Here is a 72,089-nt window from a genome sequence, read left to right as displayed (position 1 = left end):
AGAACACAACCATCTAGCCATACGTAAGTGAACGGTTTAGTGTCATTAAGTACATTTTCATTGCTGTGCGACCATCACTGCCAACTATCTCCAGAACTTGTTCATCTTCCCAAACTAAAACTCCGTGGAAAAAGTACTCCCCATCCCTCCTCCTCTCCAGTCCCTGGGGAACACTGTTCTACTTTCTGTCTCAGTGAATTTGACTATTTACGGAACCTCACCTCACTAGCGGAGAAGGCAATGGCAACCCACTCCAGTACTCTTGCCTGGAAAATCCCATGGACGGAGGGGCCTGGTAGGCTGCAGTCCATGGGGTTGCGAGGAGTCGGACACGACTGAGCAACTTCACTTTCACTTTTCACTTTCATGCATTGGAGAAGGAAATGGCAACCCACTCCAGTGTTCTTGCCTGGAGAATCCCAGGGACGGGGGAGCCTGGTGGGCTGCCATCTCTGGGGTCGCACAGAGTCGGACACGACTGAAGCGACTTAGCAGCAGCACCTCACTAGAGATAATATTAAATCGAAGGTAACTTTTACTTGAGGTTCAGTCTGGAACATTTAAACGCAGGACAGTATGCTTCTGTTTTCTTAATTTATGTTCATACTGTGAACAGGAAGTGGTTGGAGCTAGGAAGAGTCCAAGGTGGGACTGAGGGGTGTAGGTGGGGTGTTGCCCACTTGGTAGGCTGAGGGGCAGCAGAGGGTGAGCTCTGGGGCTTTTCTGAAGGCTTCTTTGCGGGGAGGGGTGCCCAAGAGATCGGGGCTCCCTGACTGCAGTTCTCACCAGCATTGACCCATGTGGAGAGATACATGTTTTAGCAATGAGTAAAAGGAAGAGAGGGGCTTCCCTGATGGCTCAGATGGTAAAGAATCTGCCTGCAATGCAAGAGACCTGGGTTTGATCCCTGAGTCAGGAAGATGCCTGGAGAAGGGAATGGCAACCCACTCCAGTATTCTTGCCTGGGGAATTCCATGGACAGAGGAGCCTGGTGAGCTACAGTCCATAGGGTGGCAAGGAGTTGGGCATGATGGAAGCAGCTTAGTGTGTGCGCGCACACACACACACACACACACACACACACATGGCCCAAACTGGGACTAAAATTGTCAGGGAGAAAGCCATTCCCATGCTCCCCAATCAGACCAGATGTAGTGGTGACAGCCTAGGTCATGGACAGCAAGGGTATGGACAGTGAGCAGTCAGATGAGCCCAGATGGGGAGGCCGATGTGGAGGACTCCCTGGGGCCCGTTTCACACACAAGGAGGCTGCGGCCGGGGGCTGTGCTGGGAATAGCTTCCTGAGGGCTAACTCGCAGTGCTGTTGGCTGTTAGGGTCATGTGCTGTTATAATTGGGTTATGGATACTGGGTATATTATGTATATTGTAAAGTGGAATATTTCCTGCCATATCAGTAAACAGGGAAGTCACAGACATAGTGATTTCGGGGCTCCAAATTTCTGAACCCAGAGGGCACCCAAAAGGGAGAACAGTGTCTCTGATCCAGCAGCTGTCAGCTGCCGCCACTCCCTATGGTGACCAAGGAACTAAGGATGTAATAAAATCAAGAAGCAGGATGCTGGCCCCAGATGGGTGAGGTGCATATGAAAGGAATGATTTCAGTAAGCCCAGATGCTTGCATCTTCCCATACTTAGAAAAGAGCCCTAAATCCCTTAACTTGAGATACTTGGTGTTCCTTAATTGCCAATAATCTTTTAAAAATAATTTATCTATTTTTAATTGAAAGATAATTGCTTTACAATATTGTGTTGGTTTCTGGCATGTATCAACATGAATCACCCATAGGTATATGTATGTCCCTTCCCTCCTGACCCTCTCTCCAACCTCACTCCCTGTCCCACCCTCTAGAATAATCTTTCGGTGTTCAGACTATTTGCCCCTTGCTGCAGACTTCTGTGTAACCTGACTCCTCCCCCTGCCTCCTCGGAACACTTCTCTCAGGGCCCCTTGAGATGCTGACTCCCAGGCTTGAAGTCCTAGAATTCCCAATAAAACAACTCTCCACTCTTAGGTTGTGACTATATTTTGTTACCTCATCTAGTGCTCCCAACATAACTATGAGTTGGTTGGTTTATTGGTCTTTTACAGGTGATCACAACCTGATTTAAAGATATCACTTGCCCAAAGTTATAGCTTCAAATAGCAGAGCAAGGATCTTAACCCAGGTCTGACTTCAGGTCTTTCCACTGTCACCCTGTTGCTTCCAGGACTAAGAAAGAAGTTGTAAATTTGTGTATCTATCCCACTAACGTTTCTAGTTGAGGTGAGAACTAGAAAATTGTTCTCTGAGGAGTCTGAGGTTCTACAATGTTGCTATAGAGCTATGCAGACTTAGCAGGGAAGGGACTGCTAATAGACATTATTTGGCCCAAGCTCTTCGTATCAATGGGACAGGGCTGGCCAGAGCCACCCGGGGCTGGTTACAAAGCTAAAACGAACTCTAGTCCAAAATCCTAATCCATGCCCTTCTCTTATGTAAAAAAGAAGAGCACTCAATATTGGTTTCCTCTGTCATTGAGAAGCAAAGTTGATTTTTAACGTCTTCTGTTTCTGTTATCAATATCCCATCCATACCAGGTACCTCTGCAACAGCCTGCTTTCAGCTGGTTGTCCTTAACATCTAAAAGGAGATAAGCTACTAAGAAAAATGTTAGCTTATAATAATTTTAACCCTTCAAGTTCTCGTTATAGGGACCTTTGCCTTTTAACTGGAAACTATTAAGATTTTTCTGAATCCAAGAAAGTATATTTTATAACAAGAGAATTACAAGCAGTAGAGCAGTCTATCTGCAGTGTTCCTCTTGTAATTATACTCATCAATCTGCTTCGAAAGCTGTGCTAGGGAGCTCAAGTCACTACTTACAGGACCTTAGGAAAGTTGCACAACCTCTGTGAGCCTCAGTGCTCTGCTTTGTCAAAAATCGCATTAACAACGTTTACCTTGGGGTAGTGAGAAGGGTATGAATGTGTGAGGTAAAGTGCCTACAATAGCAGCTTAATAAATGTTGCATCATTTTTTCTTCTCTCTCAGAGCCCCTGTGAAGGCAGTTTGTGAAGAGCTGTGCTGATTGCAAACCCATTTGCTAACCTAGTTCCAGTTGTACCTTTCGCCGCGTGACATTTTATTTCTTATTTGCACAGGAGGAAATAGCAGTCTAGGGTTAGACAGATGGCCTGGTTTATGGCTTAATTTCACTGCCCCCAAGTGTGCGTTCCCGAGCCTCCACCGCTAGGGTGACCACCCGGTGGCCTACTTTGTCCAGCACTGAGGGGTTTCCAGGACAGGAACTGCCGTGTTAAACCTGGGAGCATCTCAGGCAAACTGGGACAGACTGGCCACCCTACCTAGTACCTCTATGTTAAAGATACAGCCCTTGCTGCTTTTCTAGGATAAGTACCCCGGGCTCCCAGGCTTCTTTTCTAGGTGGGGAGGTGAGAACGGTGATTATTCTGTGCCTGTATAAGCAATGGGAGACTTTACTCCAACCAGCAGGGACCGGGAGAGTAAATCTCAAGCAAAATTGCTGACTGGACATTTTAATTCCATCCAGGTGCAAAAAAACTTAACTTAGATATTCTCCTTATAGAAATCATCATCATCATTATGTATGATTACACTTATATGAGGCACTTGGAGTAATGAAATTCATAGATGGAAAGTAGAATAGTGACTTCTGAGGGCTAGGGAAAGGAGGGAGTTAGTAGTTAATGGCTACAGAGTTTCAGCTGGGGAAGATGACCGTTCTGGAGATGGACTGTGGTGATGGTTGTATAGCATTATGAAGGTTTTTAGTATCACCGAACTGTGCACTTTAAATGGTTAAACTGGTAAATGTTATGTGTATTTTACCACAATGAAAAAAGATCGAATTGTTTGTATTTATCAAAAAGCTTCAATTTTGGTGCTGCCTCTGCCAGTTCTAAGCAGTCACCTCTTTTTGACTACTGCAGTGGTGAATACATTTTGCATCTTGTCGATGGGCAGATTTAGGTACAGAAGAGACCATTTGGGGCCACTGGAGTCACAGCTAGGAAAATAGCTTCTTTAGAGGCTTTTAAAGATGCTGAAAGGACTGAGGAATTTCTTATAAACACTTAGCCTCTTTATAAATGAGAGAGTAAACTTTCTGAGAATCAAAGATCTGGGGTTTTTAGAACTCATTTTCGGATCTTTTCATTTCCGGATCAATTCCCTCTTCAGACGCCCTTCTTGGTCAGGCTGGATAAATGGGAGAGTGTGGCTGAGGGGAAGCTCTACTTTCCTAAGGGTTTCATGGTCAGTGATTCAGGTAACTCCATCTGTGCTCTTGTGCACCGAGGCTATACAGGTACTGCTCTAAGTGTTCACTTGAGAAACAGAAAGCAAACTGGAAGTAAACAGTTTCTGCAAATGCTCAGCAGTCGATATTTAAACAGTTCTCTTTCACACAACCCCCACCGGCACCCCGAGGTTAGACCAGCTGCTGATACCATTTGCTGACTTGAAAGACTTGTGTAAAAACCATTCCAATCATCAACAATAAAGATTAAGAGACATAAAATGTTGCCAGTGATGGCTTGGATTTTTCAGAAATACATTACTAAGAAATTGATGTCCTGAGTTTGATCAATAACAGCAATACATGCGAATGCTTCTGGACCCCCTTATTAAAACCACTAAATTAGGTCTTGGGAAACCAATTTGTTTCAAACCACTCAATGTTAGAAAAGTCTTCCCCAGCTCTGAGTAGGTCTCTGTCAAGCCTGCATGCTGCTCCATGTGCCCAGCACTATCTCTATTCTGGACAGTGCCATCTTGGAGTAATAGATCACTGATGTCCTGGACGTGGGTGATGCATTGCTCCGATGTGTCAGAACAACAGCTGGCTGGGTTTCTCTGTGCTGGGCGCACAGCAACAGCTGATTGCTATGATGGATGACATGGGTGTGCAGCCTATCGCTGTAATACATCAAGACACAGCACTGATTTGAAGGTGAATTAGTCAAAAGATGGAGTTCCTACAAGTTCCGAACCCAAGAAAAGGAATCCTCTTTAATTATAAGATGAAAGACAAAGTAGTTGGCATGAGGTTTAGCGACTGTCAAAAGCAGGGCTATTTCTAAGATGTAATTCACATGAAGTGTGCAGCGAGCCCAGATGAGGGTTGATCATTGCTCTGCTTTCTCGAGATGTGATTCACTTCCTCTATCAGCACACCACCCCCGCTGGAGCAGCTGGACCAAAGTTGGGACATCTTTTTTCCATGTCCCTTTATAGAGACTTTCTAAAACCAGCTCTGCTATGAAAAATCAGATTCTCCCTGTCCAAAGGTCAAGTATTCTTTTCATCTCTTTTTCTGCCCTGTATCCTTTTGCTCCAAATCTACACAGGACAGAATGAAACTATAAAATGATAAGGTCTGTGTCACTCTACTTCACATGAGGTTGTTGAGCCCTTTGACATTCATTCACTCAGTTATTCATTCAATAAGTATCAACTGAGCATTGAACTTCTTAAGGTATTTCAACTGCGAATGATAATTTTAAAACTGCAGTGGTTAAAAAGTAAGGACATGTAGTAGTTCACATAATGAGATGTCCAGAAAAGACAGTTTCAGGATGGAATAATGCACTGGCTCAATGACACTGTTGAGGATCCAGGTTTTTTCCCATCTTTATGTTCTGCCATCTGATTTTTGTGTTTAGGCCTTTACCTTCATGGTTGCACAATGGCTGCTGCAGTTCCAGCCATCACATGTAGACATAATAACATTGATCCATGGAAGAGACAGGAGGACATTCTCGAACATTCTTAAGAGTGAGTAAAACTTTTTCAGAAGCCCACATCAGACTTCCCTTCGAGCCTCAATGGCCATAATTATGTTCTTTTACAGAGTTGAACACGACTGACGCGTCTTAGCAGCAGCAGCAGCAACCATGTGCAAATCATCACTGGTAAGGAGAATGAGACTATCATAAATGGCAGGCTAGATAGAACTTGTCCTCACTGAAGGCCACAAATGGTTGGTAGAGGGTGAATAAAACTGAGGCTCTGAAACAAGGAAGAAGAGAGATGGGTGTGTGCTGGTTGGAAGGCAATTTATGGTGTCAGCTACAGGCTTCTAGCTCTGAAGGCCAGGGAAAGCCTTGCCTAATATCCTTGGTAGCCTCCAGAGGGCAGGTTGGGTAGACGGAGTGACGCTCCACCCAGTTCCCCCTTCGGAAATAAAAACCTTATTCTACAAGTTTCTGGACAGCCCCAACCAACATCTCCCTTCAAAAGAAAATGCTCTTGCTCAAGGTCATGCTCTTTCCAGGCTCAGCCTATATGCAGTGATCAGTCAACACAAGGATAGAAAACCGTGATCCTCTGGTTTCACTGGAGCAACTCTGAAAGGTCATCCCAACTTCAGGGCTCCCTGTGTCTGCATCCTAACTTAGAGTCTGCTGCCCAGTCCTCTTCCTCTATCCGCGTGTGTTGATACCAAGAACATGCTGCTTGCTGATCTCCATTTCAGACTCTGCTTTCTGGGAAATCTCTTCCTGACCTTAACTGTCTCTTTGGACTCTGTAACGTGGAACTGCCTAGAGACGTGGCTGGTTTTCCAAGCCAGACACTCAGTGATTTGGAACATTGCTAATAGGTAGCTGAGTCCTGGATCCACTGAAGATTCTAATCTGCTGAGAAGATTCTCTGCCACCTCCAGTAGTAATAATTTCGGATTGACTTAGCTTCCTGAAGAGGTATCAGATGTGAAAGCTGATTTGACTTTAGGGGTTTGTCAGAATTATAGTTGCGTTTCTGCTGTTGTTATCAACAGAAGTGGATCCACAAAGAGGATATCGCCGACGTGACACAGCATGAACGTGATCTGAGCCTTGCTGCTCAGGGCATAGTCCATGGGCTTATAGGATCCACACCACCAATATCACCGGGCAGATTGTCAGAAATGTAGAATCCCGGCCATAGCCACAGACACTCTGAATCAGAATCCGAATTTTCAAAAAGTGAATCACGTGCACTACTTTACCTGCAAAAGAAGATGAGAAGCACAATCTTTTCTTTCTAGCTGGCCGTGAGCCCATCAAAAACTAGAGGTTCTGTTGAGAAAGAAAGGGAAAAGTGATATTGGAGGGTAGAGAGCAGCCATACCTCGTATACGTGAACATGACGTGAAGTCTCTCAGTCGTGTCTGACTCTTTGGGACCCCATGGACTGTAGCCTACCAGGCTCCTCTGTCCATGGGATTTTCCAGGCAATAGTACTGGAGTGGATTGCCACTTCCTTCTCCAAGGGATCTTCCCAACCCAGGGATAGAACCCGAGTCTCCCGCATCATAGACAGATGCTTTATCGTCTGGGCCACCGGGGAAGTCCATACCTAGTATACTTCACAATAATAAGATAGATAAAAAAAGGACCAAAGAGGGAAGAAAAGCACATTCTCCCCCATATTCCTCTTTTTAAATAACTCCTAACCAATGCAATAGACATGAACTTGGGCAAACTCCAGAAGATGATGAGGGACAGGGAAGCCTGGGGTGCTGCAGTTCACGGGGCCGCGAAGAGCTGAACATGACTTGGTGACCGAACAACAACAATGACTAGGACCCAAATCTGGAGACAAGCCTCCCTTTCATGTTGAGTCCAGATAAATTCTCAGTGGGGTGCATTCCTTTTCGTATTTATTAGGTTGGTGAATAGAATGGTGGAAAACCCCTACTTTTCAAACACAACATTTACATCACAGCAAGATTATTTCTAAACAGTAAGAGTGAAAAATTCCCTGGGTACAGGACAAGATGCTGTACAAACTGAATCGGTGGTCAGTGAGGATGGTTGAGGGCTTCCCAGATTGTGCTAGTGGTAAAGAACCTGCCTGCCAGTGCAGGAGATGTAAGAGACTCGGGTTCAATGTCTGGGTCAGGATGATCCCCTGGAGGAGGGCATGGCAACCTGCTCCAGTATTCTTGCCTGGAGAATCCCATGGACAGAGGAGCCTGGCAGGCTACAGTCCTTGGGGTCTTACAGAGTCGGACATGACTGAAGTGACTTAGCACTCATGCAGGAGGTTGGTTGAGAATTGTAATGCAACTACTACCTCTTCCTCTTTTAATTGCTCTCAGGAGAGGAAAATGGAAATGAATGCTCATTCAAGATCACACGTAAGCAATGAGCATGTTGCAAGACCAATAGGTGCCATTGATTTGTGGTCCATATAAAAACTAACAGTCCTGATGAAAGACTGTCTAGGCAGTAGCCATTTGGGGACTCTGACACTTGCCCACAAGCGAAGGCGGCAGGATGAACACAGACGTTCTAAAACAGATATTGACAGTTGGCTTTGAGACAGATGTCACTTGCATTGCTGTGCACAACAGGAAGGATGATACAACACGACATGATTAATAACCAGTAGGGTCTGAATCACTAGGGGCCCTTACACACACTTCATAAAGACGAACAAAAGCTCCCCCTGTAAGTAATGCAGATTTAGCTGTGAATGTGAGTTGGTGTGTCCTTAGCCACGGCAACACATTGCTTTTTTGTTGCTGGAGATTTTACTGGGGAGATGAAGCAGTGGGACAAACAAAAGAAATACAGAATGAGGCAGATGAATATTAAAGTTTTTATGTTTGGTTCATAAAGACACAGCACATATGGGTCAAGTAAAGTAAGGATAAAGATGTGGGGTTATTGGCAGGGAGGGAGAGGAGATGGCAGTTATTGAAGCTGTTTCATCCTCTCTTTAAAGGCATCATTGTGAATACTAAATGAATTTCTATATGACACACATGGTTTCCCCCTCTTCTCATCAGTTTATATTTTATAATTCAGGGGGCTCATAAAGGATAAATACTGTTCCAAGGTAAAAAAAAAAATTGTGGAAACAGCTGAAAAATTTGATGAATTTCTGGGGGAATAATATAAATGAGTTGCCCTAGAGCCTTTAATCATACCTTGTGTTTATTTCTCATCAATGAGCAGCATCTTGCCCTAAGAGTGAGGCCTGCTTATGTGACTGTTTTGGGGTCTAGTCTCAGCCCTTCCTATTTTTCCAAGATCCAAGGCACTTAAACAATTTAACAAAAACAGAAAGACGCTTGGAAGATGAAAGTGGGCATGCTACTCTGGCTTCTGCAGAAGAGAGGTGGATAAAATTGACAGAAGTGGTCCCAAAGCTTCTCCATCTCTATCTCTTTCCCTCCGCCCACATGTAAAGGGTACTGCCATGTGCCAGACACTCGGGAGATGGAGTCGAGTAAGCTATCGTTCAGGTTCTCAACATGCTCAGTCAGGTGGAGAAGACAGACCTATAAATGTACAAATTATGATATACTGAGCGATGGGCTTAAGGAACCACATACAGAATGTTCTGAATGCGCAGAGGATGGACAGAATGAGGGAACTAACTGTCCGTGGAGTGCCCTTCGGCAGAATTTTAAAGTCCAAGTAGGAATTTTCTGGATAACTAAGGAGTGAGAAGCCCTTTTTCTGGCAAAAGGAACAGCAAGAGAAAAGGTTTAAAGGTTTGAAATAGCAAAATATATTTAGGAGCAACAAATGGGTCAGTGCAAACCCAGGCAGGACATGAATGGAAGTTGAAAATGAGACTGGAAAGACACCTTGGTGCTCTTCTAAGGAGTCTGGGTTTTTGTTGTTGTTTGTTTATTTTGTTTTTTAAACCTTTTATTTATTTATTTTTTTTGGCTGCACTGCGTGTCTTATAGGATCTTAGTTCCCAACCAAGAATCAAACCCATGCCCCACTGCAGTGGAAGCATGGAGTCCTAACCGCTGGACTGCCAGGAAGTCCTCTTGATTTTTAATCTTATAGGTGCCAGGATTTGAGTGGAGGGAGAAGGTCGGGCTGACAGAGTCAGTGACTAGAGGGGGCTGTCCCTGGCTTCCATTCTCCTTCCGCTGGGGAGCTGAGCAAACTACAGCTGCACGATCTTGATGATAGAGAGATGTGAGAGTGGTCAACAGTTTGGAGTTCTAGAGAGAGAAGTCCAAACTAGGAACTGGTAGGTAGCCACTGGCCTGGTGACTCAGAGGGCAGTTGCTGTGTATATCATTCAGGGTCCAGTAGAAAGTGGAATGCATTCCAGAAGTTTCAGGTGAAGATATTTATATGAAGGGACCTTCTCAGGGGTGCAGGCAAACACAGGATATTGAGGCCTCAGAGGCTAGTCACCACAGGAACTACTTCTTGAGCTGAGAAGGCGAAAGGAGGAAGCCATGAATAGAGCCCAGTGAGGGCTGAGGCCTCCTGGAGAGGCTGCAGTCATGGGTGGACATAATTATGGCGGGAGACGTGATCCAGAGATTTGACACCCAGGATGGGAGTTGCGGGGGCGGGGGGAAATCCACTTCTCTTTTCTCCAGGCCTTTGACCCCTGCTGTTATCTCAACTGACATCACTCAACCAGAGCCATTTGATAAGGAAGCCCAGTTGATGGAGTTTATAGAGTTCTCCTCCCAGAGCCCAGAGAAGGGCAAAGAAGGGTGAGGAAAGAGCTGCAGAAGAACTGGTAGAGAATTATCAGTTTGTGGTATATCTATCTGCTCTTTCCCCCAAGGGGGAAACCTCAGGGACGAGAAACTGAATCTAATAGTCATCGTAGTCCTTTTCTTTTGTTGTCAATTAATCTCATATAACATCTGGTCTACATCTTTTTGTTTGATCGACCTCTTTGAGAACCTGGTGAAAACAACAGGCCCTCTTACCATTAAAAAAAAAAATCACATCTGGATGAAATTTGCATTCAATGTATATACCCTCTGCTGCTGCTGCTGCTGCTGCTGCTGCTAAGTTGCTTTAGTTGTGCCCGACTCTGTGCGACCCCAGAGACGGCAGCCCACCAGGCTTCCCCATCCCTGGGATTCTCCAGGCAAGAACACTGGAGTGGGTTGCCATTTCCTTCTCCAATGCATGAAAGTGAAAAGTGAAAGTGAAGTTGCTCAGTCGTGTCCGACTCTTAGCGACCCCATGGACTGCAGCCTACCAGATTCCTCTGTCCATGGGATTTTCCAGGCAAGAGTACTGGAGTGGGGTGCCATTGCCTTCTCCAGATACATCCTCTAGAGCCTTATTACTCAAAGGCTGATCTGTAGACCAGGAGAATCAGCCTCACCTGGGACCTTGGAATGCAGGCTCTTTGGCCCTATTCCAAGCCTCCTGAGTCTGAATCTATATTTTAACAAAATTCCCAGGTTATTTATATGCACATTTGTAGAAAAGCACAGCTCTAGAAATCCACGGAACCCAGCTTCATCATTACAAGTTGTGTAGATATGGGTATGTTGGTTAGGATGTAGGTTCAACTGCAAATAAAAGAAAACCCAATCAAACAGCAGCTTAAACAATAGAGAGGTTTTTGTTGTTTTTTTTTTTGGTCACATCACATGAAATCTAGAGATGTATCAATGAAGGACTGGTGTCATGATCGCCTCACTCTGCATCTGTATTTCTGCCCAGTCTCCTTAGCATGTGGCTTTGTCCTTGTGACTGTCACGTGGGTCCTAGAACTCCAGACATCATCTGTGCATTCTAAGCAAAGGGCAAAAGGGTGAATGAAGTAGGCAAACCAGTGAGCCCTTGTCAAGATCATTTCCATAGCTACCTCCAGAAACTTCCACTGGCTGTAATTCAATATAGCTGACCCTGGCTGCAAGGGAGTCTGCAAGAGTGAGTTTGTTTTTAACCCTCAAATAAAATGGAGGTTATGTTAGCCAGAAAGAAGGAGAAAACGGATATTTAGGAGGCAACTGTCCAATCTGTTCATTGTACATAATAATTATTATGTTATGAAAATTATTAGTTATTAGTTCTGAAAATCTCTCCATCGCTCATCACTAATGAGAACCTGTTACCTGTATTCTGAGCTTTGGAATCTCCTTTTGTAGGATAATGTGAATTCAGAACTTCTTAGCAGAGGGCCAAATAGAATTATAGAACTAAAAAGTGGGAGATAAAATTTTTAAATGATTAATTTGGGTTTCAGTTACTCATGATTGGTAGTAATTTCTTTAAATACCAGAACTGAAATATACTTTTGATCCATTAAGAAATAATTGCCTAAATATAACTAAGAAGACAAAGAACACTTTAATTTCTTAAAGAAAGTGTACCTAAATTTCATTTGTGTGGATATTTGTATGCTGTTCTGGAAAGAATGGTTACAACTTTCAGTACACCATTCTAAGTTAAAAACCACTGATTTAGAATTCTTATTTACAAGCAAATGACATCCTAATTCTGTGTCTGTGTAACTGAGTTGTTAATGCCAATACTCTCAGAGATATCCTGGCCCATTCAGGTGTGTTCGTACACATGAACAAAACTCTGATTTTAAAACTTCTGCATTTAATTTCTTCACTAATTTGGACAGACTTTCCCCACTTCATCTAAATTAGTGATTTTTACTGGACTCAAGTAACCAGCTTTCCTAGGCTTTAGAACTGGCTGCCCTAGTAACAGAGGTATATATTATCTTAAATATCACCCAGCTAAAGAGAACTGAATTCTAAGGAGACATGAAACTTGGCTTAATGTTCTGGGTTCTAAAATTAAAAATTGCTGCTGAATGCTCTCAAAATACCTGTAGTCTTTTACGGGTCTCCGTTCAGGGACATTTAAGTATAGTAAGGTCACAATTGGAAGGTCTTTTTTCTCATGGAGTCAGAGCTCTCAGCAGGACACAAGGGAATTGTTGAGCATGAAACCTTAAGCTTAGGTTAAGACACTGTCAGAATGGAACTCTGCATCCAGGATTTAGAACCAGCTACAGTCCATCAGGTCTTGGAGCTACAAGGACCAGCCATTACAGTCATCTGAGACTTTGGGCAATAGGTGTGTTCTAAGATACGTTATGTTGCAGTCTCCTTTGACCAGAAATCTGGAGAAATACTTGATTGAGTGACTGCACTTTGGTTGGTAGGCTCTGTCCATTCATTCAGCCAACTCAGCACCAACTATTATTTTCTGTCTGCTTGAGCCTGGTAGGAGGAGGAGAAGATGCCACAAGAAAGAAGTGGTATCTTACTCTCCTACCTTCAAGAGATGCATGTATATGTAACTGGTCATAATAGGCATACACCTAATGCTAAAGAGTTTGCAGATCTAAAATGTTTCCACACTCCCATGCAAACCTGCTATGATGTTGAATACATAAAATACAAAGCTATGAGATTTTGATTTAGCTTTCTAGGTTATGAATATGTTGAAAAGAAATAGTCAATATCTAACGCTTATTAGTAACAGCTAGTTTTAAAGAATCTGTACCAAATTTTACCAAGGTATCTTTTCAAATCTAAGTAAGTTGTTGGCACCAAGTTTCTGCAGATTCATTAAATTTACAGGATCAGTGCTTATTTCAACTGTGTTTGGACAACTGGATTACAATTTTTGAGAATTATACCTTTTGCTTCCATAAAAGCCATTTCTTGTATTGACTTAAACCCATTTCCACAAGTCAGTCCATGCTCCTTGGGATTATCAATGCTCACATGATGTGACATTTTCCCCCATGGTTTTGGGAAGAGCCCTTCTAACAACAGGGGCTGCCATGTGACATGCTGTGCAGACTCAGGCTCGATTCGTCCTGTTTCCAAGGCGTCTGTGGTGTTATTGGCATGTTAATTATTACAGCAAATGATAAAATGTGCAAAATGGTACCCCCCTTCTTAATGACATAAATAAATGAAGCAATTAATTTTACACAATAAAAACAAGCAATACAATAACTTACAAATTTGGAGTTTCTTCATTATTACATCAAATTGCAAAATGGAAACATGTAATTTCAAAAGGCTCATAAGTAAAAATGGAAACACAGCTGATGCCGCGTCAGCTTGTGGGCTGCAAAATAATGTGGGGTTTGCAGAGTGTGGAGCAGTCAACATCTTTTGGATATGTCAGGCCACATACGATTCAGAAACTACATAAATCTTTCTAGAACTGAGCCATCCCAGTGATCCAAGCTATTTGTGCACTCTAATAAAAACACAAAGCCAAAAAAAACTTTTTTTTTTTTTCTCTCCCTTGTTTTCCCTCATATTATTAGTTTGGAATTCCAGCAGCTACTTTATTTAGGACCCTCGTCTCCATTTATCAGCAGTTGCAGAAGCTAGAAGCCTATGATTGATCTTATAACTTCAATATCTAGAGAGAGATAAGTAGAGAAGCAAATTTCCCGGAAGGGCTGACAAGAGTTTTGAAAATGAAATGTGTACACACCAAGCCTGACATCCTCTATTGCCCACCATCTTTGAAACCGTCAGTTTCAGGGCTGACATTTGGTTCTGAGTGTTTGTTTTGGTGAACGAGAAAGTAACACGTATTTTCTTTGACATCTTGTGCAATTTTGCAAGTATTCAGGGCACACTCCCTACTTTGCATGGAGAACGTATTTGCACAGTTGTCAGAATGACGGACAGTGGCGCGAGCCGCGGGATGGAGCGCTGATCTTTGCTTGTTATTACATACAATAGCCTGGTAGGAATCGTGATGTGTTGGTGAGACAAACTGTGTCCCATTCTGGAACATATTAAGTTTGTCTCCAGGACACACATGACTTCGCTAGGGTGTCGAACCTCATTCATAATAGATGCTAATCTTTTCAGGGCTGACTGATGACAGCACTTCCTGCCCTTCACGGAATTAGAGCTGGATTTTATCAAAGGACTCAAACTGCCTGCTAATTAGACTAATTCCCTTCATCATGAATTATTTATTTCCATTGGTAACCGATCACTGTGACATTAATGGGTTCTGCTCAACTTGGTTTCATACTAATACACACTAGGAGTTAAATGTTTAAAAATTCCTGATACCTCACTCCAGGTCAAGTGTATCTTCGGCTAATATTTGACAGACTTGATGAAGTCTCAATGGTTATGTTTTAGTTACAAACAGAATGGGACAAAGCTCCATATTTGATTTAGACAGGAAAACAAATCCACTTCTTTCTCTGCTCAGGGGTCTCCTGACTTAGCTGGAATGGGTTCTCTCATTCGAGGACATGCTGTCTGTGCTGCGTAATATTTTATCAAGGTCAGACTATCACGTGAAGTGCTGGTGACCCTCTTTAGAGTAACAGTGTTTCGAAGCTGGAATACTAAATTGGACAAAACGTCAGCTAGTAAAGTTGAAGTGATGCTTGAATTGTTGATAATCTGCTAATAAAAATCAGAGTGCAATGTCTTATTTGCATGAATGCATGCTAAATTGTCTCAGTCATGTCCAACTCTTTGTGACCCCATGGACTGTAGCCCGCCAGGCTCCTCTGTCCATGGGATTCTCTAGGCAAGAATACTGGAGTGGGTTGCCGTGTTCTCCTCCACAGGATCTTCCCGACCCAGGGATCGAACCTGTGTTTCTTACATCTCCTGCTTTGCCAGGCCGGTTCTTTACCACTAACATCATTTAGGTAGCCCTTAATATCTTGTTTACCCATTGGTAAAATGCAGAATGTGCTTTTTAAAAAAAATAGTTTATAGATTGAATCTAATGGTGCGCTTGTCTGAGGCTGTATAGGTCAGTGTGTCTCAAAGTACAATCCAGGCACTTCTTGTATCTTGGAGGTGTTTGTGAAAATGCAGATTCCTGAGCCACATACAAGTCCTGTTAATCTCTGAGAAAGGGATCCCAGAATGTCCATTGTCAAAAAGCACCTCATGTGATCCTTGAGCAGCAGGAGGATCACTGACATCAATTATGATGAAAAACCCTATAAACATTAATAATCAATTATTTTATCAGAAATACTGAAGTATCTCATCAAACAGGAACAGGACACTGGCTGACAAGGTTAGAACTGGTGTCAGGAATTGGCTTCTGCCGTGGTGTCATCAACACACATAAACTGAACATCAGTTCTACTGGCTGATAAGGCAGGTCGTCAATTAGGTCTGCCAATGATAGAAGTGAATGCCGGGCGTCACGCCTTCCCTCAGAGGACATGCGTGAATCAGGTGTCAAAATAGAGGCATAAGCAGTCGTGGTTTGGCAGTGCAGTGGGCATCAGGTGGGAAGGCTTGCTGTATGCACACACTGAGACACGAGGCATGCATTGGTGCTAGGCAGTTTCGCTATCAATTATTGCATTTTGGATTCTCATTAGTTATCTATTTATACATAGTATCAATAGTGTATAATATCGGGGAACTCTACTCAGTGCTCTGTGGTGACCTAAATGGAAAGGAAATACAAAAAAGAGGGGATATATATATATATATATATGTATATGAATAGCTGACTCAATTTGCTGTAGAGTAGAAACTAGCAAGACATTGCAAAGCAACTATACTCCAATAAAAATTAATTTTAAAAGTATTTCACTTTGGAAACTGGTAAAAGAAAAAGTAAAAAGAAGACAGCATAGTGAGTGGCAGCTAGAGATGAGGGACAGACGCGGAACAAAGGCATTGCCGAGTCCACGTGCAGTGAGGCAAAACCACAAGCAACGGGTTCTGTTAGAAGCAGCTGCAGCTCCAAACCGAAGGTGGGTTTCACGTGAGTCCAGAGATGGGTGCTCTCAAATCACGTGTACCTGTGTGAGCAGAAAGCAATGTCTTCAGCAGAATTAGGGTTAAACATAAGGAGCCATCCATTGTGCATACATTAACTCCCAGTAAATTCTATAATACTTTTAATTCGAAGCATAAATAATCTGTTCTTTCAGATTTTCTAACAAAAGTGGTACTGTTGCATAATATGAGCATTTTAATGCTCAAAGACATGAGATCAACGTAACTGAGCAAACCAGGTTGTATGGCATTGGTTTTTAAGCTATGCAGTACACTCGATCATTGTCAGGAATTCATACATTAAACGGATACTTGTGAAGTACCTGCTGGGTTCTAGGTACTTATATCTGATAAAACTAGTCTTACAGACATATACATGGAGAGATTATCGATTATGGGGTTTATAGATGTTTTTTGAACTATTTATACATGCAAATACCTCATTCTACCTAAAACTACAGACAGTATTTTTTGGCTGCACCCCACGACTTGTGGAATCATATTTCTCTGAAGAGAAATTGAACCCCGCCCTGGCAGTGAAAGCTCAAGTCCTAACCTCTGGACTGCCAGGGAAATCCCAGCATTTTTTACTTAAGAAAAAGTTGGGAAAAGTAAGGCTACCAGTGAAATGGAGAAATGTTTTTTATTTTGTTTTGTTTTCTTATGGAAATACTTAGATGACTTCAGCTTTATATTTCTCTCTCTCCACCCTGCTCCCCATGATAATTCACCTACATCCACATGAGCCTTGAATTTTATTCCACTGTCTTACATCTTTCCTGTGCCAGCACTTTTTCCTTTATTTCATGAATCTGCACTTGTTCACTTACTGAATTGTTTCCTCTTTCCTCTGCTTCCCTTTCATTTCCTCTTAAAGTCACATTGCAGCTGGAATGACTTAAACTTGAGAAGTTCATCTGTGTGTTACAATTTGGTAATTTGAACAAACCCTACCCTCTAAACTTCTACAAAATGTAGTATCAATTAATTAATCCCAGAAATGAAGATTTTCTTCAAAAGAAAAAAAAAGACATCAGAGGTTCTGGTGAGGGATGACAAAGTATTTTGTGTAATGCTGGCTTGATTGTGTTGTGTTGGTTCTCACATAACTGGAGATGGGCTACTGAGACTTCTTAAAAATATTTTATCATGGACAAATGACATGCTTAATAAATATTTATTACATTGAACCAAAGCTTCCAATGGCTTCAGCAAATCATATTTCAGTCTCTCCTTGTATATCTTGGAAATTTTGTCAGACTTTCAAAGAACTCTTTTATTGCCTTTGAATTGTATTTTCTTGCTTAAAAAAAATTATTGTTAGTGCAATATTGAAAATAGTGGCCAAAGGAAGGCAGAGGGACAGGGTCTGAGGTATGAAAGAGAAGTCGGTGCCTTGGGGTGCCATGAAGAATTCAGAGCCCTGGAGCTGGAGGTGCAAACTGTGATGATATGACCCGGTCTTCCGCCCTCTACCCCCCGGGAGGTAATGTGACCTGCAAGTTGGTGAGTCCAGGGACATTTGGGCCACACATGCAAGTACCTGTGAGGATTCTGTCACATATTTGTGGAGAAAAACCCCTAAAAGTTACAAACATGTTGCCAGTCAAGTAATTGGAGGTTTAATGCATTGAATAAGAAATGGATTAATTGTATTAATTTGAGACTTAAATATTGGGAGGAATTTTGCAGTGTCATTTCTTCTGGTATCTAAATTTTCCAATCAACGTGGGATACTTAACAATAAGTATTAACAAAGCATAATTCAAAAATTTAAATAATCATAAATCCAAAGAATAGACCAAACCAAACTCACTAAAAGATGAGCCATTTGAAGAAAAATAACTATATTATATTCAGTTCAGTTCAGTTCAGTCGCTCAGTCGTGTCCAACTCCTTGTGACCCCATGAACTGTAGCATGCCAGGCCTCCCTATCCATCACCAACTCCTGGAGTTCACTCAAACTCATGTCCATCAAGTCGGTGATGCCATCCAGCCATCTTACCCTCTGTCGTCCTCCTCCTGATCCCAATCTCTCCCAGCATCAGAGTCTTTTCCAATGAGTCAACTCTTTGCATGAGGTGGCCAAAGTATTGGAGTTTCAGCTTTAGCATCAGTCCTTCCAAAGAATACCCAAGACTGATCTACTTTAGAATGGACTGGTTGGATCTCCTTGCAGTCCAAGGGACTCTCAAGAGTCTTCTCCAACACCACAGTTCAAAAGCATCAATTCTTCGGTGTTCAGCTTTCTTCACAGTCCAACTCTCACATCCATACATGACTACTGGAAAAACCATAGCCTTGACTAGATGGACCTTTGTATTAGGAATGTACTGCTGCGGCTGCTGGTAAGTCACTTCAGTCATGTCCAACTCTATGCGACCCCATAGACTGCAGCCCACCAGGCTTCCCCATCCTTGGGATTCTCCAGGCAAGAACACTGGAGTGGGTTGCCATTTCCTTCTCCAATAGAAATGTACTAAGCCTATATAATCATCTTCTCTGACACCCATCATAAGCCTATTCCCCTTCTAAGGATCACACTCTTTAAACAAAAGTTTTCCAAAGGAAGACTAATTCCTGAAGACATTAATAGATATTCTGAAAGAAGTGTTGCATAGGAATTTGGGAAATTCGGGAAATGTTATGATGACTTTCAAATTTTAAAAATTCCTCGAACTTCTGTTTTATTTTAGAATAGAGGCACTGGGGCCTTTCCACCATAAATAAGTTGAAAACTGGGCAGTTGATGAAACAATTATTTTCAAACATTGGACAGAGGCAGCTGTGATTCCTGAGAGATGTGAATCAAACAGGATGAGGCCCACTGTCACCTGGCTTCCACTCGGAGGCGATTTCTACCCTGTAGTCCAGGAAGAGGAATCCCAAGCAGAACACAGTGGGCTTGCTCAGTAGAGGAAAAGGAGATCGGGAACTCTGTGGAACGTGGACATTGCAGGTCATAGTTTGAGGAAGAAGGTACTATGCAGAAATAGAGCTAGATAAATCCTCATGGAGGGCCCCTTGAATCTTGCTGATGATTGGGTTGTATGTGCATGCATGAAACACTCTAAGGCAAGGGAAAATGCAATCTGGGTCTTGTAAGTTCACCAGGGCAGTGAAATGTTTACACTCCAACCAGCCAGAGTAGAGAGTCTTCATTGGTCACCCAGGACTTGCAGTGGAGATCAGAGGGAGCCATGCCTTAATGGCCTGTAAGGCTGAACACCCCTGAAATGAAAATAAAAGATGTGTGATTGACAAGCTAAGAAAACAGGTCTAGAAGGGATCAAGCTGAAAAGCAAGCAATTGCTTACCAAAACAAAGCCTGATGCACTTTAAAGGAAAACAAACAAAAATCCAGGCTTTCAACAACGTAACATTCATGATGCCCTTAATCCAATTTAAAAAATCATCAGACATGTCCCAAAGCAGGGAAGTGTAACCCATAACCAGAATAAAATCAGTCAACCGGCATGGGTTGGTTCTATAGATACAATCAGCAGAAAAAGGTGTTAAAACAGCTATTATAAACATGCATGATCAAACAGTTAAAGTGCATGAACATAATGAGAAGACAAATGGAAGATAAAAAGAACCAAATGAAATTTTTAGGGGTGAAAAATACAATATTAAAAAAAATTAGCATGTGAAATTAACGGAAGACTAGGCACTAAAGAAGAAGGATCAGTGAATTTGAAGACATAGGGACAGAATTGGTACAAAATGAAGGATATATAGAAAAATCACTGAAAAAAAGCAAATAACAGAGCAGTGATGGCTTGTGGGATAATATTAAGCTATTTACCATGTGTGCAATTAAGTTCTAGAAGAAAAGGAGAGAGAAGAACAATTTATTTGAATAAATGATGGTTAGAAAATGATGAACTCTTTAGGCAAAAGAAGCTCAATGAACTCCAAGCAGAAGCAACTTTCTCTCTCTCTCTTCCTTTCTCTTTTGCTCTCTTTCTCTCTGTCCTACTCACAGCATGTCATATTCAGATTCTTGCTGACCAGAGTAGATCTCAGGTAGAAAAGAAAGGCTGGATGTTTAATGGGTAAACATGATGTGCAGTGGTCTTCAGGCCCACTCCTGGCTGCCTGACACTCTCCTCACTCCCTCCTGCAAAGAGTTTTTATGGACAGCAAGGTCCTGTGGTCTTTCCTCTGCAGCAGTACAGGCATGGAATAAACCTATGTTTAGGGCCCAGAGAATAATCAGGACAGGGCTGCAAGAAGTCAGACAATGGACATACTAGAGGGCTCAAGTCCTCTGCTGGTTTTCTTTGTAGTTTTCACAAATTTTCTTTGGAATTCTGTTTTGTTTGTTTCCAGAAAACTCAGGTCATCGCCTGAAAACAGTTGATACATTTTAGCCCATTTCCTTGGGCAGGAATAGAAAGAATGTGAGAGGGGTTTGAAAATTCAAGCAAAGGACATGGATTACCATCACAGGGCAAATACAGCAGAAGGATTCATTGTTTAGGAGGCAGCCATGGTGTGGTTGCTGGGTTTCCCAGATGGCTCAGTGGTAAAGAATCTGCCTGCCAGTGCAGGAGACACAAGAGTTGTGGGTTCAATCTTTGGGTCAGGAACATTCCCCCAGAGAAAGAAATGGCCACCTGCTCCAGTATTCTTCCCTGGAAAATCCATGGACAGAGGAACCTGGTGGGCTATGGTCCATGGGGTTGCAAAGAGTCAGACACAACTGAGGGACACACACATACACAGTGTGGTAGCCAGAGTGGACTCAGAAGTAGCCTGAGCCGCCTTTGTCTCTTTCCACAAAGTGAAGTCGCTCAGTCGTGTCCGACTCTGTGACCCGTGGACTGTAGCCCACCAAGCTCCTCCATCCATGGGATTCTCCAGGCAAGAATACTGGAGTGGGTTGCCATTTCCTTCTTCAACTTTCTACAAGGTATTAGGCAAATTTCTTATACCTCTGAGCTGTGGTTTCCTTATTTATAAAATTGAAAGAGGGAGGAGAAACTTAACATAAGGAGGAGAAACTCTTTGAGAAAAATTGCACGATATTCTACCCTATCTTCATAAACAACCTGATCACACTTGGATTTTCTGGGAAAAGTCACTTCTTTATAGTGTCTCTTTTGTTCTGCGGTTCTAATAGAAAGCCCATTTTCTCTTAAAAGCAGATGCTCCTCTGCTCCTATGTAATGGTGTCCCTGAAGATAAATGCACCATTTAGAGCTCTCTATATGTTCTGTAGCCTGCACACACTTTCTAAATATAGTAGCCAGATGATTACTTAATTTAGCTAGAAATGGCAGATTGTTGACAAAGAATCCCTGCTGGGTTCCAATGCTTTGAAATGCAGCTTTTATAAAGCAAATAATATTTGAAGGAATGACTAGCAATGCCATTTGCTTCATATAGTGACATAATATTTAGCTCTGTCATGGAACTATAATTGCCTTATTTTTACAATGTTCATACCCTATTGATAAATATAGATTACCTGGAACAAGTCAGAGCTGCTGCAGGGAGCAAAGCACTTGCAAAGAGGGGAGCTTTTAGATGAGCAAACTAGCTCATGCTCAGACACACCATCTGTTCTCTGGCAGCTGGTTGCTCAAATGACACAGATTCAGTTCCTTTATAGGATCAATTCATGTAGCATCATTTCATAGACTCACAATTTAATAAGTATGAAATAAAGAAACAGAAGCCAGTGGCTTCACTCAACAACCAGGGATGAGAAGGGTCCTGCAAATACACATCTTGCTGCCCATTTGCTACTTGGTCACAGCTGTGTGGAGGGAGTGGTGGGGATTAGAATGAACATGCCTCCTACTGCTCCTACCTGTGGGAAAGATACGTGCTTCCCTATGTCTCTTTCCCCCTGAACTTGGCCTTTGACTTTGACGAGAGTGGGCATCATCCCTCAAGAGTATGGAAACACAGTAGAGTGAAAAGAACCCAATTTTGACTATTTAGGCAAAAATGGAATTGATTAGATAGAACTGATAGAACTGAGTAGTCCAGGTGTCAGTCAAATCCATCTGTGTTTCTCTCCACCTCTCACGTCAGCTTTCCTTGTAGATGGTGGCTCCCCATGGATACAAGATGCCCATGGGTAGCACCCTCAATCTTGGGGTCTTGATATTTAAATGGACATTGTAAATTGCCAGATTGGACCATGGCAGATAATTAAAGAGCTGTGACCAGAGAGTGTTTGATTCCTCACCTAGAACTGCTGTTGCTGAACAGCACTTTGAGGTTATACCATCAGCTATGTTGACGTGTTTTCCAGAATTCGTTCTTGGAGAGTCTCTGTAGCACAGTGAGAAATTACTACAGGAAAAAGTTTTCTCAGTAAAACTGTTCTTTCCTGTGTAACAATTTTTGTTTCTTTTCTTTCTCTCTTTTTAAAAAAATCTGTTGGACTTCATGAATCTATTAGAGGTATGTTTCCCTCTTTGGCTAATTTGAGAGGTCAGAGACAAATCTGTTGTTCACCTATAGCAACTGCACAGGATATTATGAAACCATTTTATATACTTTTTCTTTTATTTATTTTATTTTCTTATCATTACTTTTATATTGAGTTCATCCATTTATTTAATCTTATTTATCCTACATAATATTAAATTCACTGCAAATCATTTTTGAAAGTGAGGTATAGATAAATAAATTTATTATTAAGGCAATATATCAAACACTCATTTAAAAGATTTAAGAATGTCTTGCATTTACAGACTGACCCTGTAGGAATGTTTTCTTGGATCCTTTGGTGGCTCTTCTCACAGACACTTCAGTGGTAAAGGAACTCTGTATCATGAATTATTTTAATCAGTTGACCTGTACATTCTCACTCAGTGCCTCTAGAACAGAAGGGCAAATGCAAGTTTGAATAGGAAGTTGTCCTGATTCTGGCCAAACCCTTATGTGACCAAGACCTTTTCTTGGAAGCAGCCAGAATTCATCCTGAAGTCCAATGACCCCAGGAAGCTGGGGTGTTCCTAGATGTAGCCTCCCCTCCTCATGGTTGAAACACTATTCAGTAAATACCAAGGACTCATGGTGATTGCAGATTCATCAAGAATTCAAATCTCAACATAATATTCCATACATAGATTTCTGGAAATTTTTTTGCATATAATTTTATTGATTTATTTTTGTCTGTGCTATGCGGGCTCTCCTCTAGTTGTGACAAACCGGGGCTGCTCTCTCGTTGTGCACAGGCTTCTCACTGTGGCGGCTCTCTTGTTGCAGAGCACTGGCTACAGTAGGTGTGGCTCCCAGGCTCTAGAGCACAGACTCAGTAGTCATGGTGCACGGGCTTAGCTGGGCTTCCCTGATGGCTCAGGTGGTAACGAATTCGCCTGCAATGTGGGAGACCTGTGTTCAATCCCTGGGTAGGGAAGATCCCCTGGAGAAGGGAAAGGCTACCCACTCCAGTATTCCGGCCTGGAGAATTCCATAGACTGTATAGTCCATGGGATCGCAAAGAGTTGGACACGACTGAGCAGCTTAAACTTTCACGGGCTTAGTTGTTCCACGGCATTGGGATATTCCTGGACCAGGGATCAAACCTGTATTTCCGCATCTTCTGCTTTATAGGTGGATTCTTTACCACTGAGCCACCAGGGAAACCCCTGGAAGTGTTTCGAGGTCTCTAGTAATTAGAGTTATTTAGGAGTGGCCCCAGCATTCCAGTCTTACTTTTGGGGATGAACTCTAGGGATTTGCATGGAAAGTAGCTAGACGTTTATGGATGGCACAATATCTATTAGCGTTTAGTTGTATGTAAGAGAAACTTACATCAGCTTAAACAACTGAAAGGAATTTATTGGCAGAGAAATCCAGATTTAGGGAGAATTTTATGCGAGAACTGATCCAGAAGCTCAACAATGTCACCCATGTCATTCACTCTGCTCTGCCTTGCACTGTGTCAGCTTCTTTTAAGACTGGTTTTCCTCATCACTGTGGAATGCTTGGCAGCAACAACCAGGGTTAGATGGATCTTAATTCTCATCTCTGGGGAGAAAACATTAGCTTTTTCTACCCATCAGAGCTTCCTTCTGCTTAGATTAACTTGCGTCACATGCTCACCTCTGAACCAATCAGAGGGGCCAGGCGATTAAGGCCAATTAGTTCCAATTGGGGAAAGGTCAGGAACACCCAAATTATGTAGCTAGAAATTTGGGGACCCTAGCAGGAGCAAGGGAAGAAAGGAAATGAATGCTTGGAGAGTGGGAGGTGAGGGAAAACAAAAGCTCACTGCCATCACTAGAGTCTCATGGAAACACTTTAGTTTACTTCTGAATCCCTGACAACCCTCCAGTGTTTTCCTATAGAGTATTGCATGGCTCTGACAGTTTGAATTAACCGCATCATTGCTATTATTTTAACTTTCTGCACAATATTATGCAGGAAGAAAATCTATAGTTTGGATCTGGACAGTGTGTTTTAGGGGAGAAAGCAGATTATGTTAAGGGAAAAGGAAAATGGATTTGTCTCACTCATACTAAACACATTTAACTCCTCATGCACAGCCACAGTTAGAGAGACTAGTAATCAGCTGGAACCAGCAGCCTGTGATTCAGTAGGTCTGGGATGCCTTACTAGACTTAGGTTTAAGCTGCAGGTATCCCACAGCCTGGAAGTTTCTGTTGGTGCAAATGACACAGCTGACTATATGAGAGCCCTTAAGATAAACCTTCCTTCCATCCATTTCTTCTTGATCACAAAGATCTTGACTGGGCTCAACCTTTGTTCCAGGTGTGGAGCCTAGCTTTTTAATCCTTAGTTTAAAAAATCATTTTAATCATATTTTGCAAAATCATTTCTATTGAATCTCTCTTCTTGAGGTCTTTCTGGCTCAGAAACGATTTTGCAATGTATATCACAGCCTTTGTATTTGACTAATTGTTTGCATGAATAATAAAACCTTCCAGGAGTAAACAAGCTCATATTTTTGTCATCTGTAAACTTTATTGCTATTATAAAATCAATGTTTTGCAACCAGAACTCTTGACAGATCTTAAGGATGGTAAGTGGGCGCTGTCAATAGGCGCAATGGACTTTTCTCCTTCTCGGTATTTTCTTTTCATATAAAACATTAGTGTGATTTTATATATGTAATAATCACTCCTCATCATAAATATCTCAAGACTTAGGCAAGCAGTGGTGTACTAATGATATGCCATCAGTGTGTATACTCACGGATGAATAGTCCTTCCCATCACAGACCATAGACCTGGCTGAAATATGGCCATCTCAGGAGTGATAAAGGCTTCAAATGTGATGAAGCTTAGAAACATGTACCCTCTAGTGGAGGCTCTTTTCAGATACTTGACCTTTCTTCCTTGACTTAGAATTGTCTGGATTAGAAACTCCCAGAATTACCTTGTCTGTTTCCCAATTTTGCCTTGTGCTGATTTCTTATGTGAAATCTTTGAGTTGTTCTCTAGTGCAGACATTCTTAAACATGTTTGTGCTATTATCTGATATTTTATTTTTTCATAGTGATTTAAAAAATAATGTATATACATGGAAAATAAAATTTGAAAAAGGACAGAAGAGAACAAAATGAAAAGATAGATTTCTCTTCCTGCCTGGCCTTATCTCCTAATTATTTTAACAAAACCATTTCTGTTTTATATTCTTCTTCTGGTACTTACCTCTGTAATATTCAATAATATGCTTATACTTTTATTCACAGTGTTCGTCAAAATATTTAATAGCTGGTAAGGGATTTCCACGGAGAAGGCAATGGCACCCCACTCCAGTATTCTTGCCTGGAAAATCCATGGACAGAGGAGCCTGGTAGGCTGCAGTCCATGGGGTCGCTAAGAGTCAGACACGACTGAGCAACTTCACTTCACTTTTCACTTTCATGCATTGGAGAAGGAAATGGCAACCCACTCCATTGTTCTTGCCTGGAGAATCCCAGGGATGGGGGAGCCTGGTGGGCTGCCATCTCTGGGGTCGCATAGAGTCGGACATGACTGAAGCAACTTAGCAGCAGCAGCAGCAGCAGGGTTACAGAGAGATTTGAAGGGGTATGTTTTCTGTAGCTGCTATAATAAACTGCCACAAACTTGATGGATTAAAATAGTGCTCCGTAGTTCTGGAGGCCAGAAGTCTGAAACCAAGGTGTCAGTGAGCCTCACCACCTCCCAAGGCTCTGAAGTAGAATCCTCCCTTGTTCCTTCCACCTCTGGTGGCTCCAGACATTCCTTGGCTTGTGGCTACTCGCTCCAGTCTCCACTGCCATCTTTGCACATGTCTATAAAGATGTGACTTTACCTGGAGGTGGGGAGGCAATGTCTAGTTGCTTCTGTATTTAGTTAGTCTCTATTATTGCTTTTCCTTAAAAAAACAATTTCTTAAGTACATGAAAGAGATAGAAAGTGAGAGCAACACAAAGTTTGCTAGTGTAAAAAGGGGAGGCTCGCAGCAGCGTGCACACTGCTGTGAATCTGTTGGCTTCCCTTGTGGGTGAGGCAGCCACCAGCCTGCAGCTCCCTTGACTCCTGGGCAGGTGCTTGAGGGTGCTGAGAGACTCACATGGGTTCCTGCACTTCCTCCCAGGTCTCCATCTGTCCTTGCCTCTCCCCGACTTGATGTCCCTTGTCCCATTCTGTGACTGGACAATGGACTGCTAACTTCCAGTCCTCATCAGACACAGGGACAGCAGATTCACATAACTGCTTAACACACTCTGATGATCCGGCAAGGTCTAATTCCTAAAATAATGGCTTAAATCACTCATAGTAATTCCACTTCAAATGCCAAATTGACTTCATTTCACTCTGTGTCTATTTCCAGCTTTACTCATCTCCCCACTCAGGATGGGGACAACTAACTCTAAGCACAATCCCAAAGCCATCTGCAAATGAAGGAGTGACTCTAAGTAGAATATATGGCAGTTCTTTTCCTCCTTGAGGCTGAACACTCAAGCACAAAGCTCAAGAGGACCTACAAGAATGAGCCACCATGAGGGAAGTTTTAGAATTTCCATGTGGGACCTAATTTGAGTATCTGAATGAAATCTCAGCTATTTCTTGAAATTTCATTATTTCTTGAGCCTAGAAAAAAAAGCAGAAAATAATTTTTTGAGAAAAAAATTTTAAAGATATTTAGAAGTTCTACTTATAGCTCAAGTTCAAGCCCCAGGTTGCTACTGCCCACTACCTTCCTGGCAGCCAGGTTCTTACTGAATGTGGAGCATCAAAGTAACCAAAGAAAAGAAAGACGATCTATTAATAGCTCTCAAGGACTCCTTGAAACAAAACAGAACAAAATTCCTTCTTTGTTCCCAGTTTGATTTTCCTTCTTATTTGAAACAGAGAGGATCATCCATCTTTCTTTAAAATAAGGACATTTTTAAAAGACTCTTTGGCTGAAGATTAGTTTGGAGTATCAGATGGAGACAGTAAACCAGCCCAGATAAGAGTTTCCAAAGCTATCCATCACTGGAATAAAAGCCAAGCAGCAGGTATTGATCCTAATCCCAAAGACAGGCTAAAAGGAGGAGGTAAGGTCACAGTGTTGAGGTTACTTGGGAGAATTAAAGAGGTGAGATTGTGATGAGGACACCCTGGGCAACAGGAATGAGCCATTATGGACCAGGTGGAAAGACATTTAAGAAACACATCAGGCATGACCTGAAAAGCCCTGTGGCTGCCCATATGTCACCCAAATTGGGGACTGCAAAATGGAAACCAGTGGGATTGGATTTTCTTGGTGTCTAAGACAGGATCAATTGTTACCAGGGTGAGTCAGAGAAGAAAATTACACTCTCAGGCCATGTCAGTGAGAGCACTACCTTGATTCTGGCACAACCAGCTTGCAGGCCACTTGATAGTATGTGAGTCTTCGTGCACCAGGCCAACACTCTCTCCGGGTGCTCTCCTTACCTTTTGGGATCTATAGCTCCTTTGTAGATAATTCTACTGCTTACTCACTAAACCTTAGAATTTCCACCAGCTCCACTATCCTCACTTTATATGCTTTCCTGGATCATAGTCATGATTTCCTAGACTCCCCAAACTGTACAAAGTGCAAATCTCAGTACACAAACTCACATATGGAAAAAATGTAGCTTTCTTGATTTTTCTATAACTTAATTTCTGTTCTGCATCACCATTCTACTGAAGTGGCAGAAATGTAATCTCAGGCATTTATTCTTGGTCTAGGGTTTCTCTTACAACAAGCAGACATCTCTGCCAAAATAAGAGCCTGCCCACTTCCCCTACACTCACCCTGCAGCCCCAGCCCTTATGGCTGCTGCAGGACAACCATCTCCAAGGCCACTGACATCCGGGGTATTCCTAGTGCTCCTCTTCTCCCCACTTTTGCTCCCTCAGAACAACCCAGGCATATCATTTCTGGTCTTCATGTTCTTGGGGCAGAAGATGGGGGAAGGTGACCACTTCTTCAATTCTGAAATGCTGTGACTGAGACCTTGATCTCTTTGTTCTGTTCAGGTATATGGGCTATTGAAATACACAAACCCAAGAAGAAGCTCCCAGAATCTCCTTTTCTGTCCTGTCTGAGACAATGAGCTCAGGGAAAATTTCAAACAGAGGTCAGGCAGAGTCAGGCGTGGGGAAACAAATGGGTTCAGTTCCAAAGTGGTATCCTATAGCAACACCTGCAAAAGCCAGCAGTTTTTGAGCCCACCCCATGGATCTTTTTTTTTTTTAGTCTCCTGTCACACTGTAGTTCACCTTCTTTTGTAACTATTAAGGACACCTTGCCTTCTTTCATCTTCACTTTTTTAAACTTCCCCAAGAGAAGCCACCCACTGTCCACCCTTCTGGTCTAATCCTGTTCTTTCTCTGTCTCCCCCCACAGACACTTTTAAGGACTGTATTTGTCTTTATAGTTGATCAGAGGTTGAACTTATAGCAATAGAGGATGTCATTGTTGATATTTATGATTACACTGATAACAAATAAATACCACATCTTGTGTCCCATTCCAATCAGAGACTGTGATGTTTCGTATATAGTATTATTCTGGAGACCTGGAGCTTGTCCACTTTAAGTTGTACATTTTTAAAAAGTACATTAAATAACCATTTTAAATAAAGTTCATATTATAACCTTTAAAAAATTTTTTAATATAAATTTATTTATTTTAATTGGAGGCTAATTACTTTACAATATTGTATTGGTTTTGCCATACATCAACATGAATCAGCCACAGGTGTACACATGTTCCCCATCCTGAATCCCTCTCCCACTTCCCTTCCCCTACCATCCCTCTGGGTCATCCCAGTGCACCAGCCCCGAGCATCCTGTATCATGCATCGAACCTGGACTGGCGATTCGTTTCATATATGATATTATGCATGTTTCAATGCCATTCTCCCAAATCATCCCACCCTTGCCTTCTTCCATAGAGTCCAAAAGACTGTTCTACACATCTGTGTCTCTTTCGCTGTCTCACATATAGGGTTATCGTTACCATCTTTCTAAATTCCATATATATGTGTTAGCATACTGTATTGGTGTTTTTCTTTCTGGCTTACTTTACTCCGTATAATAGGCTCCAGTTTCATCCACTTCATTAGAACTGATTCAAATGTATTCTTTTTAATGGCTGAGTAATACTCCATTGTGTGTATGTACCCACAGCTTTCTTATCCATTCGTCTGCTGATGGACATCTAGGTTGCTTCCATGTCCTGGCTATTGTAAACAGTGCTGTGATGAACATTGGGGTACATGTGTCTCTTTCAATTCTTGTTTCCTCAATGTGTATGCCCAGCAGTGGGATTGCTGGGTTGTATGGCAGTTCTATTTCCAGTTTTTTAAGGAATCTCCACACTGTTCTCCATAGTGGCTGTACTAGTTTGCATTCCCACCAACAGTGTAAGAGGGTTCCCTTTTCTTCACACCCTCTACATTGTTTATTGTTTGTAGACTTTTGGACAGCAGCCATTCTGACTGGCCTGAAATGGTACCTCACTGTGGTTTTGATTTGCATTTCTCTGATCATGAGTGATGTTGAGCATCTTTTCATGTGTTTGTTAGCCATCTGTATGTCTTCTTTGGAGAAATGTCTGTTTAGTTCTTTGGCCCATTTTTTGATTGGGTCGTTTATTTTTCTGGAATTGAGCTGCAGGAGTTACTTGTATATCTTTGAGATTAATGCTTTGTCAGTTGCTTCGTTTGCTATTATTTTCTCCCATTCTGAAGGCTGTCTTTTCACCTTGCTTATAGTTTCCTTTGTTGTGCAGAAGCTTTTAAGTTTAATTAGGTCCCATTTGTTTATTTTTGCTTTTATTTCCAATATTCTGGGAGGTGGGTTATAGAGGATCCTGCTGTGATTTATGTCGGAGGGTGTTTTGCCTATGTTCTCCTCTAGGAGTTCTATAGTTTCTGGTCTTACGTTTAGATCTTTAATCCATTTTGAGTTTATTTTTGTGTATGGTGTTAGAAAGTGTTGTAGTTTCATTCTTATACAAGTGGTTGACCAGTTTTCCCAACACCACTTGTTAAAGAGATTGTCTTTTCTCCATTGTATATTCTTGCCTCCTTTGTCAAAGATAAGGTGTTCATAGGTGCGTGGGTTTATCTCTGGGCTTTCTATTTTGTTCCATTGATCTATATTTCTGTCTTTGTGCCAGTACTATACTGTCTCAATGACTGTGGCTTTGTAGTAGAGCCTGAAGTCAGGCAGGTTGATTCCTCCAGTTCCATTCTTCTTTCTCAAGATTGCTTTGGCTATTCAAGGTTTTTTGCATTTCTGTACAAATTGTGAAATTATTTATTCTAGCTCTGTGAAAAATACCATTGGTAGCTTGATAGGGATTGCATTGAATCTATAGATTGCTTTGGGTAGTATATTCATTTTCACTATATTGATTCTTCCGATCCATGAACACAGTATATTTCTCCATCTATTAGTGTCCTCTTTGATTTCTTTCACCAGTGTTTTATACTTTTCTAAATATAGGTCTTTTGTTTAGGTAGATATATTCCTAAGTATTTTATTCTTTTTGTTGCAATGGTGAATGGAATTGTTTCCTTAATTTCTCTTTCTGTCTTCTCATTATTAGTGTATAGGAATGCAAGGGATTTCTGTGTGTTGATTTTATATCCTGGAACTTTACTATATTCATTGATTAGCTCTAGTAATTTTCTGGTGGAGTCTTTAGGGTTTTCTATGTAGAGGATCATGTCATCTGCAAACAGTGAGAGTTTTACTTCTTCTTTTCCAATTTGGATTCCTTTTATTTCTTTTTCTGCTCTGATTGCTGTGGCCAAAACTTCCAAAACTATGTTGAATAGTAGTGATGAAAGTGGGCACCCTTGTCTTGTTCCTGACTTTAGAGGAAATGCTTTCAATTTTTCACCATTGAGGATAATGTTTGCTGTGGGTTTGTCATATGTAGCTTTTATTATGTTGAGGTATGTTCCTTCTATTCCTGCTTTCTGGAGAATTTTTATCATAAATGGATGTTGAATTTTGTCAAAGGCTTTCTCTGCATCTATTGAGATAATCATATGTCTTTTATTTTTCAATTTGTTAATGTGGTATATTACATTGATTGATTTGTGAATATTGAAAAATCCTTGCGTCCCTGGGATAAAGTCCACTTGGTCATGACGTATGATCTTTTTAACGTGTTGTTGGATTCTGATCGCTAGAATTTTGTTAAGGATTTTTACATCTATGTTCATAAGTGGTATTGGCCTGTAGTTTTCTTTTTTTGTGGGATCTTTGTCAGGTTTTGGTATTAGGGTGATGGTGGCCTCATAGAATGAGTTTGGAAGTTTACCTTCCTCTGCAATTTTCTGGAAGAGTTTGAGTAGGATAGGTGTTAGCTCTTCTCTAAATTTTTGGTAGAATTCAGCTGTGAAGCCGTCTGGACCCAGGCTTTTGTTTGCTGGAAGATTCCTGATTACAGTTTCAATTTCCGTGCTTGTGATAGGTCTGTTAAGATTTTCTATTTCTTCATGGTTCAGTTTTGGAAAGTTGTACTTTTCTAAGAGTTTGTCCATTTCTTCCAAGTTGTCCATTTTATTGGCATATGATTGCTGATAGTAGTTTCTTATAATCCTTTGTATTTCTGTGTTTGTTCTGATCTCTCCATTTTCATTTCTAATGTTATTGATTTGATTTTTCTCCCTTTGTTTCTTGATGAGTCTGGCTAATGGTTTGTCAATTTTATTTATCCTCTCAAAGAACCAGCTTTTGGCTTTGTTGATTTTTGCTATGTTCTTTTTTGTTTCTTTTGCATTTATTTCTGCCCTAATTTTTAAGATTTCTTTCCTTCTACTAATCCTGGGGTTCTTCATTTCTTCCTTTTCTAGTTGCTTTAGGTGTAGAGTTAGGTTACATAATAACCATTTTTAGATTTTTATGCTTATAAAGCACTTTTTGTGGTGGTAAAATTTAATCACATAAAATTTATCATTTGAAAAATATTTTAATTGGAGGATAATTGCTTTACAATGTTGTGTTACTTTCTGCTGTACAACAACATGAACCAGCCATAAGCATACATATATTCCCTCCCTCTTGAACCTCTCTCCCACCCTCCCTCTATTTTAACCATTTTTAAGTGTACAATTTAAGTGGCTTTAAAGATACTCACATTGTTGTGCAACCATCACCATTATCCATTTCCGGAACTTATTCATCTTTCTAAATTGAAACTCCGCATCCAGCTATTGTTTAATAACTCCCCATTTACCCCTCCCCAAGCCTCTGGTAACCAGTATCCTACTTGCTGTCTCCATGGACTTGACTATTTTACATACCTCAACTAAATGGAATCATACAATGCTTGTCCTTTCCTGTCTACCTGATTTCACTAAGCATGTATTTGTAGGCTGAGTAATATTCCATTGTACACATATACCACATTTTGCTTATCCTTTCTTCTGCCTATGTGCATTTAGGTTGTCTCCACCTTTTGGCTATTGAGAAGAATACTGCTATGGACAGGGGTGTACAAATCTGTTCTCTATTTCCTGCTTTTAATTCTTTTGGGTGTATTCCAGGAAATGGAATTACTGGGTCATATGATAATTCTATGCTTAATTTTTTGAGAAACTGCCATACTGTTTTCCATTGTGTCTATGCTATTTGACCTTCTCTCTGATAAGGCACAAGTGTTCTAACATCTCTACATCTTCACCAACACTTCTTATTTTTGGTTTTTTAAATAGTAACCATTCTAATGGATGTGAAATGGTATCTTGTGGCTTTGATTTGCATTTTGTTCATGATTGGTGATGTTGAGCATCTTTTTGGGTTCTTATTGGCCATTTGTATCTCTTCTCTGGAGAAATGTTTATTCAAGTCCTTTGCCAATTTTTTAACTAGGTGGTTTATTTTTGTTGTTGTTGAGTTGTAGGAGTTCATTATATATTCTGAATATTATGCTTATCAGATATATAGCTTGTAAATATTTTCTCCTATTCCATGAGTTGCCTTTTCACTTTCTTGATAGTGTCCTTTGGTGCACAAAAGTTTTTAATTTTGATGAAATCCAATTTATATCTGTTATTGTTCTTGGCTATGCTTTCAGTGTCATATCCAAGAAATCATTGCCAAATTCAAAGTCATGAAGCTTTTCTCCTGTTTTCTTCTAAGAATGTTATAGTTGTAGCTCTTATGTTTGGGTCTTTAGATCTACTTTGAGTTTTAAGGTAAGGATCCAAATCCATTCTTTTGTATGTGGATATCCAGTTTTCCCAGTCTGTTTTGATGAAATGCATTTTTAGATATTTAAAATGCATATTGCACACCATTCTTTCTTAAACAATATATAGAAGACAGCAAACATGTTCATGAGGACTCTTAGCTGCCCTAAGATCATTAACTCTTGTTCTATGCTGTGCTATAGTGGCTATTTCGGGGTTTCCTTATACTAGTGACCTCACACTCCTGGGCTTTATTTGTTCCTCTCTAGGTTTTCATTGCTTTTATTTCTCCTTCTTTGTCATCAAACTGCTTACAGTCAATACCTTAGCTGTGATGTCTCTCTCATAACAGTGTGCCCTCCACATTTGTTTCTACAAACAAACCTGAGAGTCAAACTTAATAAAAACTGTATATAAACTTAAAGTCAATATTCTCTAAGGAAGGATCTAGTGGATTCATTAATACAGTAAAGGAAATGTTATACGGTGTTATGAGAGCTATTGACTTTGCTAAAAGATCACTGTCATTTATGTTGAGGTCTTTCTTCATCTTTCTCTGATGTCTACATAATCAGGCATGACTCACTGGTGTGCTGATAATGTTTAAAAGCCAGCATTCAAGGTGGGGAGAGGGAAATCTTTATTTATAATGGTTGCTGATTTCCATGGTGTAAATACTCCCAGTGTGACCGATTGCAAGCTACCAATGTGATGTAACTGAAAGTACAGATAGGAAGAGATATACAGTAGGGAGTCATCAGATAGTATTTTGTTACACAGATACAACAGGCATAAATAACTCCAAGAGCAGAGTTTAAAACAAAATGTAGCAAAATAAATAGGATATGATGCGTTTTGAGTACTTATTGTTTATTATCTTGTTTTCAGTATAATTCTTTCAATGTAAGTTTATGCAGTTTAAATCTTAATAAAAACCATATTATACAACTGGCTCACAAACTTCCTGAAAGTTTAACAATCAGCTCTTGTGAGTCGGGACAAGTCAGTACCAACACTCAACTCCTTTGCACTAAGGGTAATAAAATCATGAAGTTTATTATCCCTAGAATTTGCACAGACTCAAAATGTGAATGAAGCTTTTAAAGGTTCAGATTAATTAACAAATGACATGCATGACCAGTTACTAATGGAAACAGGAATATTTTGATGGTATTCTGCAGAATATTAGATAACTAACAATTTCTGTGTTCTTATTTTGTGCCAGGCACTATGATAAGTTCTTTATTGTCAATATCTTGTTGAATCCTGAAAAAACCCTTGGATAGGTTTTATTATCTCCACTCTATAGATGAGGCAATGGATTGAGGAGGTTCATGTGTTCAGAGACATACTAGGTTTTGAACTTGTATCTGCATGTTACAATGCATTCAAGAATTCTTTATTGAAAGCCCATTGTTTACCTAATAATGAGCAGTAAGGTGGACTGAGAGGAGGAGAAAGTGGCTGGACAGAGATTTAAGGAGATTGTGGTGTAAGATGAATCTAGATATAGCTGGGTGACCAGACCAAGCAGAACCTTCTAGACCACATTAAGGAGTTTGGTCTTTATTCAGGAGCACTGAAAGCCGCTGAAAGATTTTAATTACAGAACTTGAAATTTGTTCAACTCTGCCTTTTGATGGAACTTTCTGTGTGGAGTGGGGCTCAGTGTACATAGCAGACCAGTTAAAAGTCATTACAGTTACCCTGGCAAGAGAGGATGAAAAATTGGTTTAGGGTGGTGCTGGCTTCTGGTTTCTGCAACTGGATGCATGGTAGCATCACTCAGAGACAGAGCAGCACAGGAGACATGTCCCTGGAGGAGAAATCAAGATTTGAACTTGGCACATGTTGACTTTGAGGTTTCTGTAAGAGTTTGAAGAAGTTCAGTGAGAAGTTGGACACCGAAGCTGGGGAGATGCAAGCCATTCTTTCGATCTTTGTGCTGCACTAATTATGTCATGAGTTGGAGCAGATGAATCCTGAGAGCATTTGAAATCTTGGCATTACATGACATTACATTTCCTGATGTTTGAGATAGACATGAAAGAGCTGCTACCTCTTTCCAGGTATGTCTCTGTGTGCTGCTAGTGGAAAGAAAATCTTTCTTTGGATGGACTTTGAGACTTATCTTCAATGTCATTGCACCATTTTTATCTTGAAATGTCATGCAGGAAGGTTATGCAGACCAGGTACCATCACAAGGGGCTTAGACTTGACCATGTAAATCAGTCTTTAATGCCAAGCATACGGAAGGAGCCAGAGCCAATTAATATGGCTGTGGAGAGAAGAGATAGAGGAGAGGTGATGGTGAAAAAGCTGTTATCTTTCTGTAGGATATTTTTTGTTGTTGTTGAGTATAGTTCCTTAACAATACTGTGTTAGTTTCTGCTGCACAGCAAAGTGTATATATATATATATATATATATATATACACACACACACACACACACTCCTTTTTAGATTTCCTTACAATTTAGGGGAGGCCTTACAAATAGCTGTGAAAAGAAGAGAAGCAAAAAGCAAAGGCGAAAAGGAAAGATATAAGCATCTAAATACAGAGTTCCAAAGAATAGCAAGAAGAGATAAGAAAGCCTTCCTCAGCGATCAATGCAAAGAAATAGAGGAAAACAACAGAATGGGAAAGACTAGAAATCTCTTCAAGAAAATTAGAGATACCAAGGGAACATTTCATGCAAAGATAGGCTCGATAAAGGACAGAAATGGTATGGACCTAACAGAAGCAGACGATATTAAGAAGAGGTGGCAAGAATACACAGAAGAACTGTACAAAAAAGATCTTCACAACCAAGATAATCACGATGGTATGATCACTCACTTAGAGCCAGACATCCTGGAATGTAAAGTCAAGTGGGCCTTATGAAGCATCACTACGAACAAAGCTAGTGGAGGTGATGGAATTCCTGTTAAGCTATTTCAAATCCTGAAAGGTGATGCTGTGAAAGTGCTGCACTCAATATGCCAGCAAATTTGGAAAACTCAGCAGTGGCCACAGGACTGGAAAAGGTCAGTTTTCATTCCAATCCCAAAGAAAGGCAATGCCAAAGAATGCTCAAACTACCGCACAATTGCACTCATCTCACACACTAGTAAAGTAAGGCTCAAAATTCTCCAAGCCAGGCTTCAGCAATACGTGAACTGTGAACTTCCAGATTTTCAAGCTAGTTTTCGAAAAGGTAGAGGAACCAGAGATCAAATTGCCAACATCCGCTGGATCATGGAAAAAGCAAGAGTGTTCCAGAAAAACATCTATTTCTGCTTTATTGACTATGCCAAAGCCTTTGACTGTGTGGATCACAATAAACTGTGGAAATTCTTCAAGAGATGGGAATCCCAGACCACCTGACCTGCCTCTTGAAAAACCTATATGCAGGTCAGGAAGCAACAGTTAGAACTGGACATAGAACAACAGACTGGTTCCAAATAGGAAAAGGAGTACGTCAAGGCTGTATATTGTCACCCTGCTTATTTAACTTCTGTGCAGAGTACATCATGAGAAGCGGTGGGCTGGAAGAAGCACAAGCTGGAATCAAGATTGCCGGGAGAAATATCAACCTCAGATATGCAGATGACACCACCCTTATGGCAGAAAGTGAAGAGGAACTAAAAAGCCTCTTGATGAGAGTGAAAATGGAGAGTAAAAAAGTCGGTTTAAAGCTCAGCATTCAGAAAACTAAGATCATGGCATCTGGGCCCATCACTTCATGGCAAATAGATGGGGAAACAGTGGAAATAGCGTCAGACTTTATTTTTGGGGGCTCCAAAATCACTGCAGATGGTGACTGCAAGTATGAAATTAAAAGACACTTACTCCTTGAAAGAAAAGTTATGACCAACCTAGATAGCATATTCAAAAGCAGAGACATTACTTTGCCAACAAAGGTCCGTCTAGTCAAGGCTATGGTTTTTCCAGTGGTCACGTATGGATGTGAGAGTTGGACTGTGAAGAAAGCTGAGCGCAGAAGAATTGATGCTTTTGAACTGTGGTGTTGGAGAAGACTCTTGAGAGTCCCTTGGACTTCAAGGAGATCCAATCAGTCCAGAGATCGGTCCTAGATGTTCTTTGGAAGGAATGATGCTAAAGCTGAAACTCCAGTACTTTGGCCACCCCATGCGAAGAGTTGACTCACTGGAAAATACTCTGATGCTGGGAGGGATTGGGGGCAGGAGGAGAAGGGGACAACAGAGGATGAGATGGTTGGATGGCATCACCGACTCAATGAACATGAGTCTGAGTGAACTCCAGAAGTTGGTGATGGACAGGGAGGCCTGGCGTGCTGCAATTCATGGGGTCGCAGAGTTGGACATGACTGAGCGACTGAACTGACTGACTGACAATTTAGGTCACCCACAGAGCATTAAGAAGAGTTCCCAGAAGCTGCTGCTTTTCTTTTTTAAAATTAGCTTCTATTTTTCTTTAAAAAATACATGCCAATAGTTAAAAAAAAAATCAAATAGCTTCTAAAAATCTTATGATAGAAACTGATCCTTTGCCCAACCCATCCCCACCTTCAGTCTTATTTCCCAGATCCTACTTCTTTCAACTCTTTTAACTATTTCTTACAGGATGTGCTGTGCTGTGTTTAGTCATGGAGTGTCCTACTCTTTATAATCCTATGGACTGCAGCCCGCCAGGCTCCTCTGTCCAGGGGATTCTCCAGACAAGAATACTGCAGTGGGTAGCCTTTCCCTCCTCAAAGGGATCTTCCCAACTCAAGTTCAAACTCAGGTCTTCCACATGGCACTCCATTTCCTCTGTGTCCTTACAAAGAAGAGGTCATGTGAGCACCCAGCAAGATAGCAGCTGCTTGGAATCGAGGGGAGAGCTGTTACCAGACATCAATCTTACAGGCACCTTGGACTTCCAGCCTTCAGACTGTGAGCAAATGCATTTCTGTTTGTTGAAGCTGCCCAGTCTATGGCGTTTTGTTATGGCAGCCAGACTAATACTCTCCTCATGCTTGACTGATATTTTAGTAAATATAGAATTCTATTTTCAAAATCCTTACCTCTCAGAATTTAGAAGATGATGGCATTTGATTCTCATGTTTGTATGTGACTTTTTTTCCTGTTTGGAGGCTTTCAGAGACATCGTTGCATCTCCTGTGTTCTGACGTTTTACAACGCTGTGGCTTTGGTGCTTGCGTTCATCATTCATTCACTGTGCTGAGCACTTGGTGGTTCCTTTTGATCAGGAGATCCATGTCTTTTGGGAAATATTTCATATATCATTTCTTTGATAATTTTATTGTCTCCATTTTCTCTATTCTGTGTTTTCAGAAACTTTATTAATCATGTTAAGAGCTTGGAGATTGATTCTCAATTTCATTAAAAAAATCATTTATTTGCTATCTTCCATACTTACACTTTTTATTTAGGTTTGTAGAAGAAATTAACTTTATAGAACAAAGCTTATACTAAATATTTTAATCCCAAGTACTGTATTTTTAATTTCTTAAAGGGTTTATTGAACTCTTTTTTTTTTCCCCCCTCCATATCTTGGATTTGTTTTATGAATACATCGTTTGGATCAGAGGTTGATTTTCTTTCTTTGTTTAAGGTTCCTTCTGCGCCCATGTTGTCTCTGCTTCCTTTTTCTGTTTGTTTAAGTTTGGTCTCTGTCTTATATGCCAAAGATTTTCCTCAAGTGTTTGCTGATCCTTTACTGGTATTAGAGACTGAAGCACTGGACAACAGTTTGGAAAGTCTGTGTGTGTGTGTGTGCTGGGGGGAGTAGGGGGCTGGGCTTGCTGCATGGTGAGTGTCACCATGGGATGGTGGTGCTTTAAACCAGCCCTTCTGTTGGGAGAGTCCTAAATGTCAGCTTCTGAGCTCTTTTCTTAGAGGCTATTCAGTTATGGGTTTTTTTTTTTTTTTTTTTTTTTATGTTTTGTTTTTAAATAGAAGCATCGGTCCTCCAGTCTCCTGTTTGAGAGACTCGGTTGCTGGTATTCAGGGAGTAGGACAAAACCTAGGGGCGGGGGGGCTGGGTCTCACAATTCTGTACATAAACTTCACTTTGTCCCTCTGTTTGAGGTCAGGCCACACTCCAGTCTGGCACTGACCCCCAGGGCCTGGATCTGAAGCCATTTTTAATCAGTTTCTCCAACATGGACCACACCTCTCCCACAGAGTTAGTGTCAGGATGGGATTGGGTGCACAGGAAGCTGAATCACTGCTTCTGGAAATCTCTCTGCAGCACTTTTACTGTTACTTACTCAACTCTGCTAAGTCGATTGCCACCTCTCCAACTCAATTGCCATCTTCAAGAAACTTGCTGAAATCTCTCTTTCACTTTTGTCTCCTCTTTCGTTCTCTCTGTCCACATATGCCAATACCTTTTATTCCTTTAGTGTTATTTTAGGGAAGTTTGGAAGAGAAGAAGAGAAAAATGCATGTTATAATTCTGCCATATTTAACTGAAAGCCTCTCTCCTTTTTCTCCCTGCTTTAAGATTTGGAATCTGTATAAGTAAAAAAAAATAATTATAACCTATATACTAATTATTAATTGTAAGAATAGGACAACGTCTCATTTATATGAATCACAGTTACCAGAAACAAATCAAAAAAAATAATAATAAGTTGAGGATTCTCCTCCTCTAATCCTCCAATTATACCCCAAATAAAAGACATTCTGTTAATTAACCAGACACTGTTATCACAGAATATTTGTAGATAAAGTGTCAATAGGGAATGGACTCTAAGAAGAAAATCCACCTTTGAAAATTTCTTCAAATTCCCCTTTTCAGTGTCCGATGTGGCACATTCCCATGACCACTTTGAGCTATTGTGAGTTTATCTGAGACAAGTAAGGTCATTTTGATCAATGTGATGAGTCCTCATCATAAACATTTCCTCTGATTGGTACATGGTGGTGCACTTTTCTGCTAGTTGAGGGGAGGGGAAGCAGCATTTTTGTTGGCATTTGAAGCGAGGTGCTCATCTGAGGGCCCCTGAAAGTGGTAAAGGAGCTGGGGTAGCAGTAAAAAGCACAAGGTTCCTATGGTGCAGTTCTGGATAAAAGCAAAAAATTAGCTCTCAGCCACAGCAAAGGAGCTGAGCAACTCTGAATAAGCACGCCCATCCTTCTGATTGAAGTGGAAGAGAAGGAGGTAAAAGAGCTTCTCCTGGTATCTGAGTACCAGGCAAGTCAAATAGAAAGGAAAAGGCTTTCTATCTTTATTCAGCACCTCAAGAGCAGTTAACAAACCCTGACAGGGAAGGAGAAGTGGGCAAAATTGAACTGCCTGAAAGTTTTATTGAGAGAAAAGAGCAAAGAGCTTTATACACAGGGTGAAGAAATGACGCTCTTGGTTGGTAGAAAAGATAATAATGTGAGTTACAAGAAAGAACTGGTAAGAAACTGGAACTTACAATTCACAAATTTTTATAGTAAGCTACATGTAGCATTCAATACTTTAATAAAACAGAATAGATTTTAAAATATATAGCCAATATAGGAAGGGTCTTTCCAGGTAACTCAGTTGGTAAAGAATCCTCCTCCAATGCAGGAGACAGCCTGCAATGGAGGAGACCCAGGTTCAATCCCTGGGTCAGGAAGACCCCCTGGAGAAGGGAATGGCAATACCTACTGCAGTATTCTTGCCTGGGAAATCCCATGGACAGAGGAGCCTGGTGGGCTACAGTCCATGGGGTCACAAGAGTTGGACACAACTTAGTGACTAAACCCACCAATATAGGAAGGGAATTCCATTCTAACATTTGTAAGAAGATATTCTGAGCTTGGGGAGGAATATCAGGTATATTTAGTGATGATGAAGTAGACATAGCTGATGACAGGTTTTTATTGACAAAATTTGTCAAGAGCCAAAGATGAAAAGAAAGACCTCAAGGATGAAAACATTTTTTCCCTCTAATCAACAAAGAATCCTCCAGGAATGAATTCTCATAATAACAATGTGTTGGGGAAATTATTTTCATTAGTAATAATGAAATAATGAAAAATCCATCCATTGATTTTTTAAATGGGCAGTACTCAGTTATTAGAGGCCTTAAAACTCATGTATTTAATCTAGAGATACTGTGAATAAGATGGGTTAATTAGAGAATGAGGAAACTGCAAAACTGGGGGTCTAAACATAATTTTATCATATGGTTGGCATAAGAAAAAAAACTAAAATATCATTAAAGGGAAATTTAAGGAATATTTTAAAAAGCCACTTATTCCCTATTCTAACACTCCTCCCCCAACTCTCAACTAATTGATAGATGCCTCTCTATGTCTGGACAGTAATGCTCATTGGGATGTGTAAGGAAGAATTGGGTACATGAGTTCCCAAAGGACTCTCAAAAGGATTAATTTGGGTTCTTTATGTCTTAGCATTAGGAATGTGCTATGCTTGAGAGTCCTCACATTCATGTTCCTTGAAAATGGTGCTGTTAGTTGAAACAAATCTGACTTAGAAGCATAGAATCACTCCCATTCAAAGACCCTATGCCCAGGCTCTCCAGAGATACCTCAAACGCCGTATTTCGTGAACTATATAAGTGACACCAGAAAGTAAAGTACATTCAGCAGCTTGATTAACAAGATCACACTGTGACCCGATAACATCACAGAACACAGAACATACTGCTAAACGTCCACCTTCATAATTCCTGCTTATTTTTCCTGGTAGCAGAGCAGAAAGTGAAAGAACTCCTTCAGGGCTATTAATATGGAAAGTCTTCTTTAGGGGGAGATTTTCATTTTTTTTAAAGGAATTTGGTGGGTAGTGGAACAACCTTTTTGAATCCTTCTTGTATCTTATTTTATTTACTATTTATTTTTTAATTGGAGGATAATTGCTTTACAATGTTGTGTTGGCTTCTGCCAAACAACAATGATAATGTCATATTTATATATATATATATATATACACACACACCAGAGAAAGCAGTGGCACCCCACTCCAGTAATCTTGCCTGGAAAATCCCATAGATGGAGGAGCCTGGTAGGCTGCAGTCCATGGGGTCGCTAAGAGTCGGACATGACTTAACAGAAGCAGGGAGGGAGACTTCACTTTCACTTTTCACTTTCATGCATTGGAGAAGGAAATGGCAACCCACTCCAGTGTTCTTGCCTGGAGAATCCCAGGGATGGTGGAGCCTGGTGGGCTGCCGTCTGTGGGGTCGCACAGAGTCGGACACGACTGAAGCGACTCAGCAGCAGCATATATACACACACACCCTCCCTCTTGAACCTCCCTCCCCCATCCCATCTCATCCCTGTAGGTCATCACAGAGCTCAAGGCTGGCCGCCCTGTGTTATATAGTGGAATCCTTCTTGTAAAACAGGTATAGGTGGTTGTCACACCATCATCTTTTATTTCCTTCTCTCTTTCCTTCCTTTCTTCCTCCCTCCCTCCCTTCTTTCATTTCTCCTTCTCTCCTTCCCTATCTTTTCTTTTTCTCAGTATTTCTTTTTAAAGAATTGCCCTTATAAAATGAGTGTGTTTCAGCTACTAACACTGAGTAACAAATCACCCCAAAACTTGGTGACTTAAAATAACAACAGGGAGGCGGTTGAAGTGAACTGGATGCAGCGCTGCACAGGAAGATTAAGGTCTTAGGTCCAAATGCTGGCCATGGTTCGTAATACATTAATGCCAGTGAGCAAGTCTGCACCTGTCTGAATACTTTCTTCTCCAAATTAGAGCGCTCTAAGGCGCCCCCCCACCCCGCCCGCCAACTCTAAAATGGTTTTATTCTATATCTAGCCCTAGCCCCAGGCCTCTGAGTGATTAAGTTTTTGAGCACTGTCTTTCTTTAAAACAGAAAGTCTTCTTCCACTTTGAGTGCCATCCTATCAGGCAGTGCAAGGTATACTTGGCTTCACATGACCCTATCCTAATACGCATGGAATCCTTTATCCTTTGATCTATTACCACACTTTTTACAAAGGCAGATAGTTTGAACGATGACCATATGCAGAACTGCAGAATCTTAGAGCTGGGAGGGGATCTTTATATGATCCATAGCATTTGAACCTCAATCCACAGAGTTAAAAGTCATAAGTTCTGGCCTTCGCGGGTGGTACGGTGGATAAGAATCCATCTGCCAATGCAAGGGACACGGGTTTGCTCTCTGGTCAAGGAAGATTCCACGTACCTCAGAGCAACTAAGCCCGTGTGCCACAACTACCGAGCCTGCGCTCTAGAGCCTGTGAGCCACACTGCAACCTGCGTGCTGCAGCTACTGATGTCCGCACACCTACAGCCTGTGCCCCACAAGAGAAGACACGGCAGTGAGAAGCCCGTGCACCACCACGCAGAGTAGCCCCTACTCTCCACAACTAGCGAAAGCCCGCATGCAGCAACAAAGACCCAGCACAACCAAGATAAGTACATAAAAACTCACACGTTCCATACCTTTTCTTAAGATCGAAGATTGCAACAATCCCTTGAACGATGATTTTCCCCCCTTTATCAGATTTATTTAAAGATTATATGGGTATAAAATTGTAAACAATTTGATTTCACTTTTAATGAAAGTTGTCCTTGAAAAGAATCTTTTTAGGAGACTAAACACTTATTCACAGGATGTTTTGCTTATTCAAAGCATTTGTAGGATTCTTTTCATTGCTTTCGGAACTTTTTTTTTTTTTTTAAACCAAATCAGCTCTTTTTACTTGATTTTTAAACTTGATCGTCCACTTGCCATTTCCTCTTTCCCGTTCTTTGGGCACCACCCTTTGGCTCTACCACCTAACCTCATAGCTTTGCTGTGAAAGCAAAGATATAAGAGACCCAGGAGCAGACAGGGGGCCTTGGAGGAGGTAGGATTTTGACTATGAATGGAAATCTAGAGAAGAGTTTCAGTAAGCAAATAAAAAGCGTATGGTATGGAAAAAGTTCATCTCAAAATGTTGATTTCTACTTTAATTATTGTAAATACTTGTTACAATGGTACAGTGTTCTTCTAGAAATGGGAAACATTTACTAATAAACTGTTCATTCAATCATCACAATGCTAGGTGCTAGATATAAATCAGTGAATAAGACAGAGGAGGTCCTTGCTCTCTCTCTTCTTTTTGTTTTTTTAGCCACACTGTGTGGCTTGTGGGATCTTAGTTCCCTGACCAGAGATTGAACCTGCACCCTTGGCATTGAAAGCATGGAGTCCTAACCACTGGATCACCAGGGAATTACCCCCTGCTCTTACTGAAGGAAAAAAGAGTAAATAAACAAAAAGAAACTATCAAATGGAGTTAAGTGGTAAGGAAAAGAATTACAGATGAGATGTTGTGATAGAGAGTAACTGAGGGGTAATCTTGGAATGGGACCAGGGGGAACCTTGCTGAAACCTGAATGAGAAGTGGTCCATGTGAATATTCAAGGGAAGAGCATCCTAGTGTGGGAAGCAGATGGTACATTGGCTGTCAGACAAGGACAGAGAGAATGACAAAGTGAAAGGAGCACAGTGGGGGAGCTGAGAGGGGCAGGCAGGGACCAAATCATTAAGGCATTAAAAGTCAGAGAAGGAAGTGTGTGTGACAGCAGAGTAACCAATGTTCTGGCTTCTGTGTTAAAAAGTCACTGGAATTTGAAAGCAACCAAGATATCCTTCCATAGGTAAATGGGTAAGCGAACTTTAGTACATCTTTACAATGAAAGACTGTTCAGTGATAAAAAAGGAATGAGCTCTCAAGTCACAAAAAACATAGAGAAACCATAAGTACATACATCTAAGTGAATGAAACCTGTCTGAGAAAGCATCACGCTGTGTGATTCCAACTATATGACATTCTGGAAAAGGCCAAACTATGGAAACGGTACAAGGAGTGGTTGCAAAGAGCTCAGGTGAGCGCGGGAAGGATGAATATGTGTAGTACAGGGATTATGGAGCAGTGAAATTATTCTGTATGATGGCTTAAGGGTAGATACACGTCATTACACATTTATCAAAACCCACAGACTGTGCAAAACAAGTGAACCTTAATGTAAAATATGGACTTTAGTTAATAGTAATATATCAATATTGGTTCATCAATTGTAACAATTGTACCATACCAATGCAAGATATTAATAATAGAGGAAACTGAGTCAAGGATGGGGTGGTGGTGGTGAGGAGACTAGGGAAATTCTCAGTACTTCCTTCTCAATTTTTCTGTAAGCCTAAAATGCCTCAAAAACATAATCTAGTAATTAATTTCGTTAAGTCACTGGAGTTGATATTTAAAAGCTGGATGGTAGAGGGCAGAATGGTTGCAAGAAGACCTGTCTGGAGGCTGTTGATGCAGGCCAGAGGAGGCATAGGTGACCTGGATTGGGGGGCCAAGTGGGGAGGAGGGAGACGATGGGGCAAATGGATAGCCCTAGAATGTGTTTTGGAAATGATCTTACTGGGACTTATAGAGGGCCTGCAAATGACAGGGAAAGCAACACAGGATATCGGGTTTAAGCAGCTGGGTGAATGAATGGTCCTACAGTTTATGGAGGTGGGGAAAGTGAGTATTGCCAACCAGACCCATGCAGAGGGGTGGGTGGGTAGGTGGATTTGCAAATTTGGAATTCTGGGCCGAGGTCAAGATGAAGATGGAGATCTGGTTGTCATCAGAATCTGGAAAATGTCCAGTCTCACAGGACTGGATAAACACAACTCGAGTGTAGATAAGGTGGAGCAAACACTAACTGCTGAACAGCTCAGCACTGGAAGGGAGCTCAGACAGCAGCTGCCAAAGGAAGCTGAGAGGGAGCCTCCAGGAGATGGGAGAAATCCAGAGGCCTGTGGTGGCAGAAAGCCAAGGGAAGACTTGTTCTCACGCTGAAGGATTTATCTAAGCGCAACTCTGAGGGGTACAAGGACCTACGCAGGTGAAACACCCCATCACATTCTCCAAGTCACTTCCAACTCTTCAACCAGGGGACTAAAATGCAACTTGTCTGGGAGCTGAAGCCTTACCCTTGGGTCCTGATATTTAGTCCTCCTTTTTGGGACTCACACAGCATGTCGGTTTAGAGCAGACTTTGGCCAAGTACAGCCTCTGAACCCACTTGTTTTTCTACAGCCCACAAGCTAAGAATGGCTTTTACATTTTTTAATAGTTGGGGGAAAATCAGAGGAAGAATATTTTGTGGCATATGAAAATTATAAGAAATTCAAAATGTCAGTGTCTATAAGTAAAGTTTTTATTGAAACAAGCCCTGTTCATTTGAATGCTCATTTTCTGCCTGCTTTTGCATAACAAAGGTAGAGTTGAGTAACTGGGACACAGATTTGCAAAGCCTAAGATACTTGTTCTCTGTCCCTTTACAGAAAGTTTCCTGGCTTCTGATTTAGGCACAAAATCTATATTACCATGTGTGAGAAATGGCATGACACAAGCTTATCAATCCTCATCATGGGTTCTCTTGGACACAACTTAACTTGAAGTTCATATATGTGTGTGTGTGTGTGTGTATATATATATATATTTCCCCCCGCCCCCGCACCGTATCTGATTCATACCCTTGGGGTCCTCATAGGACCATGTCATTCAGTGACTTCTGAACTTCTGCCTCCAGTCCTGCCCTCTCCCTGCAAGTGCAACTGCCTGCTAGATTTATCCATCTGAGTCATCCTTAAGCTCATCATATACAAAATGGAGCTAGCTACCTTCTCTTGTGGCTCAGCTGGTAAAGAATCCACCTTCAATGCTGGAGACCTGGGTTGGATCCCCGGGTTGGGAAGATTCCCTGGAGAAGGGAAAAGCTACCCACTCCAGTATTCTGGCCTGGAGAATTGCATGGACTGTGTAGTCCATGGGATTGCAAAGAGTCAGACACGACTGAGCGACTTTCACTTTCACCTTCCTCTGAAAATGTATTTTATGTTACCATTCCTTAGTAGGATAGAGCAAAAATATGTCTTTACCTTTCCTCCCCTTTCTGACAGAGTTTCAAAAACTCTTGGAATTTGCCCAGCGTTGGGAGCCTCTTTTGTTATTCCTGAGGGAGCCCTTTCAACCACATCTGAGTTTATGCTGACAAGGTGAGCCCTGGTGGGCCCGGGGAATTTCAGATCGGCTGGCCACACAAGAAAGACCAAGCCAGTGACAAAAGGGCTGGAACGCTCATTCCCTCACTCTCCTCCCACCTCCACGGAAACAAAATGCGCTGGGGATTGAGTGGTTGATTACCAATCATGTCTACCTAGTGAAATCCCAGAAACTCAGAAAAACTCTGGAATAAGGAGGTTAGGGGGAGCTTCCTGGTTGGTGGACATATCGGTGTACCAGGAGGATGGTTCACCCCAACTCCACAGAGGGCAGAGGCTCCTACGCTCAGGATCCTTTCACATATACCCAATGTGCCACTTCATCTGGCTGTTCATTTGTGGCCCGTAAAACAGCCATTATCAAGTATTGTGCTTTCAGTGACTTCTGTGAGCTGTTTTAGCAGATTGTTGAACATGAGTGGGGGATTTGGGGAACACTCACATTTGTAGCCAAGATAGAAATGTGGGTCACCTGGGGACTCCACCTGTGGCTGTGTCCGAGCAAAGCAGTCTTTTGAGACTGAGCCTTTAATTTGCCAAATCTGCTCTCAATTCTCTGGTGTCAGAACTGGATTGAATTGTAGAGTCTCCAGTTGGTGTTAGAGAACTGGTGTTAGAACCTGCTGAGTCATGGGCTTCACCATCCAACCAGTCACCCAAGAGAGAAATCTGCTAGTTATTTTAGACTTGTTTTTTACTGCATAGTCCATACTCCACATTCAATCTCTGAGCAATGCTGACTATGCACTGACTCTACCTCCCTACCCCCGAGCCTCTGTTTCCCTCTCCCACGTCCACTGCCCTGGCTTAGACACTCAGCAACACTCACACAGATTGTGATAATAGCACCCCAGTGATCCTCCCTAACACCAGTCTTGCCCTGTCTCAAATTGATACAAGGTTTGGTTTTTTTTTGTTTTTGTTGTTGTTTTGGTCGTGTGGCTTGTGGTGTCTTAGCTCCCTGACCAGAGATTGAACCCATGCCCTCAGCAGTGAAGGTGCAGAGTCCTAACCACTGGACCATCAGGGAATTCCTGGTACTAGGTTTTAACTAGTGATCTATTGAAAAAAATACAGGCTAGCCAAGTCTTAAAACCATTTAAAGACGGACACTTTGTACAGCAACAATTCTCAAGCCTGATGGACATCATGATCACCTGCGAAGCCTTTGAAGTCTCCAGACGTCTGGGCTACTCCTTCATTGATTCTGAGGTCTAGCTAGGTCCTCCCCAAAGGACAACAGGATCGCTTTTCCCTGGAGTTTCTGGATTAGACATGAAGTATTTGGAATTCATGCTGATGAAAGATTAAATCATGAAATCTTTGAGTTATTTTGGATCAGACAAAGAGGAAAATCTTTCATCACACCATTTAGCATTTTATGGCATTTCATCATTCAGGAGAGTTCAAAGTGCAGATATTTTGCAAATCCTTTACATCCAGTCTTTGAGTTTTTTTGGATTCAGGCTGCAATCTGGTGACTGATCAAAGCTTGCAAAACTTGATTTCGAGATTCCAAATCTGACAGCATCTTACCTGGGGTAAATCCTATTACAAGGCAATGTTAAACTGCCAGAAGACTGTGTTTTCAGTAGTGGGAAAGGTTGCCTTCAACCACAGAGCTCTCTCTTGGCAACTGGAGTGTATTTCCAGTGTTGAGTGTTAGAAGAGTGCAGATGCAGGATTCCAGCCATTCTTCCTCTGGGTTGTTGCTCTATAGGTGGGGATAATTCTGTAATATCTCACCCACATGGATTAGCCATTCCTATAACATCCGACGTAATAGAAGCACTACTTCTGCTATTTTAAAAGAAATCATTCATTTTATCAGCAATACACAGGTGATTTGACCTTAAACTTAGGTAATTATAATAATTAAAGAGCTAATGCCACATGCGCAGGCCTGTGCAGACCCTCTCTCACTGCCTATTGTCTAGAAACCATTTTGCAGCGTGTAGCTCTCTTTCTGTTCCCTGTTTCTTTGGCGCGCTTCCAAGATCCAGTCTGTTATTATTTAAACTCTCTCTGAATGTTGGTATGTTGGTATTTTTGTGCTCTGCCTCGTATGACTTATGGATTTTTGTTTCCTTCTCTGTGAGATATTTTCCATAGCCATTCAAAACCATTATTCATTCCACATGCTTCAAATATAATGCCCACCTAATCAATCACCACTTCTGCATTTGAAAATAAAACCATCCTTTCTTTATTATATTAGGCAAATTAGTCAAATGAGTGTTTTCTAAAACTTGCTGCCTTTTTAGGGCCCTTGGCGCTCAGCCTGCCTTTCTCCACTGCCGCCTCCTCCCTTTCTCCTCCTCCTGTTTGCAAACAGTATCCGTTTCCTTTTGTGGTGTTCAGAGTGGATTCTGATCCTCCCTGACTGTGTCGTCTGCTTCCACGATCAAGCCTCCTTCCTTGGGAGCACTGCCTTCCAGATGGCGGGGTAGAAGCCTTCACCTCTTTCTGCCCTGTGACTGAGCAGCAAAGCCCCTTGGAATGAAGCAGACATTCCTCTCCTCTCGGGCAGGTTTTATTTTCAGAAAGCACAGCAACCATACAGTCAATATGAATCACCAAAATTTACAAAATGCCTTTGTTGATGTTTTGCTGAGATGGGGTAGTAAAAGAAAAAAAAAACGGAGCAGCTTACATCCTCAATTCTTCCTTTCTCCATTCTCCCCCCGTTACATGTTTCCCTTAATTTCTCTGTTTTCGTTTAATTTTAAGAAGGATTCCTTTGTTTAAGAAACCAGGGTTCTTTTGTGCCAATCCCAACATTCTTATCAGTTAAGCCTCTTGAAGAGACGGACAGAACATAGCGTCTGCTGCCACAAGAAGTCATGCAGCCAAAGCCTGTTAGAGAGAACTCTAACTATTGTCCTGGCACAGCAAATGGCCCTTCAAATCATGATTCTTTCTAATGTATGTGTTTATAAGCAATTAAACTCCAGTTTTAGGGAAGACTCACTAACAGCATACATTATTTTAATAGACATACAGTACTACTTTAAACCGTCTTCGCCATCTGCTCATCGTGATTATAAATGCAAAAGGAACATATTTTACATTAGCATCAGAAACTAGTGTGATATTAGGGATGGAAATGCCCATATATGCTCTTTGTACTATACCGAATGCATCTGTGCCATTTTCCTTTTCTTTCCACAGTACAAATCAGAGGAAGAAGATGCTTGTTCCTGTGGTCTCTTTCCTGGCATGGAAGATAATTTTCAGGATGGAAATTCATTAGGAGGGGATTTTGACTTAGTATTCAGACAAATATTCTTTGAAAGCTATATGAGCTGATGCGTCTGGCTCTGGCTGGCTCTATAGAGTTATCTTATCTCTCAGCCAATAAGGGGGAAAAAACACAATATACCAGGGGCAGTAAATCTACTGCAATCTGCTTTAATGTCCATTAGAGATACAATGCATAATGTACAATGGGGAAAGTGTTTTTTCTTCCTATAAATAAAATTTAGAAGAATCATGGGATGCATGTGCCTTGGTGGAACACTTAATATAGAGTTGAAAGAGCATCTGGGTAGGCATATGCTGTGGTTTTCATCTGCATCTTTATGGGTGGGTGATCTTTCTAGATGGAGAATAATGCCATCATAATGTTAGAGGAAGGAGGAATGAAACACTCAGTTCCATTTTCTTAGTGGGGTTGGTCAAAGCCACCATATAAACATATTCGTTTCATAAGAAATGGTAGATATGAGTCTATTAGACTCTCCATTAACAAGGATTTTTAGCCAGAGTTTAGATAGGTAGCCCAAGGGAAAGGATACTCAGGATGAGTGAAGAGAAGTTCAACAGTAGAGTCTACTTAAAAGAATTTGTCCCTGCTCTACAGCAAAGTGGATTCATCATTTACTAAAAGAACTCAGTTTACACTTTATTTCCAGGTCAACTAGTTTAAGAACAAAGGGCAATACCATTTCCCCTGAGCTTATTAGTGTGTTTCTGTCTCTTGTTTTGCATCCTGGCCGTATTGGACTCGGAGAAGGCAATGGCACCCCATTCCAGTACTCTTGTCTGGAAAATCCCATCGACAGAGGAGCCTGGTAGGCTGCAGTCCATGGGGCCACTAAGAGTCAGACATGACTGAGCGACTTCACTTTCACTTTTCACTTTCATGCATTGGAGAAGGAAATGGCAACCCACTCCAGTGTTCTTGCCTGGAGAATCCCAGGGACGGGGAAGCTTGGTGGGCTGCCATCTCTGGGGTCGCACAGAGTCGGACATGACTGAAGTGACTTAGCAGCAGCAGCATATGGGACAGTGCTGAATGATAAAGGCTTGTATTTTCGGATGAAAAATGTTTCATGCAGGTGAAGATGAAGATGTACCTGCTCATTAGTAATGAGTGACTCTAGGCTCTGATCAACTGTATGGAATAAAGTAACATCACCAGAGGTGACTGCTCCCATTTGGGCAGGACCAAGACCTGCAGTGGTCACAGAACAGCTGCTGGAGGGAGAAAGCCATCACTCTTCTCTTTTCTCAGCTCTGGGTTAAAAGACAAACACTACTTAAAATACAGTATGCTACAAGAAAAGATCTGACTTCCTATGAAATAGCCCAACCTTATAATTCTGTGAAAGGCTGCCTCCTGGTGTGGCTTCTGTTATTTTGTGTATGCACTGATCTTTTTGAGTCCCTGTCTCATAAGCGTGTACAATGAGCCAACCCAACTACAAGACCAACATCCCTAAAGTACCACATTCACCGTTACTCCCTGCTCAGAAATTTTCAGTGGCATCCACAGCTGACATTTGAAGTTGCTGCTGAACCCTCTGTGGACATGATTTGCTGGCTTTTCATTCTAACTCCTGGAATTCTCTGGTCGCTGCCTCAAGTCTCCCTTGCCCCTCATGGGATCATGAGGGGACATTTGCATCTCTGCAGGCAGCCTATAGGGATCTGGGGAACTCCATCTGGGATCCTCTCTGGCTAAACACACAGTGCTGCCATATTCTTCTGCAGCAACGCTTGTTGGTTTAGGGACCTGCATGATGGTCTTTTCCCTGAATGTCAACAGAAAGCAAGCCCCATGCCCCCTGAAGTGTATCTTGGGTTTCTGTCACTTGATCTCTCAAGCTGAGGGCCAAGACTAAGAGACTCTGGATTCTTCCTCATGGGTTGATTAGGGCTTTGTCCCAAAGCTTGTTTCCTCCAAATGTCTCTTACCTCTCCACAGCTCCGCCAGCCTTCTCCTTCTTGATATGTCTTTTCTCCCACCAGTTCTTTCTTCCTTCAACAAAGGTTGGCTTTCTGAAGTAAAAGCCTGGGCTTTCACAACTTTTGTATTTGAAACAGGGAAGAAATATTGTTCTTCCTACAAAGCTGGGCTCTGCCTTTCTCTAAAAGAAAGATTACTTCAGTTCCAATGGATGGAGGGTCAAAAAGCTTCAAGAATTGGGGGAAATAAAGATTATGTGGGGTTACACTTTAAAATGGTGGACTTCCCTGGTGGCTCAGACGGTAAAGTGTCTGTCTACAATGCGGGAGACCTGGGTTCGATCCCTGGGTTGGGAAGATCCTCTGGAGAAGGAAATGGCAATCCACTTCAGTACTATTGCCTGGAAAATCCCATGGACAGAGGAGCTTAGTAAGCTACGGTCCATGGAGCCGCAAAGAGTCTGACACGACTAAGCGACTTCACTTCACACTTTAAAATAATGTTTTACTTCATATGCATTAAGATCCAATTCAAATTCCATCTTCACTAATCACACATTTTAAAAGTGGTTTCTACCACCTCTAAACTCCTGAAGTGTACAGCCCTCATACAAGCCTTTAGAGCTTTGCCTGCAGCCATTTCTCCCTTATCTCTCCACAGAAGACTGTAATCTTATTATTCTCCATCCTGCCTGAGCTTAATTAAGACTTACAGAGCAGTAAGCATTGTCTCCTTGCTGATAGACAACCTTCTGGCGTCTCCCTGGGGGTAATCCTGCATCTCACCTGGTGGTAAATATGCAAGTAACAGTGGTAAAGCCACCTGGAAACCTTAGAGGTGAGTTTGTAGCTGGTTCAAGTCTTGCCTTTCACACTTGCCCTGCTTTTTAAACTTAAGATTTTTAAAGTTGAGAGCCACAGCAGTGCCTCAATGTCAGCCTTATGAACTTGATTTCTGGACACTAAGTAGAATTATTAAAAGAAGGAGATTTAATATTGAGAAAAGTGGACTCCTAAAAAGTCTTATAAGGTCCCCATATCTGAAATTTGGAAGGAATGCATCACACTGGTCACAAAGGTATATAGTCCTGTTTCCACAAGATTTGATAGTGTTTAATATATACAAGACAAGTAAAATAGGCTTCCCTGGTAGCTCAGCTGGTGAAGAATCCACCTGCGATGCAGGAGACCCCGGTTTGATTCCTGGGTCAGGAAGATCCTCTGGAGAAGGGATAGGCTACCCACTCTAGTATTCATGGGCTTCCCTGATGACTGAGATGGTAAAGAATCTGCCTGCAATGTGGGAGACCTGGGTTCAATCCCTGGCTTGGGAAGATCCCCTGGAGGAGGACTTGGCAACCCACTCCAGTGTTCTTGTATGGAGAATCCCCATGGATGGAGAAGCCTGGTGGGCTACAGTCCATTGGGTCACAAAGAGTCGGGCACAACTGACTAAGCACAGCACAGCACAAGTAAAATATTGGTTAAAATACTTTAAACTGTTTTTTTTTTTTTAATTAAAAAATAACTCTGGTACCAGGTCAGAAGAAATTAAGCAACGCTAAAAATTACACGCAAAATGCAAATGTCTACCTCATCCTAAATTTCTTTCTTGTTCCTCCTCCAGCGGCAACTACTATTAACAGCTTCTTTTTAATCCCTCCAGAAAATTCTTGTGCGCATACAAAGTATATCTATGGGGGTATATAATATGCATATGTATATGACCCCTTCCACCCCCAGTAAAAGTAAGCATACTTTATATATGTTATGAACCTTGCTTTATCCACTTAAAAGTGACTCATTCATATATTTCTATGTCAGTATTTACAGCTCTCATTCTTTTTAACAGGAGCTTTGATCTTGTCGTTCAATCACTCAGTCGTGTCCGACTCTTGGAGACTCCATGGGCTGTAGCACACCAGGCTTCCCTGTCCTTCACGATCTTCCAGAGTTTACTCAAATTCATGCCCAAGAGGTGCTTATGACTGCCTTATCTGAATCTTTCATACTTTATTTGACCAATTGATCTAATTTTTAGGTCAATTATACAATATTAACAAGAATTTCTATCATCAAATTTCCTAGGCCAGGCTGCTGCTGAGAAATCAAGGTCTCAGGTTATACTAAATTTCATTTGGTTTAATGCTCCGTACACTTCAACTCTGCACGGCCAAGGTGGCAGGAAAATATGATAGAGGGGTAGCTTTCCCCAGGCTAATGAAGGACGTAGAGTCTCTCAAGGCCAGTATGGAGCCTTGTTTTGTCTATGTTTGGGTGCTGGCTTCATCGGGTTGTAATGCCAGGTCTCCTCTGGTCCAGGCCTTGCACTTGTCCAGGCCGGTTGGTTCGGTGTGACCTGCCACCTGTCCTCAGACTACCCCAACTCTGTTCTGTTCACTGTCCAAGCCTATCTTCTCGATCATCTTGTGTATTTCACATTTTTTCATCCACAAGGCTTACTTGACCTCTAAGAGCTGACCACCTCTGTCTACTCCAGGCTCTGGGACCCCTCCATCACCCCTCCCCCTTTTGGTTGGTCTCTGACTCTCAGGCAGCTTCTTCCTCTCAGCCCCTCTTGTTGGTTCCCCCTGCTCTTCCAGCCGCATGTTAGAATGCCCCTAGGATCTATTGAACAGGGTCCACTGAACAAGGAAAACACCTAGGAATCATCCTCGATGCCTCTTTTTCTTTCATCTGGTTCACTAAGTCCCATCAACCTCACTGCTACTATTCTAGCTGAAACCACTTGTCTCCACAAGTTGGGTTGGGGTGAAAATAAGAAGGGCAAGAGAACAACTAGCCCAAGGGATAAAAATGTTATTAGCATGGATAACATGGAGGCTGATGTGTTTCATGAGCTTTTGAGCTTCTAATTTGAGCTAAATCTCATTGCTAGCCTTTGTTTCAACTGCGAAGAAAAGGCCAAGTGTTGACTTGAGCACACAGAGTACATGCAGTCATTGCCTACTGCTGCCCGCTTCAGTCCCAGGAAGGTGTAGGTTAAAAGGACTATGAGGCTAGTCTAGGTCTACACTATCCAATATGGTAGCTACTACCACCTGTGGGTTCAGAGCATTTGCGATGTGGTCAGTGCCAATGGAGATGTTCTGTAAGTGTAAAAATACAACCATGTTTGAAAGACTTAGGACAATAAGAAAAAAAATAATGTGAAATATCTTATTGATCATTTTTAGTTGATTATGTGAAGTGAAAGCGTTCTGTCGTGTCCGACTCTTTGCAACCCCATGGACTATACAGTCCATGGAATTCTCCAGGCCAGAATACTGGAGTGGGTAGCCTTTCCCTTCTCCAGGGGATCTTCCCAACCCAGGGATTAGAACTCAGGTCTCCCGCATTTTGGGCAGATTCTTTACCAGCTGAGCCACAAGGGAAGCCCAAGAATACTAGAGTGGGTAGCCTATCCCTTCTCCAGTGGATCTTCCCAACCCAGGAATTGAACTGGGGTCTCCTGCATTGCAGGTGGATTCTTTACCAACTGAGCTATGAGGGAAGCCCTCTTAGTTGATTATATTTTGAAGTAAAAACTTGGGATATAGAGGTTAAATAAATTACTACTATTAAATCTAATTTCACCAGTTTCCTCTTTTTAAAATTTGGCTATTAGAAAAGGTAAATTAAGTAAGTGGCTTGAATTGTATTTCCATTGAACAGTAATGGTCTGGAAAGTGTGATGACTGGGGTTTTGAGAATTCAACAGAGTTTTTACATTTTAAAGACATCCTGTCCCTGTGAAGACTAATTCCTGAAAAGTTTCCATTGTTCAAGAAATGTTCAAGTAATTGAACTATATTAAAATAGTCTTCAGAGTCCAGAGCCCTTATGGAGGCACATCTTTGTCCTCTAAGAATGAATTTAATTTCTGCAAAGTTTTCACTCATTTATTTAGCGACAGCATCCATGGAGTGCTTAGTACATGCTGACACATCCAGACAGCAATGCATGTAGAGGTGAAAATGAAAATTTTCTGACCGCAAGGAGTTTATTACATCAGAGAAATAGATCTAAAAATAAACATCCAAAAGGGTGATTTTAATAGAAACGTGTACAAAATGTAAGGAATGCCTACTCACTTGGAGCCACGAAGAAGAAACTGGATAATTAAACTGGGGTTCAAAAGAAAACATGTGATAAAGTAGTGAAACGTTACCTTGCATGGCTTGGAAATAAGATGGACCAAAAATGTGAGAAATAGCCACATCATTGTTCGTGTGAGTTGTTATCATTTAGCCTGCTAACATGACCACTTTGAAAGGGACAACATTTACTGTATCTTTTAAGTATTAGCATGCTAGTGAAAATAAAATCCTGTATGTGTCTGGCTCCCAGGGCTTCCTCAGTCCAGCATTCCTGTGACGAGCTAGGCTGGTTCCCGGTGGGTGGGACATGTGGCCAGGAATGAGCTATTTGAGACCGCTTCCAGGAACTGGAAGCATCTTGTATGAGATACTTAGCAAGCTGGAATGGGAACCAGCAATGGTCGGCCCTGTACCTGCTCATTTTCCTTAGAAAAGTGTGGGGATCATATCCAAGTGTCCTCTAATCCAGGTCACCATAATCTGTCCTATTAGGACATTTCTCTTATTCCAACCCTCAGCGTGTGAATTTCACAAAGGAATTCTACATGGATGCCTATTGTCCACCTCATAATTGGTTCCTTTTAAATGAAAATGTTTTGAAAAAGGCATCACTTTGATGATTAAGGCAGAACAGGAAAGCTTGAAGGAGACACACCTGTAATGGAGGGCTCTGACCAATTGGGGAAGAGTGAGCAGAACAAAGCTTCACAGCCCTGAATTACAGGCTCATCTGATTGATGTACGGTCACACAAACATTTTCACACAATGGTAGATGGTGACAACATCGTACAGAGAGTGGCTGGTCAACTCCAGTGCAAACCATTAACCACATTAGAGAAAATAGCTCTGGAGAGGTATCGCTCCACGGTTTTTAACTTCCAAAGATGTCACGGGAAGAGCCACAAATTATTATTGCTGACAATTTGTACAATTTGTCCCTGGTGAAATGTGTGTGTCCCTACACTGCACCGTTTTACATAACAATATGAAATATTAAAAGGGAAAAACGTTTTGTAATAAACAGCAGTTTTGCTGATTGCAGCTGATTATGTTAAGCGGCTTGTACCGTGGGTGTCAGAGGAGACTTAATCGCTCCTATAACTAACCTCCACCTCTGACCTCTCCCCTCCGCTGATGAAGCCTATTCAAAAACCTGCTGCCCTTTCTCATTTTCAGATCTTATATTTCTGAACTGTTTTGATCATGCATATATTTGCTAAAGTTGTTGTGTTCAGAATTTGTGTGTGTGTTTTAAAAAATATATAATTCATGAAGATTCCTGCCAGAGCTGTCTCATCCATTATTAAAAACAAAACAAAACTACACAAACATGCATATTTGCAATATTTTTATCAGATACCCAAATGTCATTAATTACAGGTAAAAGCTGTCCCCCAGTCTGAGAGATGCTCTGTGAAGGAATATGGTGCTGAAATTTTTTTCTTCCAACTTTAAAATAAAGGGCAAGGATGTCTTTCTGGGGAAGAATGTCCTCTTGGTCATTTCATCAGCCTCAATGGCTGGTACTCAGAAGCAAAGTGCTATTCAATCATAAAGCAATTTCACTTTTCTGATAAAAGTTTTTGATTTAAATGGGATTTTATAGAGCACATTTCAGGGTGGATAACTCCTCCATCAGTAAGTACAGATAAATATGTAAGTGCATATGTGTAAGTGTCTCTAATTCAGTTTGCTCTTCCTCTTTTCCCCAAATTCAGAGATGTTTACCAAACCACAAGGGAAATGTGGTGGAGGTGGGAAAGGCAGAGTTTTGAAAGAGAGAAGACCGGTCTACCCCAGATTATGCAAATGAAACCATCCCGGAAATAAAGACAAAAGAGGGGGGGAGAAAATCAACAATCCAAAAAGTAAAGTGTTTGAATGCAATTTGCCAGGGAAAGGGGTGGACTCAGTACAACAAGGTCACAAAAGGGTTCAGCTTTCTTGGAGACAAATACTGGCTGAAGCCGGCTGATAAATATTTCCTACAGGATTTGAAGCAGGTTGCCACCAGCAAAACAAAAGTCCCTAGGGGGCAGTACATAATTAACAATTTGAAGATGTGGCCTTGTATCATGTCTCCAAGGGAGCCAGAGAAACCTACCCCAAAAGCACAAAACCCGAGTTGCTATATTAATCTCACGATTCCCGAATAAACGAACGTCGGCATTTCCCCAGAGGCTGGGAAAGCGCCTTTTACTCTTGGCTGGCAAACGTTTCCTGACTAATGGTGTCATTTTCCTGTGATTTTATATCAGCACCACCAAACCTGTTCCTCTGGTCTACGGGAAAGACTCAGCTTGTTTAGAAAAGCAAAGGAATCTTTTTTTTCCCTATTAACCAAGAAAAGAATAAAATCAGGATTCGGAGGAGCAAGCCATTGAGAAGGGGTGCTTGTCTGAGTGTTTAGAGACTTTTTTAAACGGTGACTTTTTCTTCTTTTTCTTAAGCAATCGATCTTCGATTAAATCGGACCCGTGGATGAGAACAAAAGCTTAAAAGGCGGTGACAGCACCAGGAAATAAGTCATCAAGAGGTTTTGGTGTGGTTTTAAAATTTCTTTGGTTTGTTTCAAGACGGGTTGGATTTTGGAGGGAGGAAGAGGTTAATCAATTGCCAGAGAGAAAGAATAGACAAAGAAACACTAAACTTTTTATCTTGGGGTGGCACTGGCGTTCATTCAAGAGAAATCAGCAGTGTTTTCCAGGAGAGCACAGCCGGGGCGCGTACTGCATTACATAGGGCAGCACCATGTTCGTGTGTGCCCAGCTCCTGCAATTTAGAAGCAATGCCTCCTGGCCCCAGGGTTTGGGAAAGGAGATCTGGACGACATTCCCAGCTCTGACAGGAAAAGCTTGTGTTCCCTGAGAAGTTTCTGAGCTTCTCTGTGTCTTGGTTGCTTCAATTGCAGACTGAGTTCAGATCACTTGCCACCTGCCTACCTAATCAGAATATTGTGAGGGTTAATGAGATTGCGCTTGCAAAGTGATTGCCTCATCATATAACTCCAAAGTATTATTATTCATCATAAAGACACAGCTGCAATAGTGTATATTGTTACATACCAGACACCATGCTTCTATTTTTAGTAACTCTGAAATGAGGCTGTCTTAGAATTATACAGTGGTAGGGGCCTCGCCTTATTACCTGCCCCAGACTCCATTCTGTTCTGGGGCAGGTGAAGGAATAACCACCCAAGACAGCTGGCTATTTATATTTAGTCTCATCTTTACATCTAAGGGCTGAAACTCTTGCATTCTCCCTCGGAGGAAATTCCAATGTTATTATCATCCTGATGGCTAAGAGTTGTTGCTTAAGTCTGAATATTCCCTTGTGTTTTAACTACGGTCAACTTTTTCTTTTATTAATATGTGCATTGGTCTCCCTCACTTAGTGGCTCTTGGCAGGTAGAAACCATGTCCCGTTTGCGTTCTTGGCTTCTGTGATCCCAGCTCTCTGGAGGATCAGGCTGGGGGATGACATAAATCTAGGGGTTCTGGGCTCAGGGGTGGTATGACTATGGTGATGGCTGTGCCCAAATTTGAAAAGCAGGTTGCACTTGAACTTTCTTTCCCTTAGTCATTTCATAAAGCCCTATTGGTTGCCTCCTGGTGTTTTGTGCTCTTTGATGCAGAGATTAATGAATGATTCAAATTCCCCTGGTTATCAGTGCTATCTGGTCTATAATTACTATATTAACTCATCTCCACCTCCCATCCCCCATGTGTTTTAAGATGAGATTTGCTCACATTTCCACAAAAACGAACTTTGGCCTTCTTAGTCTTAAAAAAAATATCTAGGCGTTCACAGACTGTCTGCTTGCCATTAGAGCTGACTTCCTTGCATCCAACCACTCTGCACAGGTTCTCAGGAAATGTTTTTGGCCCCTGGTCTTGTCCAGTTTCAGTTTTTCTAATACAACTGAGTTTTATTGGTCTACAATTCACTCCTAATATTTTAAAAAGTTAGACCCAAGAGATGAATGGCCACCCCTGCCTTTCTTGGTCCTCTCCAGCATTTCGTTCCCTCAGGGAAAACTGGACTCTGATGAATCCTGCCCGGTCTCCTGCCCTGACCTCCTAGCTCACCACCCAATCTCTCTCCAAAGCTGAAGCAGACGGAGGCCATGCTTGGCAAAGATGCGTGGGCTCGGAGCTTGAGCTCTGTCTTGGGAGGTCAACGGGGATCACTGAGAGTTTGCACCAGTCTCTCCTCTCTCAGTTTTACAACTTCTGTGATCCCAAGGGAAGGTCTACAAATACCATTCTTTGTTTATACATACCTCAAATTTTCATTCCAATATTTCAGGAAAAAATAAAGTTGTCAGCTGCTTTCCTTCTTTAAGTCTTTACAAATGTTTAGGGAATTTAGCTTGGAATTGCCAAATCTGGGTCAGAGGCTGGCTTGGGTTATTTCCTGATCTCCTGGAGCTGAAGCCTGTGACTGTGTCTTTGGCCTGCCAGCAGGGGCTGGCGAAGGTGTTGAGGGGGCAGGCATGGGCGACGTGTTCATCTTGGGGACCTCCCAAAACCTTGTCTTCACAAAGTCTGGGGCTGCCTGTTGGAAGAAAGATCTGTGTTAACAGATCACATCACTGCCTTCTTTCATAACCCTCCATTCCTGGAAAACCCACCAAAGTTCGGAAAACAACGTCATTAGTAAACCTCATTTTCTCCACAGCAAAAAAAAAAAAAAAGTAAGCAATTTTACTTTTCATCTCTCCCTTCTTTTCTATTCAAAGTCAGCCTAGAGAGGAAGCCTTTCCTCCCGTGGCCGAAGAGTTCAATGTCACAACACTAGAGGGGCCACGAGTTCCTGAGCTGCTGGCTCCTTTGCCAAGGTTATTTTATTTATCCCTGGCCTCAGTGTCCACTTGGACATGGGACAAACAGAGATGGATCTAAAATGATTGTCAGGCTGTTTAAATAATATTAATATTGTGAAATAGGAATAACAATAACAAGAAAAATAGTTACCACTAATTGAACTCTTGCTTAGAAGTAGGCAAAATGTGAAACTTTGACTTACATTATTTCACTAAGGAGATATTATTCCATTTTCCAGAGAAGCATGGCAAAGTTAAGCAACTGCCCAAGGATCTGCAGCTGGTTCATGGTGGGAGAGATGGTTCTCAGCCTACTTAAGGCCCCTGGCCTCCAGTAAGAGCTGCTGAAGGATGAACACCACTGGGCTGAGCCCAGAGAATGAAGCCACTGTGCCCACGGGCTAGTTCTAATTAAGTCTTTTCTAGAACAGCAGCAGCTCTAGGTTAGGGTTTCTCAGCCCTCAGTATGTCCAAGGTCATCCCAAAGTGGGCCCAAAATTCCTGAGCCCTGATGTTTCTTTGTCCTGACCTTGGGGCTTGCTAGGCCATGAAACATCTCTGAAACTGATGGCTGTAAAGCTCTTCCATGTTGGCCTCAGTAATGCTTTCAGATACAGTGTTCTTCAAATCCTCTTTATCTTGGTGATGTACATCTGGGGCTGACTTGGGCTGAGGGTGTGAGAGGGGTAGAAGGAGAAAGGCCAGGTAAGGAATCATTTCTTTTTTTCCCATTCTTTTATTTATTTATTTTAATTGGAGGCTAACTACTTTACGATATTGTGGTGGTTTTTGCCATACATTCACATGAATCAGCCATGTGTGTACATGTGTTCCCATCCTGAAGCCCCCTCCCACCTCCCTCCCCATCCCATCCCTCAGGGTCATCCCAGTGCACCAGCCCTGAGCACCCTGTCTCATGCATCAAACCTGGACTGGTGATCTATTTCACATATGGTAATATACATGTTTTAATGTTATTCTCTCAGGTCATCCCACCCTCACCTTCTCCCACGAGTCCAAAAGTCTGTTCTTTACATCTGTGTCTCTTTTGCTGTCTCGCATATAGGGTCATCATTACCATCTTTCTAAATTCCATATATATGCGTTAATATACTGTATTGGTGTTTTTCTTTCTTACTTACTTGACTCTGTATAATAGGCTCCAGTTTCATCCACTTCATTAGAACTGATTCAAATGCATTCTTTTTAATGGCTGAGTAATATTCCATTGTGTATATGTACCACAGCTTTCTTATCCATTTGTCTGCTGATGGACATCTAGGTTGCTTCCATGTACTGGGCTATTGTAAACAGTGCTGCAATGAACATTGGGGTACATGAGTCTCTTTCAGTTCTGATTTTCTTGGTGTGTATGTCCAGCAGTGGGATTGCTGGGTCGCATGGCAGTTCTATTTCCAGTTTTTTAAGGAATCTCCACACTGTTCTCCATAGTGGCTGTACTAGTTTGCATTCCCACCAACAGTGTAAGAGGGTTCCCTTTTCTTCACACCCTCTCCAGCATGTATTGTTTGTAGACTTTTTGGTAGCAGCCATTCTGACCCGTGTGAGATAGTACCTTATTGTAGTTTTGATTTGCATTCCTCTGATAATGAGTGATGTTGAGCATCTTTTCATGCGTTTATTAGCCATCTGTATGTCTTATTTGGAGAAATGTCTGTTTAGTTCTTTGACCCATTTTTTGATTGGGTCGTTTATTTTTCTGGAATTGAGCTGTAGGAGTTGCTTATATATTTTTGAGATTAATTCTTTGTCAGTTGCTTCATTTGCTATTATTTTCTCCCATTCTGAAGGCTGTCTTCTCACCTTACTTATAGTTTCCTTCGTTGTGCAAAAGCTTTTAAGTTTATTTAGGTCCCCTTTGTTCATTTTTGCTTTTATTTCCATTACTCTGGGAGGTGGGTCATAGAGGATCCTGCTATGATTTACGTCAGAGAGTGTTTGGCCTGTGTTTGAGGAATCACTTCTTAATCATCTTTCCCTTCTTTTCTGTTGACCTCTCTCATTGCCTTTAACTTTGGTGCAACAAGATATCAGGGATCCACCACCTAGACTTCTTGGGGAGACTGGTCTGCTCTGAATGGCTAGCATAGGAGCCATGTCAGATTGCAGAGCAAATAAATACTACCCAGGCATCAATGTACGGCCAGCAAGTGTGCCTTCCTTGGGCACAATCAAGTGCAATCTGTGGTGAGAGGTGAGATGTACAATGAGGTGAGGTCTGCTTCACACCCTTAGTGCTACTGTTGCAGTGACACTTGGGGGTGGGGTGGGGAGAAACAACGCTAACCTCAGAACCAAAGCAATCAGTGCTGCACCCTGAACCCAGCTCACTCCCCACCAAGTGCTCAATTCTAATTGCTCCTTGGCCAGGGCTTTATATTAGAATCCCTATTTGGAGGTACTGGTCAAAAAGGGATGGGAAAATCTGAGACTTGCAGCCAGGGGATCCAAAAAAACCCAGAGGTTGGCTCAGGAACCAGGTAATTCCTCACTGGGACATCAGCCTTTGCTATGCTCTTGAGAGTCCTGTATACACTGATGGAGCTTCTCAGCATGTGGATCCAGCGAGGGACACAAGGAAAGGAAAATGTGCACAGGACAGAACTTGGCTTTCTGCTCCTTCAGGTCTTTGTACTTCAGCTGGAGCGTCTGCGTCTCTCAGAGCTGTCTACTCTGGCAGGAGGTGTGCATGGCCTCCCGTCTAGGTCAAGAGGTTGTCGAACATTCATTTCATCTCCTCTTGCACATCCGACTATTTGAGAGGAGACCTTTGTGTCTGCAATTATTAGGTTTAACATCCAAGTGAGTCATAATATTTGTTAGATCCTTCACTTGGGCTTCCCTGGTAGCTCAGATGGTAAAGAATCTGTCTGCAATGTGGGAGTCCTGGCTTTGACCCCTGGGTCAGGAAGTCCCCTGGAGAAGGAAAGGGGATGCCTTTCCAGTATTCCTGCCTGGAGAATCCCATGGACAGAGGAGCCTGGTGGGCTACAGTCCATGGGGCAGCAAGGAGAGGACATGACTAAGTGACTAACACTTTAGATTGTGTTGGCTTTGGGAAAAGCACTTTTAAAATGGGTATTCGAGTGGCTTCTGGGGAAATTATCTTTTTTGCCTCTGTGCTGTGAAAATTTTCTAATTTCAGAGCCTACGTTCAGAACTCAGTGTGAAGCAGCAGCCAACATTCGCCCCCAGGGAGTTTTCCTGTGGAAAAACAAAGCACCCAAAGGCACATTGGAAGCCATGCGGGGCTGTGAAACCAGGGAAATCAGAAGTCACTACTTGCCTCAAAGTTTGAAGTATCAGTGTATTTGGCTCCAGGTGGCACCAGCATGATCAAGAAGTCACCAGAGCACATTACCATGAGTCACAAAATATGCCACATTTTTAAGGGCTATTTGGAAGACTTCCAGAAAATGTAGCCCCTTTACTTCCCAGTAGGAGGATGTACCCATAAGAAACTTAAGAATTTAGCTGATAAAAGAGCTAGAAAAAATAAATGCTGTGTCACTCTTTCTATTCATTTGCAGATATACAATTCCAAGTCAGTGTTTCCCAGCTTGTGGTGTGTGAGTCACCTGCAGCAGAATCACCTGGGATTTTTCTGGCCTCACTCCAGTGGGAAAGCAGAACCTTGAGGGTCTGGAAATGGTGGGTGACAGTTCCCTCAGGGGATCCTGGGCCATTGCAAAGGCTGAGAACCCCCTAGAGCAAAACCTGCCACCAGGCGGATATTTTCTTCCTGGCTTGAAATCGATCAAGTCAGAGTCACTCAGCTTAGTTCCATTTAGGGAGCATTTTATTTTGCAACATCAATGTGCTGTGAGGGACACAAGGAAGAGAAGGGCCCAGCTCTTGTCCTCACTCATCTGGGAATGGAGTCAGAAGGCTCAGACAAACTCACAAATAGATATAAGGCAAGGCAGAAAATGGTGAGATTTTCCTGGGACAGCTCTGCCTTGTACCAGCAGTCCAGAGGAAAGAGGATCCACATTGGGAGAGCTAGGAAAGCCAGGGGTTTTGAGATGGGCTGCAAGGGATGGGTAGAATTTCAGAAATGGAGATGTTAGGTGTGTTGGGAAGAGGGAACACTGTGAGGAAAGCAGGAGGAGTGGGATTCTCAGGGACCACTGATGAGTGGGGGCTTGACCTAGAAAGCTAGTTTGAACCATGTCATGATTGTCTGGAATCTTGGGTAGATGAATTTCTTTTAATTGAGAAAATTTCCATGTTATAAAATTCATCCTTGTAAAGTGTGCAATTCAGTGATTTTAGTATATTCAAAGAGTTGTGCAACCATAAGTATTGAGTATTGTCTAATTTCAGGACGTTTTCATCAGCCCAAACGTACTAGCAGGCATTCCCAGCCTTACCTCCTCCAGCCCCTGGCAGCCACTAATCGACTTTCTGTCTGCGTGGATCAGGCAAATGAATTTGTACATAATTAATTCAATCCCTGGGTCAGGAAGAACCTCTGGAGAAGAGAATGGCTACCCATTCCAGTATTCTTGCCTGGAGAATTCCATGGACAGAAGAGCCTATGGTGCTGCAGTCCATGGGATTGCAAAGAGCTGGACACGACTGAGTGACTAATACACACGCACAAGTAGAGAGCAGGGAGCTCCCAACGATTTTAAAGGAGGTAAAATTTGCACATAGTGAAATGCACAGATCTTAAGTGTACAATTCAATGGGTTCTGACAGATGTATACACTTATCTTACTAATTCCTCCAAATACAGACATTTTCATGAACCTAGAAATTTATCCATAAACAAACCATGGTACTAATTTCTACCATCATAAATTAGTTTTGTTGTTTTCTTATATTTCATGTAAATTGAAACCATGCAGTATGGACTCTTTTGTGTCTGACTTCTTTTGCACAAAAAAGCATTTTGAAATTAATTCCTGTTGTTGCTGTGTCAGCAGTTCATTCTTTTTTGTTGCTGAAAACTGTGAACGTACCACATTTTGTTTATCCATGCTTCTCTCAATGGACATTTGAATTGTTTCCAGTTTATCTACAACTGTGAACAAATTGTTCATAAAGAAAGAGAAGAGAAATTTCTCTTTGAGGGGACATATGTTTTTATTTTTGCCAGTGAGGGTAAATACCTAGAAGTGGGATTATTGATTAGGGAACTACTGATTTTTTAAGAGAAAGAATGTGATTCCACCAGAACTGAACTTTAATGAACGCAGCAGCAGTAAGCAGGGAGAGTTAGGAGGTGGAAGTTAGGACATCTTTCATGTCGGGGGAGAGCCAGAATATACAGAGCTTGGAAAATGAATGGGTATGTGTGGACAGTGGAAACGGAAGTCTTAATGACTATTTATCAAGAGTTTACCCTCCAAGGCATCCTTAGGGTTCAGGCAGTCTGACTGGCAGAGTGATACACTTATTCTTGTTTGTGGGAAAGATAAAGGTTTTGGTTTCAGACAAGGAGATAGATCACTGTCCCCAAAGGGCCATTTCCCTGATGATAATCCAAGCGCCTCACAGGGTCAGTTGAATGAATGAACTTCGAGCAATCATACTTGGGAAGAAGGAAAGGGCATCGGGGAGAGTGGGTGGGCTGAGGCAGAAGCTCACACATCAGAAATTAGCCAACTTGCTGGACTGGTTGATTAGATTAGTTACTTGGGTAATGAGGTAGAGAATTTTATTCATCAGAAATTCTCCTCCAGAATTGCTCCCAAGGAAACCAGTCAGAGCTTGCTCTGAGACTCTCCCCCGCTCCGCCCACTCCCCAGGGAATCTCATGGAACTCCCAGCCGTGTTTGTTCAAAGAGCATATTTATGGGCACTAGAGGCACAAGTCAGCTGTTGAATTAGAATTCAGGAAATGTGTGTGTAGCGGGGCGGGGGGGGGGGGGGGGGGCGGGGGGGGCGGGGGTGGGGGTGGGGTGGGGGGGGGCGGAGATCCCCAGCTGCTATACCGATTGGGAACAACTTTAATCATCCATCTCTTAGTTTCCTTATCTGTAAAATGGGAATAATAATATTTCATTTTCCTTGAAAATAGATTATAAAATCAAAAGAGAAGATAATGCTAAAATACTTTGAAAAATGTATGCTTCCCATTTCCAACCAAATAACCAAACAACCTACAGAAGTTCTCAGCTCATCTGTCAAGGTCTCCTGTGACCCACTTTTGGTTCACTCTACCGCTACTCCAGCAGTGGTGGCAAGAGCCCCGCAGTTGCCCACAGCCAGGCTATGCCTCTGTCTCTGCCTGTTTGTCTTCTTCCCTCTCTTGGTCCCATAAAATTCTTCCTGAGGTCTGTCACCCACACTGACTCCTTCGGAGAGTCTTCTTATGACATCGTCCTCATCTGCTTGGGGGCCCCAGATTGCAGTGGAAGTCACCTGTCCTGCAGATTTCAATAAAACTGACTCAAGCCAGTCCCTTGAGAAGTTCAACATCATCCGATCCATTTACAAACTCCTGGGCACTCCTGACTCCAAGTTTCCTCTCTCCCTGAATTTTTAAATTTTCTGTCTCACTTTCTGTGGCTCTTTCTTCTCTCAGTACACCTGAGACTGGCCTTACCCTTTTTAAAAAAAATAAACAAAATAATTCGCAATACACAAGGCACTCCGGGAAGAGGCATCTGGTGTCCAATTTACTAGGGAGTTGAGGCAAAGCAGCAGGTGTATATTTCTGAAACCTATATGCCATAGTAGTAAATCTTGTACAGCCTGACTCTTAAAAGTTCTTTGGTCACCCTGCTGTAAAAATATCTAGTGGGTGACTTTGCTTTACAGGCAAAGCCTCTGCTGTTTGGCCAGCCCTCCCTCCCTCTTTCTTCCCCATTCCCTCTCTTCTTTTTCTTCTTCTTCTTTTTTTATTTTTTGATGTGGATCATTCTTTAAGTCTTTATTGAATTTGTTACAATATTGTTTCTGTTTTGCTTTTTTGCCTCCAGGTATGTGGGATCTTAGCACCCTGACCAGGGACAGAACACACATCCCCTGCCTTGGAAGGTGAAATCTTAACCATTGGACAACCAAGGTGGAGAAGGAAATGGCAACCCACTCCAGTAATCTTGCCTAGAAAATCCTGTGGACGGAGGAGCCTGGTGGGCTGCTGTCCATGGGGTCGTGCAGAGTCGGACACGACTGAAGCGACTTAGCATACATGCATCCATTAGAGAAGGAAATGGCAACCCACTCCAGTGTTCTTGCCTAGAGAATCCCAGGGACAGAGGAGGCTGGTGGACTGCCGTCTATGGGGTCACAGAGTCGGACACGACTGAATCGACTTAGCAGCAGCAGCAGCAGCAGCAGGACCACCAAGGAAGTCCTCCCTTTCTTCTTGATTCTCCTTTTCTTACCCCCGAATTCTTTTAGCCAGTACTTTGTCTCTATCTAAACTTCAGTTTTAGGACCTCACCTTCACCACTGGAATAGCATATCAGATTTTCTTTTTCCTAAAGAGAATGTCCTCTTTAAATATATTTTCCATCTTGTGAAATATATTTTTCCCCCAGTTACATTGGCTACAGCTATTTATGATTATGTCTTATTACCCCTGCTGGGTTATATGCTCCTTCATGGCAGTGTTTGTTTCTGATCCATATTTTAAAAAATTTCTCCATAGCATAAACCCAATACCTTGCATATAGTAGATCCTCAAGTGTTGAATGAATGAGTGAGGGAGTGAATGAATGCTGGTATCTTCTATGTAACTCCAGAAAAAGCAGAGTGAAGGAACAGAAGCAGTAGGTTTCCATAATGGGGTATTAATACATTCCACTCACCACCAGAAGAGATCAACACGGGGTACACAGAGTCCCCTATATGGAGCTCATCTTGACCCCAGTGAGCAGGTGAACGCTGGGCGGGGGTCCATGCAGGCTTGGTGGGGGTCCACGTAGGCTTTGTGTTCTCCCTGTTCCCTGGGGAATGAGTATGCAGCACAGATTCTTTTCAGAGAGGCTGCTGACCTCTGGTTGAATGGTAACAATTTATGACCATTACGGATGAGAACTAGAACTGCTCCTGTGACCCGAGGGATTTGTCCTCTCTGTCCCATTTGTAACCCTTCAGATCAGATTTTCTTCAGTGAAATCAGAGTTGTCACAAGGAGTACACATTCAGGGCAGAATCACAAAAACCCTTATACCTACTGATTGGAAACATGAAACGTGTATTTTATTATATATAAAAAAACACCTCTGCCATTCATCCTATAAAAAATAGAGAAAGAAAGAAGACTATGGCTTGAACACCAGTGAAAGAGACTATACAACAAAGACTGTGCTTTTGAAATTGTTGTTGAATTCTGCTGTTCTTTAGATCCTGAGGGTAAAAAACTATTTGTAGAACTTTATAGCCCACTAGTGAGTTCATTCAAAAGGTGCATGAACTTAGTAAATCTTCTCGATAAGCCTATACGGGAAGAATCAACACTATTCCCATTCTATAGATGAGGGAGCTGAGACCAACAGAGGCCAGTTTTCTCAATGCCACCCACCTAAGGGGTGGCAGAGCTATAACCAGAAACCTGTCTTCTGGCTCCAAATCTTATTTGCTTTCTATCACACCTGCCACCTTGCCTGAAAAAATGTCTGTCCAGACCTGTTTACACACGGCACAGCAGAGTTCTGGGTGCTAAAAATCTAAAAGGTTCACACTATCTTAAGAAAATGTGAGATTTCCCTGGCAGTCCAGCAGTTAAGACTCTGAGCCTCCACTGCAGGAGGCACAGGTTCAATCTCTGGTTGGGAAACTAAAATCCTGTATGCCATATATTGTGGCCAAAAAGGAAACAAAAAAGAAAATGCATAAAACATTGGCTTAATGAGTGATGCATTGGGCTTAGTTACCAACAATAGTTATATTCCTAGAGTAATAAAGTTCACTGTATCATTTTGCTCTGCTGTATCCCAGTTTTGACCCTGGAGTAAATCTGGAGTATGTAATACCTGATCCAGGAGAAGAAGACTGTTTCAGAAAGCTTCAGAAGAAAAAAATAGTAGGTGTATGCTTTCTCTCTGCGAACTTCTTCCCTGGCTTACCTTGTTGTAATGGTCAGCAGAGCACATGGTTAAGATTCTATGTTGAGTCTGGCTGGTATGGGTGGGTGTCCTGAATCTCTCATACTATCAACTTTGGGCAAGGAACTAACCTCCCCAAGCTTTAGTTTCCTTTTCCTTATCTGCAAAATGGAGCCAAATATCAGCTGGGTTCTTTGGTTGCAAGCAACAGAAACACACTCACTTAGGCTAAAAAGAAAATTTACTAAATGATTTTAGCTCTCTTGCAGAATCGAAGGGAAAGCTGAGAGATCAGGCCTTGCAAAGAACAGAAGCCCCATAGATCTGAATGTCTGAAGAAACAGACATTCTTGTCTGCACTCTGATGTTAGAAAGACTTCACCCTAGCCATTTTCCATCTTGGTGTCATTCAGGGCCGACTGGAGTCATGTGGCCACACCTGGGCAGAGAGGAGGTTAGAGACCTTGATTGACAGTTCCACCAGAACCCTATGGAATGGAGCAGGGGAAGTTACTTAAAAGAAAAATTGAAGTGATGCTTTGAAAAAACAAGGCAAAACGAAGATTTACTATAGGAATAAAAAATAGTACTTCATAGGGGCTTTTTTAGGGTTAAAAGATACAATGAATTTAAAATGCTTAGCATGGTGTCTGTCACAGTAGGTTCTTGATGAGTATTTGTTGTTGTTGGAATGGAACAGGAGTGAGTTGAGAAGGAATATGGGTAATCCACGGAGAAAAATAAAAGAGAAAAGGATTCAACAAGCGGATTGGCAGAGCA

Source organism: Bos indicus x Bos taurus, chromosome 2 (assembly GCF_003369695.1).
Source record: "Bos indicus x Bos taurus breed Angus x Brahman F1 hybrid chromosome 2, Bos_hybrid_MaternalHap_v2.0, whole genome shotgun sequence".
Classification (NCBI taxonomy): domain Eukaryota; kingdom Metazoa; phylum Chordata; class Mammalia; order Artiodactyla; family Bovidae; genus Bos; species Bos indicus x Bos taurus.
The sequence above is the reverse complement of the archived record's forward strand: the minus strand, read 5'-3'. Positions refer to the sequence as shown.